The sequence below is a fragment of the Dermacentor albipictus genome, chromosome 1 (assembly GCF_038994185.2).
Source record: "Dermacentor albipictus isolate Rhodes 1998 colony chromosome 1, USDA_Dalb.pri_finalv2, whole genome shotgun sequence".
In the NCBI taxonomy this organism is placed as follows: domain Eukaryota; kingdom Metazoa; phylum Arthropoda; class Arachnida; order Ixodida; family Ixodidae; genus Dermacentor; species Dermacentor albipictus.
Genome location: NC_091821.1, coordinates 59,173,109 through 59,245,197, shown reverse-complemented (window position 1 = coordinate 59,245,197; position 72,089 = coordinate 59,173,109). Strand labels below are relative to the sequence as shown.

Sequence of the window (72,089 nt, the reverse complement as noted above, 5' to 3'; positions counted from 1 at the left end):
GCAAATATTTCACGAGGAAAGGCGCCTTTCCCACATTTATTTGAGCATTTTTTTAGACTGAACATGGGCCTGGAACTTATGCAAAACAGTTTACCGCACGATGCGTTTGTGCGTAAATTATGCACCACAGCGTTGTAGGACTGAGACTCCGCCACCCCCTCTCTAGTGACATTCCTCGCACAAAAAGTTTCGATCAGCTGTCTCCATTTACACCTTTCTCTAATTAGATAATTTAGTCATATATCCTTATAAGGGGTTCCAGCAAGTACGGACGCGAGCACAAGTAAAAAGAAACGGACAGGACAACGCCTTTTACTTGTGCTCGCGTCCGTACTTGCTGGAACCCCTTATACGTTCACCATGCACAAACTGGCCCAGCAAACCACACTACTATATATCCTTAGTTACTTTAAAAGGTGAGTTAGGTATTAGTTAATTCAGTTATATTTGCTTAGCTATTTGAGTTAAGTAGTTCAGCTAATCTTTTAGTTAGCGAATAAGTTAGTTTGCTTAGTTATTAGTTGGATTATTAGTTAGCTTAACTGGGTAGTTTAATTGAGTAGTTGGTTAGCTTTTATAGCTAATTTGGTTAGTTCATTTCTTTTGTTAGTTGACTTAAATATAGTTCAGGCTTGCTAGTTAGTTGTTATTTTTGTTAGGTATATTAGTTATTAAGTTTATTATTTATAGGTATATTTGGTTATTAGGTGCTTATGTCGTTTAGTTAGGCAAGTTAAGTTAGTTGCTTGTTAGTTTAGTTACTTATTCAGTTGCGCTACGAAATTAGTACTTTAGTAAATTCTTCAGCTTAGTTGTAAGTTAGGTAACTAATTAATTAGATGAGTTTTCTTTGTTAGCGGAACTTATTTAGTTGTGTAGTTAGGTAATTACCTAGGCGTTAGTTAGGTAATTAGTTTATTAGTTGAGTATCAGTTCAGTACACAGAAATGTACCGAGCAAAAACTCATATACGAGCAGCTAAAAACAGCAACGCGGGCATTTTACGGGTCATTACATAAATGTGCGACGTAAGATCGCCATGTAGCTGGTTTCTAACGATGTAGCAGTCCCAAATGTAGGTTTTGAATTATGAATAAGGCCTCTATTACCAACGCAAGTGAACCTCAAAATGAAACAACGCGTTGTCGTTGTATTGGAAACTGTTCACGTTTAATTTTTCAAACACCGTACGGAAATGGGGCAGCAATTTGGGCGTCCTGCCGACAATATTCACACACCAATAATGGCAGTTGGCCCTTTCACAAAACCCGGCGTACGCACAGAACGCCTGTGGCGTACGTACCTCCAGCGTCTGCCCCGATGCGCTCCTATACTTTCGCCATCGCCGCAGTGCGTCCACTGACGGGGCTATACGAAGCTTAGAAGGACAGAAAGCTGAGCTAGTTGGTAAGAATTCATTATGCAAAAAGGTGAGGCGTGCAGACAGTACACAAGAGAAGTGGACAACACGTTGCCACTTCTGGTGTTGTCCACTTCTCTTGTCTTGTGTCCTGTCTGCACGCCTCACCTTTTTGTTATATGAAGCGCTCCCATAGCGTTACACTGAGGTCTCGTGACCAGATACAAAGGTATTCAAGGACCCTGGCACAACTATTACGCCTCTTCTTCATGTCAGCGGTGGGCGCGCAGGGTTTATTAGCGCTTCTCTTCCATTTCTCGGCCCCAGTGTTGTCTTCAAGACGCAGTCTTTCTCGACACATTCTAGATGAGGCATTTGCAGTCCGAGACGCCATAAGACAAAGGATAAATCTTTACATTACAACTGTGCTCTCACGCACTCCTTGAAGAGTGCGAAAAGAAAAGAAAGCAAGTAAGAGCAGGCACGTTGAGCGTTATTCTCGCCCTCTTCTAGCGGACTAAGAAAAGTGATGGGATTTTGAGAGTGAATAGCGTCAGAAACCGCTCCATCTTTTATTTTTGCTTTGATATTTTCACTTTGTTCACTTGAGCCTTACCCCGTTCGGTTATGTCGTTAGCGCGGCTGCCTTTGTGCAAGCACGCCTCGTCTCGCGCCAGCAAATGCTGCTGCGGAGCTGGAGTGACTTCCTTTCGCGGTTCCCTGCTCTTGAGCCGCTGACGGCCTTTTATTGTGTTTAATTGTTATTACTAATTTAGTTTTATTGCGTTTCATTGCGGAGCTCGGGGGGGGGGGGGGAGGGGATAAAGATTTCAATGAGTCTTGCCGTCTCGGCAGACACTTCAACGGGACATGATCTCTGCCATGCGAGTCAACCTGTTCTCGAAGACGTCTTGCTTTTCTTGTTTTGTTTTTTTTTGCCGACATATTATTTCTTTTTCTTCAGGAAGATAAGACGCAAATAGGGTGGCGCGCAAGTAAGACACAGGAAAGGAAGGGGAACCAGACTTCGTTAGTTCGCGGACGACTTTTACAAGATTGCTGCAAATCCCGCGGATCTCGCGTTGTGCGTCCGAAGGAAAGACCATAAAAGTATAAAGCATAGAAACGTAGGCCCTACGTTTGTTTTAGCGTTGTGAGGCAGAACGCCACAGTGCGCCATTCTGTACAGATGGTGCGTTCCCCGTTTTGCGCACACGTGTGCAAAATGATCTGCACTTTATAGTTTCCACAGCGCTCAGCTTGGGTTTAGTTGAATAAAATACACCTCATGAGGGGGGAGGGAGGTGTGCTCATCTCTGGCCGTCACTACACGATGGATAAAAGAGTGCAGATAGACATATGTGGAGAGGTTCCAGTTCTTAACGGGTCGCAGGCGTCTGCAACCTCACAGCTTTCTGCGGCAGCAAATCGAATAGCGGCGCACGGATGGAGGTGGTAAGCCATTCACCGCTTGTGTATTTCCCAGAGGAAAAAAATATTACAAGAGGCTACGCAGCTTAGCTTCGCGGTCTTTGAAATTAGCGAAACCTCATAAACCGACTGGTTAGCTTCTTAATAAATATACACTGATGGGATTCCTTAATACAACCGAACTGAGTGACCGCCTTTGACACAGCACTTATCCCATTACGTCGAGGGCTCCAGTGCACATCAAATCTTGACTGTATACATTTCCTTCCTTTAATATTCACCTCCCCTTCCCCTTTCTCCAGTGCAGGATATAGCCAACCGGGCTAAGTGCTGGTTAACCTCCCTGCATTTCATTTATACTCTTCCCTTTCTCTCATGCATACACATTCAGATTAGGAATTATAGTGAAATTTAGTGGCTTTATCATGCTCGGTATTAATAACATTGGGCGTGTTCCAATTCCCAGTTGTATTAGAGGCATTTTACGTTGACAACTAAGAAGACAGCTTGAGCTTAAGTAATGGAATGCGTCTGGAACCGTCTGGAAGACGCGTGCAGGAAGCAAAAACTAGGAGGGAGCGTAACGTGACAATCTTGAAGCTTAGCCATTAAAAAATATAAACGATAAATAGGCCCTGGTCACCTAATAGGCAAGCGGTAGCTTGTAGTCCTCTACCCTTGAACGCGAATAGCGTTGCGCCATTTATTGCGCAAGGAAACATTCCCAATGTATGGCCTCTGGAACCTGGCAGGGCATTTCGCTTGCCGCGGGCACTGTAACATCTGAAATATTGCGGCTATAGGAGTAGGTGTGCCGACCGAAAGTAGTTCACCGCTTCTCCGCATCATGATGAAAAAAGAAAAAAAATGGCTCTGCAGTCAGTACAATGCTTCTGTGCGCGTCGTCGTCCATGCGCATGTAAATGAGCGTGTACGCAAGTAAGACAAAACACATGTTTAAGAATATCGCTAACGCTGATTTTAGCAATGATGTATGCTACAGACACCATTCTGTCAATCGCAAGGAAAGGTGTATGGATAATTATTTAAATAAATAAATACATATACAGTGATAGTGTCAGAAAACACGAAGTGCTAGAAAAATTTTTTTAGCTTCTATACAAGACCCTCGCACTACATGTTTAGCGGTTTTGAATGATTGCGTCGTTATTTGGGAGTTTTAGGCTGTGAACTATTCAGTAGTTCTTTCGTAGATTTGGTGCAGACAAGTATCGTTTGAATCAAATAAGTAACAAGGCTCGACGTCCAGAAGCACACGGGCTGGCTATGAGAGACGCCGCAGTGGGGCATTCCGGAACATTTTTGCACCACCTGAGAGTCGTTAACGTGGGCCTAAACCTAAGTGCGCGAGAGTTTTGTATTCTGACCAGGCACATACCCAGGATTTTTGTTCGGGGGGGGGGGGGGGGCCCACCACCTCCATAATCATCATCATCATCATCATCATCATGTTTTATGTCCACTGCAGGACGAAGGCCTCTCCCTGCGATCTCTAATTACCCCTTTCCTGCGCCAACCGATTCCAACTAGCGCCCACGAATTTCTTAATTTCATCGCTCCACCTAGTGTTTTGTCTTCCTCGATTGTGTTTTCCATCTCTTTGCACCCATTCTGTAACCCTAATGGTCCAACGGTTATCTAACCGGTGCATTACTTGACCTGCCCAGCTTCATTTTTTCCTCTTGATGTCAATTAGAATATCGTCTATACCCGTTCGCTCTCTGATCCAAACCGCTCTTTTTCTCTCTCTCAACGTTATGCCTAGCAATCTTCGTTCGATCGCTCTTGGCGCGGTCCTTAACTTGCTCTCAAGTCTCTGCCCCATATGTCAGCACTGACAAAATGCACTGATTGCACACCTTACTTTTCAATAATGATGGTAAGCTTCCAGTCAGGAGCTGGCAATGTCTGCTGTATGCGATCCAACCTATTTTTATTCTTCTTTGAATTTTCTTTTCATGATCAGGGTTCCCTGTGATTAATTGACCTAGGTAAACGTACTTCTTCACAATCTCTAGTGGCCGACTGGCGATCCTGATCTCTTGTTCCTTTGCCCGGCTATTCATTATTATCTTCATATTCTGCATATTATTATTCAACCCCATTCTTACACTCTCTCTGTTAAGTTCTCCAACCATTTGTTGTAACTCGTCTGCATTGTTGTTGAATAGAACAATGTCATCGGCAAACCGAAGGTTGCTGAGATATTCGCCCTCGATCTTTACTCCTAAGCCTTCCCAGTTTAATAGCTTGAATTCTTCTAAGCACGCAGTGAATAGCTTTGGAGAAATTGTGTCTCCCTGTCTGACCCATTTCCCTATAGGTATCTCCCTGCTTTTCTTGTGTAGAATTAAGGTAGCTGTAGAACCTCTGTAGATATTCTTACGCGAAGGACGAGTCAGTAAGACGAGAAACTATTTACAGATTATTTTTACAACAATGGCTGCAGCGCTGACCGGTTAGATTCACAGCGCGAGCCCAGTTCGTTCTTCCTCCTCTTTTCTGGAGTGATGGCGCCCACGCGCCTCGTTCAAAAAAACAAATAGCACACGCATGTAGCAATATTTTTCAAGTATTTTACGTAAGCCATCTGTACTCCTTGATCACGTAGTCCCTCTATGACTGCTGGTATCTCTACTGAATCAAATGCATTTTCGTAATCCATATAAGCCACATAGAGAGGCTTATTGTACTCTGCAGATTTCGCGATAACCTGATTGATGACATGGATGTTATCCATTGTAAGGTATCTCTTCCTGAAGCCAGCCTGTTCCCTTCGTTGACAAAATCCAGTGTTGTCGTTATTCTATTTGAAATTAGTTTGGTAAATATTTTATATAATACTGGGAGCAAGCTAATGGTCCTATAATTTTTCAATTCTTACGTCTCCTTTTTTGTGGATTAGTATAATGTCTGCATTCTTCCGGTTTTCTGGGACCCTTGCAGTCGATAGACACTTCGTATAAAGAGCCGCCAGTTTTCCAAGCATTACGTCTCCTCCATCTTTGATTAAATCGACTATTATTCCACCTTCTCCTCCCGCTCTTCATCGTTTCATGTCTTGCAGGGCCCTTCTGACTTCATCGCTAGTTATAGGAGGAGTTTCTGTATCCTGTTCATTACTGTTTCTAAGTGAGTTATCGTGACTCCTCTGGGTACTGTATACAGGTCAGCTTAGAACTTTTCCGCTGCTTTTACTATATCTCCGAGATTGCTGATGATATTGTCCTTATCTTTTAGTGCAAACATCATGGTTTGTCCTACGCCAGGTTTCCTTTTTACTGATTTCAGGATGCGTTCATTTTTTACTGCTTCTTCAGTCTTTCTCATGTTATATTTTCGAATATCAGTTGTTTTCGCCTTGTTGAACAGTTTTGACAGTTCCGCGAATTGCGTAATGCTGTGCGGCCGCCAGTCCCATACAACCGCGTAGAGCGCAGGACTCTGCGATTCTAGACGTACCTCGCTCACCGCGAAAGGTTAGAAAAACACCCACATAAGCACAGCAGACAAGTGGCTACGTGAGGCGGTTCGACCGATAACTGTAGAAGCGTCATTCAAAACAAGTAATTGCTGTCCACTTCCGGCGGCCTTTTCTCTACTTCCTTTTTAAATAAAAAGATGTTGATCCATATACAGTCTCATAAACAACGGCTAACTTTTTTATTATTCGCTTTTGCTTGCAGTTTGGTTGTTGCCTTGGCTTTCTCCCGTAGTAGATCGCTTAATTTCTCAACTTGCGATTTTTGTTTCCAGTTGCCAATTTTGCACGAAAAGCGCTATACAATTAGGGAAACACAGACGAGGTAACGGGCGACAGTCATCTTGCTTATAGGTTTAAGGGTTATTGCAGGGATTCATGATGGACGCTCTTTCACATTATTTTATTTCCCACCTTATCTAACCCATATCACGTGTATATGGTTCCGGGCATCTGCCAGCGTCGCGGCGAGCTGTAACTCAAGGAAATAATGAAGCAAAGGGAAAAGTTAAACGCAGTTGGCGTTTTCGCAGGCCGCAACTCGTTCCATGAGAGTACAGAACAGCTGAGTAACAGCCGCATCCCTCTCCTGGTCCGAGGATCAGCCTAAACAAAGTAGGTTGAACTAACAAAAGCAACAGCTATGCGCGTGACGGTTGAATAGATGGCGACAACTGAACGCATCTCGATTTAATCGCGCAGCTGCGGCATCTATGAGAAAACTGTCCTTCACATTACAAGAGATGCCGATAACTACCGCCATCTAAAAGGTGTGAAAAAGGCAGCATAATGCTGACCGATGAACAGCTGCCAAGTCTCAACATTGATCTGGTGGCGCTTTAGGAATGTGTGAGGAGCGGTGGCGTGGGTGGGGAGGGGGGGGGGGGGGGTATGCCACTTGATTTCGGGGGGGGCCCGGGCCCCCCCGGGCCCCCCCTTGGGTACGTGCCTGATTCTGACCCAATCAGAACGCGGCCGCTATGGTAGATAAACGAACCCACGACCTCATCATCAGCAACACAATGATTACCACCGAGCCATCACGGCGGGTAAGAGCACCCTTTGGAGCAAGGATGTTGCACTTCGTGCTGAATTTGCAGCTCCAGTGTAAATAAGACTTGTTGCCTTTCCTAAAGCTTAGTAATATATTCTTACAACCGTTTACGCTGTAGGTGGCAAATATTTCGTATATTGAAGAACAAGTGAACTTGCTTTTCCTGTAGGGTTATAGGGTGCAGCCGTCGGTTCCTTGCACAGAAATTCACACACTTCCAATCGAACTCTATTGAGCGTGATGTTGAAAACTAATCTCGCTCAAAAAGAAAATGAGGCAGTCGTGAAACCTTCCACTTCCAGATTCAGTGAGCGAGCATGATGCAACACGTACGCGATGACAAACTCCGCAAGCGCCGGACAGAACAGAGCTTGTTGCTCTGTTCTGTCCGAGAGTTTGCGTTCATAATCACGTTGTGTGATAACAGTCCCAAATATTGTTCACTCTTATTTTCTCGGGCGTCATATTATAGAGATTATAGGAAGCACCATAATACTGCACCTTTGGTAAACTTTTCTTAGCCGACAACATGGGTGAAATGGCGCTTGAGGAAGTGTTCCTAAAAGCGTCCTTCGCCCACAAACGGTGTCCGCTGCTGCTCTTGTCGGGGCTCAGAACAATAGCGCTAGCTTCCCCCTGATTTATAGTTCAGAGCGAAGAAATAAGTATGCTTGTTGATGTTCTCTGAGGCAGAAATGCCGCCACTATATGGTGCGGACTCCGCTTATTCGTCATTGGAGATGAGCTAAGCATGCCGCTCACCTTTTCATCGTAAAAGCTTCAACGTGTTTTAGCAACTTCCAAACAACTTGTCGAAGCACCATGACTCATATCTAAAGCAAATACAAGTATCTGTTGGGATCGATAGGACAAAACAGTGCAAGACGACGACTTGGTAGACCCCAAAAGGGCGGCTGTCAACTCGTAAACGCGCTCGTAAACATTAACATGCACAAACCAAGCAATCTCTTGAATGCTCCAGGAACCTAGGGGGCCTATTCGTTCCCGAGAGCCACATCGCACGTGGAGGGCCCGGAGAGAAAGTCGTCGTCCGACGATGTTCACTTACTGAGGCTTGCTGAGTGACGTCACGCTCCCTCGTAATTTTATTTCCTTCCTCCATGGGATGACGTCTCTGCCACTTGACGCTACCTTGCGTCGGCTAGAAAACGCGAATAACTGTGCATATCATAGCTCTAATGCTTTGTGTGTGGGAACTTATAAAAGACACAAGCTTAGACTAAGCTCGAAAGAAAACGGGAGTGCGTTTTTCTGGGACCTTCCCGTCGAGCTTTTAAGCCATCTGCCCAGACGCTACTTTGAACAGCTACGTAGCCTACATTGTTTTTTACTTGGATACTGTCTTCGCGAAGCTGCCTCTTTTGCCAGCTTCGTCAGAATTGGAACGAGACTTAAGATAGTCGCTTTGCGCTTAGCTGTCTATTTAGCCGTATACGAAGAGTATTGAAACACAACCAATGTTCCCTGAACCGTGCAAGCAACCTAGGAAATTATGTCGTAAGAAGCGCTAACTGCCAGCGCAGTCTTTTATCTGGCTTAAACTTATTCCACGTGCTGTCGGACCGACAGCGCTGAGCCACAAAAATTATTATTGCCATAAGACGCGTTGCTTAGTCTTGACTCCCGAACATAAACATCCACAAGATGCTTCAAAGGCTCGCAGTATCATTGCCCCAGAAAGCAGAGAACCTGTTGTTTTTCTCGTCTCTCTCTCTCTATTCGCGTTGACACCTCGGCCCAAAGCACGGGAGTAACAGTGAGATAAGAAAAAAATACTAAAGGTGTGAAAAACACTTGCGACGTATAGCCAAGAAGCCCGAAAAAATACTTTGCCGTTGTCCGTAATGACCTGTTTTCGTCTTCTTAGTGCAGTTTGCTCGGATTTCTCGCCAGCTGAACCTCCGCCTGGATTTACGGTAATAGGTCTCGGACCACCCGTCCCGTAGCCGACAACCAGATTACCGCGGAACTGGTGCCACACTCGCTGCGTCAGCGAGCTGACGGTCATGGCGGGCTCTGCGTCTTTTCTTCTTTCCCAAAGTGCACCAGCCACGATCCGGAAAGGTGGTGAGGCGACGAGATGGACCGCCTCATAGACGGCCATCAGCGAGCTTCGCATCCATAGCCCCCCTCCCCACCATATTCCCAGGGCCCAAGCCAGAATGCGGAATGCTGCAGCGGTAACCAGCCTAGCCGGAAGTATTCTTACTCTGTGCGATTTCTGCATGCAAGCTGCAACTTCAAAAACTATAAAACCAATATTCGTGACAAACCAACTTCTTCAGAATAGGCCTGTGTTTGCCTGCTTTCCGTATTATGAGGAATAAATGCTCGAGCCTGCACTCGCACCGCACTGACGACGACGGAAACCGAAGTGTTACCGTTGTTGCAGCGCACGGCTGCACAGTGTGTAACTTAACAAATGCGTGAGACGTGTACTTCGGACCTCTTAATGCGCATCGCATTCTTGTCATTGTCAAACAAGTTTTCTTTCCAGCAATCTAACTATCTCATAATAAAACATGGGGTCATCCCGAAGACGATGCTGTTTAAAATTAGGTACTCCAACTTGGTTAACTGGTTATCTGTTCCAGGGTATGTGCACCTCAGCACAATAATCATCATAACATATAAAACATATCGTCACCAATTACACACTCATGATAAGACACATTGCTAATAAGGTGTACGTCGAGCAACAAACATTAATTCAGAGTAGAAATTAATTTTCATCTAGAAAGAGTTGTATTCGCATACATAGATAGTCATCGTACATGTGCTATGCCCGAATCAGTTTGATCATACCGGCGTCGCTGCGCATACATATTTCACGTCGACGATAGCGTCAACGATAGCGCCGAAAGTGAGGCCAAAAGGCGTTACCCGAAATCATCGAATAATGCGCAGTATCTATAGTCACATGTTTTGCTCACGCATTGTGCTGCATCAATTTCACGCGCCTATACAAAACGACACTAACGCCGTAAATACGACCGAAAATATACGAGGACGCTTAAGCTTCGCCTTTAAGAGTGAAACGCCCGATAGCATTCAAAGATCCCTAACTGCTTCTCACGCTTCCCGGCAACTGCAGCTTATACAAACGCAATGTTTACAGGGAAATGCTTGCGGCGAACGCTATGCACGAAGGCGGGCTTTCTGGTCGAAACGCGACCTCTTACATGGGCCACGATGGATGGATGGATGGATGTTATGAGCGTCCCCTTTGGAACGGGGCGGTGGGTTACGCCACCAAGCTCTTGCTACTATACTGACTAATATGCTACCTAGGTTAACCAATGAAAAAAGACACAAAAAACACTATGAACAACCACGCCCAAATTTTCTGATCCCCTATTGCGAACTGTGCTTTTGTACGTCTCCGTCTTTTGTCGTTTCCCTACTTTTCTTTCACCAATCCTCCAGTCGCCTCTTACTAATGTTTATTGCGGACATGTTTGCTTTACCACTGTTCCCTCTGAACCCAAGGGCTTCAAGGAGGCCAGTGGTGCCTAAATCGACCGCTGGGTAGACGTCTTCACATTCTAATAAAACATGCTCCGTAGTTTCCCTAGCTTTACCACAGCAAGCACATGCTTCTTCTTCCTTCTTATATCTCGCTTTATAGGTGCGTGTTCTAAGGCATCCTGATCTCACTTCGAAAAGTAATGAGCTTCCCTTTGAGTTATCATAAATGGTTTCTTTCCTGATTTCGTTTTTTCCTCTTAAATAGTTACTCATGGCAGGTTTCTTCTCCATTGCCGCCACCCATGAGATTAATTCAGCTTCTCTGACTTTCCGCTTGACCTTCGTTGTCGTGTTGTCCACCCTACAGGCCGCATACTTGCTGGTAAGCTTCCTAGTTATTTTCCTCCACTGTGAATCAATGTTTTTCCTGTACAGATACCTGAACACTCGCCCAGCCCATTTACTTTCTTCCATATTCCTCAGCCGTTCTTCATACTCAATTTTACTGCGAGATTCCCTCACTTCAAAACTAGTCCAGCCCATATCACTCTGCACAGCTTCATTTGTAGTCTTCCCGTGAGCGCCCAATGCGAGGCGACCCACTGACCTATGGTTCCCCTCGAGTCCTGATTGTACCCCTGATTTATAGCAAACAACCGCATTTCCAAAAGTAAGTCCTAGAACCATTACACCTTTCCACATACCTCGGAGGACCTCGTACCTGTTGTATCCCCATATCGCTCTGTGCTTCATTATGGCTGCATTTCTCTTCCCCTTTACTGTTATGTTTTTTTCCTGTGTTTCTATATATCCATTGCCTTCGTTTATCCATATACCAAGGTATTTATATTCTGTTACCCGAGGTATTTCTTGGCCCTGTATCTCCACTGTCTGTTCACTGTTTTCATTGAATACCATAACACCTGATTTTCTAACACTAAACTTCAAACCTAAATCGTTGCCTTCCTGTCCACAGATATTAGCCAGACGTTGCAAATCACTTTGCTTGTTAGCTAGCAAGGAGGCGAGCGCCATCTGAAAGTGTTTCAAGGAAGCGGGCGCGCCGCTCCGTGGACTCTGAGATATTTACGCGCCGGCGTGGGCAAATGGCGGGCGCCGCCTCCAGTCCACACATTGTAGAAACACTGGAAAAGGCGTTTGAGTTTTCGCGCTATAGAATTAAGTTTTCTCGTATATTCAAGTTACAGCCCGAGATATATCATGTCTGTAGGTTGTGCGTAAGTCGTAGTTTACTATTTTCCCACGTATTTTAGCTTGAGAAATTCAATTCAGTGAATTCCTTGCGTCACATGAACGGCCTGGGTATGTGTGGTTCGAAAACCTTTTTTGCCGTACCGACGTTCGGCGCTGGAGGCTGGATTTTCTGCGGCACGGTCTCCTTAACGCTCTCGCGTTAAATTGCATGAGATTACTACCTTACGAATACTGAGAGGGATTTCGCCAGAAAATCGAGGAATTCAGAGGTAACAAGTCATCGACTGCATTGCAAGGGCGCCCGGTATTCAAAGTATTTTTAACCTTCATTTTGCAATATGCTGTTAAACGGCAATTACATAAGTATTATTAACAGTTTCAGACGGCAGGATTTGAGCACAGGACCTCTAGCACAGAGGCCCGACATTGAAACCATCACGCGATGGATGCATGCAACGATAAGCGGCATAGAACGTCCATATGAAGTTATTACGGGCAAGCCAGCGCTTTGAGGCGCTTGGTGCGTTTCAATCTGGCCATCTCGACAGGTTGAGTCGCTGCAATAAGTAGCGATTGTGCGTGCTCGCAGAGTACTCTGCACTTGAGTATAGATCGCATTAAAATATAGGACAACGAAGACAGATAAAGCGTAAAAAACAAAGAAACAAGAACGTCTGAATCCACAAGTACAAAGACCAGACAAATTCATATACTTCACATCATTCCCATGGTGGCTGAATGATCGCAGCCCCAGAGTTCCGTCTAGTAATTATTGTATGAAACTATGGTTAGGAAAGCCAACATGCAGTCGTGGCCCGGGTTACCATATAAAGAAAGACATTCAACAAGAGCGGGCTCTAGCGGCCAAATCGACTGTAGCTCACGAGGCCACTGGTGTGAAAACCTAAACCACACTTGAGACTTGGGTTTTGGGCGTCCGCGTTTCGAACGCTAGTTGGTACGCTTCTTACCGGCTGCGCTGATCGGCATTTCGTACTGTTCAGGCGCACGCGCTCTTAGAGCGCAGCTCACCCGCCGTGGTTGCTCAGTGGCTATGGTGTTGGGCTGCTTAGCACGAGGTCGCGGGATCGAATCCCGGCCACGGCGGTCGCATTTCGATGGGGGCGAAATGCGAAAACACCCGTGTGCTTAGCTTTAGGTGCACGGTAAAGAACCCCAGGTGGTCAAAATTTCCGGAGTCCTCCCCTACGGCGTGCCTCATAATCAGAAAGTGGTTTTGGCACGTAAAACCCCAAATATTATTATATATTATTAAAGCGCTGCTCTTAGGCGCCCGTACCTACGGCGAACGTTGGCGTTGTCCCTCGTAACCGAGCGAACAAACACAGCGAAGGATGAGAGCGAAGCGGGAGACAGACAGCGATAACGAAGAGAGCGCGAAGAGGAAACGCGGAGGAGAGTATGGCGAAAGCGTGAGAAGCGTAGTGCTGCGCCAGACGGGCTCTGCAGCAACGATGGCTACCACACGGTGGCAGAGTAGCGCGCATCGTCTGCATGGGAAACAAAGCGCTGCATGAGTGGAGGTCTGTCTACGGCGGCTGCTGTTAATCGCGCCCACGCGCCGCCTCTCGCAATCTCGCAATCAGCGAGGCAGTCGAGCCACATATCGTTCCGTTTACAACGTGCCGCACAAGGTAGAATGAAAACATGTATACAGCTGCGTTCAAATTTAGCATTGGGGAGTATCGTAATCGTCGGTGAATTTTTATTTCTCTGTGCGCGTGCTGCTTAGGGGGGGGGGGGGGGAGCAGCATTTTGTAAAATCTGAAAACATACGGAAACGCAACTATCCCACAGCGTCTGTCCAAGAGAGCCATTCCACAAAACAGATACTAGATAACATTTAAATTGAATATTTATTTCACTCTACAATGTGAAAGTACACCGACACAGTATACAGTCCCCGTTTGGCGCATTATAAGGAAGGTGATAGATACTGACGTAACATCAAGTGATGAGTGAAACACGTAAACTTGATGAAAAGGCAAAACATACATTCGCGACCTATTTTGCGAACTGCAAACAAACCGAAAGACTGAAAAAATACCACCATTAGGCAATCAAGACAATACATAAACTGGTCGGAAAAAATTACATGTTGCAGCTTAAAAAGACACGTAGCACAAAACATGATTCCCGCCCAAGAAAAAAAAATGAGACGAGTAGGCTCGTGCCACTTTTTGCAGAAGTAAACCATAGTTTTGTCAACATATTTGATGTTTCATGGCCGCTACTAGTCCCTGATTAGCAACGAATAACTCGAGGGCGTCCATTTACACCCCCCCCTAGCTTTCCGCAAAGGTGCGACAGAGGTCACAGTGGCGAGGGGGAGGAGGGGGGACACCCCTTCACTACTCCCCACCTTCTCCTCCACCACCACCTAGTTAAACGTATAAATAGACCGAGATACTTTTCAATGTGAACAAGGGAGCAGTACTGTCCCTGAAACATTACTTAGCCTTAGCCGCCTTACCTTTTAAATGTTAGGCTGGCAGTCAAAGCATTTTTAACTTTCATTCTGCAACATGCCGACAGAGCGAATAATAGAACGCCGACTGGGGTAATCCTCCCGAGATCAGTACGTTGCTTTGCGTTTAAATCCACACCCCATTCCACATTTTGCAAGCTTCGACTTCACTCCAGAGGTTCTGTTACACCTCTGGAGGGGTCCACCACCCTCTGCTGCAACCGCACGTGTGTACACCAAAGTTTAAACACCTTTTCTGTAACACATGGACGGATAACACCTAGTGCCTTTGAAATGGACGGCGGCAGCCTGCTGTGCTCCTTCTGCAGACATGTGATGGTCCGCCGGCAGCTTGGTAGCTTAGTCTGCAGCCGTCGGATGGACGTCCTAATGTTTTTTTGATGGAGAGCCTCTTGCTGCACTGTTGCAAGCAAGCGTAACAGATAAAAAATATACATGTATTAATAAAACTACATCTACAACAAGTCCTTGATACAACACTAATTTACTCGTTACCTCCCAATCAACAGCGCATTAAGAGACTTCGAAATACTACGGTGCATTCCAATAAATACAATCGCCATGATTCACAGACAGCATTGCTAAACAGAGCCAACATGACAGCAATTAAAACTAGATCAAACTTTCTTCGTGTCAGAGCCCTACACATGAAGAGTGGGCAGGCGTAGTGCCCCTTCCGGTACCAGTTGCCAGCCTGCTCCTCGCTTTCTCTTTCCTGTTAAATGTATGTATTATTCAAAACAAATAAAATCATAATACACATTAACTCATGAAGGTGCTTGAGTAAATAGTGCGAAAATCAAACTATGACGTTTGATTTGAGTGTTCATCAAACTTTCCATTATAACAGCCACTATATTAAAGAAAGCCTACCAATCTATTCACTAGCCCTACATGGACCAAACACTTACTAGGAAAGTGTCCTGAGCTCGCGCTATATTGATAAAGCTGCTGGCGCTTGGGGACACCTCGGACACGTCATCTGCACAAACATGCGGAAGTACAAAATAATTTTACATGCTGGCAGAGAAGTAAAATACCATACAGTTAACATACTGTGGTAAAAGCATTTTCCGCAAAAGCTTATGGGTCATCTGCATTCCAGGAGCTAAAACGCTAACGATAACTTGTATGGCACAATTTTGCGGGGCTTCACTCGCCCCCACCCTATATGGGGGGTAGTACAAAGCAACGGTAGCTATTGTGTGTTCACAGATATTTCCTAACTTGCAGAACAAGAGAACGAAATCCGAAGCATCAACAGTTACCCCCACTGTGTTCTTCAAATGAAGCAGAGATTGCATAGCTTATAGGTCGTAGGCCATGTGTTTATAGATTTCGTTAGACAGAAATCGTCCTATGCATTTACAAAGCTCATGCTTCTGCAGGAAAGCATTCGATGAATCTTCGTCAATTCGTGATATAATGAGAAGTAGTGGGGGAAAATGCGTAGCAGTTTCTCTCAACCACACGATGATGCAACGCATGGATACATTCATAGCAAAAATATATGAAAAAATTTACGTGAAAAGTAGAATCACCCTAAAACCTTTTTTTGTATTTTTTGCCTGTGCCACAATCTAAACAGCATGTCCAGTTAGATAGAGTATTGCGTAAATATTCAACGTTTACCTTCCAGTAACTGCACATATACTGTCTATAGAAAGGTAATGGCCGACGAGAGTGACACTTTGATAGTTACCATGAACAGCACAACTGTCAGTCGTAGTATAACTGCTGCCGGACATATTCACTTGGCAGTCTGTAGCACCTAGCTCGTTAACGGGCTTGTTGCAGCTAGACATCTCTTGTAGCTTTCCTGGAAAATTGCACGTCATTGCCAATTTGTTAACACTTTATGTCAGACTCACCTTCGGCAACACGGCTTGCCGTAATGAGGCAAGGGCCAATGTGGCAATGAGGCAAGGGTACGCAAATGCGCCCTTTGCCATTGGCCGGCTACCTTCTCTAATAATATGTCTAGCATCAGCGCTGGCTGGAATTCGCTCTTACAAAAAAATTCTAGCGTAAGAGCTTTTTGTGAATGCGGGCACATATGCGCGCCATGTGCATTGTTTCGGCCACGATGGAATCACCTTTCCAAACCGGGTGCTCAGACGCTCGTCATCGTTGCTCCAGAGGGAGTTTTTGCCATTGGATTTCATATTAAGGTTTCTATATGGATGTTGGGGTTGTGGAAGAAGCGTTCGGTACTGCAGCAGTGCTTCTGCTTCATGCAAAAGTAGTTGCATGGGTCGCATGAATTTCAGCAGGGTAAAAACTGTGGCGGGTGATTTCACCGCGCTGCAGGTGGTACAGGGTAGCGTGAGCTGATCAACGAGTGACGCGCCTAAGCGCTGCTAACAGTCACCATACAGCATCAGTGCAACGTTGTTCGACGCTTCTTCGACGATGCTTCTTCGCCTAATGTATGCTTACCTCGGAGTAAACATGCGTTCCAGCAAACAAGCTCTGACTCGAATCGGCTGTGCATATTCACGCATGAATTCGCTCGTCTGGTTGACCTCCGCACCTTTCCTCTCCCTGCTTTCTCTGTCTTTTGATCGATGTGAACATACACGCTACCCAAAAATGTTTTTCCCATACACGCGTATGCCCGGATGACTTCTCACTGTTCGCGGTTTTCTCCCTAACAAGTGAAAAGGCCAGACAATCCATATCAATCATGACTAATATTCCGTCTGTGGGCTTGATTCACTGCGCGAATCAATCCCACAGAAGGAACTCCGAAGCCCATCGCCACGACGGCTACCGGAAGACTCACTAAAGGCTCACTCACACTATAGGCCGACCCGACACCGATTTCGGTCTGCTGACGCTCGGCGACAGCGTTTTTTTACCTTCGTGTCGGCGCCTCTGTCTCACTGTAACGACGCCGAGCTCTCCGCCGTCTATCGCCAGATGGTGAAACAGGACATACTTGAAGTTTAGGAGTGTACATCAATTTCAGGCTATGGGATCAACGCAGACTCTGAGAGTGTTGGTATCTCTGCATGTATTTCCGAGACCACAATATTTAATATTTTAGCTGACGAGGATAACTGTGTGCATCGCAAAGTCGTTCTTTAGGAAGGTGTCCGTTATGAGTGCCCGTTATGAGTGCATCTTGCTGTCGCAGTAAACGAGTTAAGCACCAGTAAAGTCGACAAAGCTTACTTCATTCAGCTTTTCTTTCTTTTTTTGATGTTGCGTAGCACTTGCCTTCGTATTGCCTTATAGGAATCCATGACGCAATTAGTCCGGCACGAGAAACGAAACCAGCCGTGGTTGCTCAGTGTCTATGGGGTTGGGCTGCTGAGCACGAGGGCGCGGGATCGAATCCCGGCCACGGCGGCCACATTTCGATAGAGGCGATGAAGAAGACGACGGTGCGAGCGGTCGCATGTTGCCTCGGCTCCTGCATTTTCTCTTTTTGTGCCTACCCAATCGCTTCAAGAGCCTGATTTCCTGCCTGGACCTATGTGAGTGTTATCGGCACTTCTTGACAGTTCCTTTAGCAACTCCGACGTCCCTTACGCGAGCCGCAGCCCTTTTTAGGGCTCTCGGCTGACCGTCTCGCTGCTGGGCCTAGCTCCGCCTAGCATGGGCGCAGGAACGGAGCGCGATGGCGCGCGCACCTGGCGCGAGATCCACGACAACCTCTCGAAACAGCGTCAGCATCCTTCGCCACCAGCATACCCCGCAGTGGCTCATAAGACTCAATCAAGAGCAGAACCGAAGCCCCCGCCGCTGCCGCGCAGCGATTATAAAATCATCCTAAGAGTTCGTGGGGGCCTCAACTGCGCTGGAATCCATGCATGCATCCTCAGACAAGTCATCCTCAAGGCTGCGGGGCTCCCCATCACCGACCGCACCAGTTCTGACCAAATTCGTGTCAACACCATCAACAATACCGTTCTAATCAGCACACCAGACATGGAACGTGCAGATCTCTACCACAACATCCAGAGTCTGCAATTCAATGGTAACCCTTACGAAGTCGCCACACATGTGGCTGATCCCATCGATACCTGCAGAGGATGCATTCACTTGCCCCCAGATTACTCAGAAGATGACATCGCCTCAACCCTCCGCAGATGCAACCCAACATTGATTATTGGGGGTGCACGACGCCTGGGCAATACTGAAACCATCATGGTCATATTCCAAGGCAAAATCATCCCTTTCTACGTCAACTACGACGGCTGTTCACTTCGATGCCGCCCCTTCAGGCAGAAGGTAGAAGCCTGCACCCGATGCCGCGGGATTGGTCATCGCCAGGACGTCTGCACTAGTGCCACCGACACACTCTGCCCCAAGTGTGGAATGAAAGACGCACCCATGGACCATGAATGTGACCCGATATGTGTTGTGTGCAACGGAAACCATCAAACCGGCTCCTCACTGTGCAAACAAAGGTTCAAACCACGCCCTACACGTCCCAGGCATAAACAAGAAACTTCACCCACCAACCGAACTCCCAGTCTCGACCGCACTCGTGACTCAAGCCGGCGAAGAAGTCGCAGCAAAAGCAAGGACCGCGGGCCTGGCTACGCAACCCAAGACGTCGCCTGGCCAGCTCTATCATCAAGCCCTACTCTCGCCAACTCCTCGCGCAACCCACCCCAGGTAAGCTGGGCTAAGGTAGCCTCTTCCAGCTGCTCCTCAAACCAGACTGCTAATAATGAATCCCTCCTTGAAGAAAATACAATTCTAAAAGCCGAAATTCAAAGACTTAAATTAGAACTCCAATCTCGTCACCCCTCTACTTCAACCTCTGAAGCCCCTCTCTCTAACACGACCCTTTCGACTGATCATCCATCAGCCCTACTTGAAACCTCTTCCCACCGCCCCATGGACACTAGCCCTTCCACTGAACGGGAACCGCTTCACCCTCCCCCGAGCAAACGTAAAACTCCGAGCACTCCGCGATCAGAGGACACCCTGGACGAGACAATCTTAAATTATAACGACAGGCTAACCGCTTTGGAGACTAAATTTCATAACATACTCACTGCAATTGAAAAAATCAATACAGATTACACATCCAGGAATGAAAAGCTCGACAAATTTATTGAATTCGTACAAGCACACATCCAACAAACTACAAGTTGGATAGCTGGAGTCACCGCGAATCACCCTAACATAGTTGCACCTGCTCGATCCGCCTCCCCACTAGCTCCGCTTAACAATGGCCAATAACCCGACCCGCTCCGAGTTTGAAGTGTGGCAGTGGAACTGTAGGGGGTTTCGAAAAAAGAAAGCACACCTCCAGCAGTTTCTAGCCTCCTCTTCTAATCTCCCAGCTGTCATTGCGCTTCAGGAAACTCACGGACTAATCAGCTTTCCAGGTTATTATGTTTATCAGAACAATAAGGTCTCCCGGCCCGATACGGCAATTCTTATGCAAAAGCACCTCACTGCCAATCACTCCCAATTCGACAGCGTCGATATAGAGCACGATTTTCTAGAAATTATTCCTCGCAAAAATAATGCACCTGGCCTTTACATTCTCAATATCTATAGTCGCCCACAAGACAAACATCACCGCTTTGACTCCCTTTTCGCTCAAGCTATTGCCGCTGCCACCCACCACCCCCTCCTAATCCTTGGAGATTTCAACGCACCCAACCATTTGTGGGGTCACTCCGTTTCTACTCCTAAGGGCAGAGCCCTATGGATCCACATACAAGACCACAGACTCACATTACATAACGACATCGATGCGCCAACCAGGCTAGGCAATAGCGTAGCTAAGGACACCTCCCCCGATCTTACGCTTACACACAGAATACAACACGTCACATGGCACAACTCACAAGTTAACCTCGGTAGCGACCATTACATCATTACCATCACACTACAATTCAAACACAAACCCTTTGCACCCAAACGCCTCAGCCTTACCAATTGGGACAATTTTCGAGAGGCCCGCCAGATATCAGCTCCCACAAACATTCAAGACATTTTAGAATGGGTTCAGCAGCTACACTCAGACGCCCAGATGCACACTACCACTCTGCCCCCCGAAACCGCTCTCACTACGGTTGATTCCAAGCTTCTACACATGTGGGAAGCCAAAGAGTCTCTTCTCAAACGGTGGAAGAGGCAACGGTTCAACCGAAAACTAAGACTCAGAATTGCCAAATTAGACCTTCAGATCCAGGAGTACGCCACACAACTGGCCTGCCAGCAGTGGGGCCAGGTATGTGAAAGCATGCATGACAACCTCGATAACAAGCGCACATGGCAACTCTTGCGACACTTATTAGACCCTACCACATCGCGCACACGCCACAACCATAGCATAAACAAACTACTACATGCACACAAAAACAATCTCAACGGATTCTTCGACGACCTCCGCCATAAACATCTGCCTCCCGCTCAGAAGTATGACATGCCAAAATATACTGGCGAACCCAACGAGCTACTTAGCGCCGCTATCACGGAAGCAGAGGTTCGCCATGCCCTCGCTTCCCTGCGCACAATGTCAGCACCAGGCCCCGACCTTATTAACAATAAAATACTCCGCAATTTAGACGACAACTCTGTCACAGCCATCACGGCGTACTTCAATCACTGCTTTGACACAGGCACCCTCCCTAGTTCGTGGAAAGATGCCAGGGTAATCTTTATCCCAAAGCCAAACAAACCACTCAACATTTCTAATCTCAGGCCTATATCACTAACCTCTTGTCTAGGTAAAACACTCGAACACGTCATCCTCAACCGACTTAGGGCCAGACAATGAAATCTTCCTTACCTCAGTAAGGAAGCCTTCATTGCAGTGAGGCTACCTTATGTCACTCTGAAAGGTTCCTTACTGAGGCGCCCTCGGTGAAGGCTTCCTTGGTGCTTCCTTGGTACTTCCTCAGCATAAGAAGCCAAACAATGAAACCTTCCTTACCTCACTAAGGAAGCCTTCATTGGGGTGAGGCTACCTTATGTCACTCTGAAAGCTTCCTTACTGAGGGGCCCTCGGTGAAGGCTTCCTTGGTGCTTCCTCAGCATAAGGTAGCTCCAAAGCTACCTTCATGCGTCCTTACGCCGCTCCTGGCCCTGAACGAGCGCTTCACCTCACTGCTTAACCACATGGCATTCGCTTGCGCATGCGCACTGTCGCCCACCTGTGGAGAAGCGCGAGCACGGTACGTCTTGCCAGGCATGTTCGTTTCAGTCACGCGTGCGGCATGCAAGCATTGCTAGGCGTTGCTAGGCGTTGCAAGACGCCGGCGTGCCAGCGTTGCTGGAGCACATCAAGTTTTGCACTGTAATGCGCAACTTTTTTTAACTTTAGTAAACGAAACTAGAAGAAAGCGTCCACGCTTCTCTATATTAGCTATTCAATTTAAAGATTGTGCGACGATACAACATTTTTTAATAGAATAATGGTGTTCGCGGAAAGATTTGAAGAGATAATCTCGAACCCAGGCACGCGGCAACCGCTCCTTAGGTGAGGACGGGTGAAGGGAGCTTTCAGAGTATGCTTGCTTCCTCCATCGGTCCTTCGCTGTAAGGAGGCCTCACGTAAGGTTAGGAAGCGCTCGAAGGAAAGGAACTAGGGGTGTGCGAATATTCGGAATTTCGAATACGAATCGAATATTTTCCATATTCGAAGCGTATTCCATTCGAGAAATGCATGTTCGGAAATTCACGAATATCCGAGGACGGCCGAATAACGGTGGAAACGGCGAATATTCGGATAGACTGCGAATAATTGAGCAATTAACCAATTGTATGCTTGCTCCGCATTCTCCTAAGAACATGTTTATTAACTGAGAACTTCGCATGATCCGCTCATTATCTGTATGCTCTGTTTCAGTCTATCTGCTTCAGGCATTTGAGACATGATCAGTTTCGGTTTCTTTTTCACCAAGCTTTATAATTCCAATTATTTTTGGAATGCCCCATTGCCTTGAAGGTTGCAAAGGCAACTCAGGGTTTGCTAACATTGATTCAAAATGTATCAAGGCTCTTTGTGCGGAGTGGAAATTTGATGAAGTGGCCAGCCTAGGCATGTTTCTTGATCCGCGCTTTATTGCCACAGTTCATCAGGCATCTGTTCAGATGATCTGGCTGAAAAACCTTGTGACAAGGGAGCTCCAGGAAGCCGTCGTGGAACACCGTGGGGACACCGCCATGCCATCGTCGACTTCGTGTCCACTGGTGGCATCGAGTGTATGGAATGCTTTTGACGATCTAGTGATGAACAAAGAGAAGACACATTTGGCATCTGCCCCTGAGGGGGAAGTTACAGACTACGCGCAAAAGCCTCTTCTGGAAAGGGGCATGAATCCTTGTGAGTGGTGGCAATCCATTGGCCGCTTCAGGTACCCGCTTTTAAGTGCACTCGCCCGGAAGTACTTGGCGATCCCTGCCACTTCAGTTCCTAGTGAAAGAGTCTTTTCTACCGGTAGAAATGTGACAGTGCATAGAGAGCGTTTACTTTCTGGCCATATTGAGCAGTTAATTTTCCTTCACTACAATCTGTAACAAGCGTTTTACCTGACTGAGGGCATTACCTGAGTCCATTATCTATAATTGAGTACCTCTTTAATTTGAAGCAACCTTGTAGAATGCAATCTTATTTTTAAAAGGGTAATAAAGCTATTGTTACCTCTCTTGCAATTTTTTAATACTACACATGTATTCGATATTCGATTCGATATTCGAAGAGAGTTCTTCGCCTTATTCCTATTCGATTCGTAATCGAAAATTTCAATGTTCGCACACACCTAAAAGGAACGTTTTATTGTTTGGACCAAGCTACCTTCATGCGTCCTTACGCCGCTCCTGGCCCTGAACGAGCGCTTCGCCTCACTGCTTAACCACGTGACGTTTGCTTGCGCGTGCGTGCTGTCGCCCACCTTCGGAGAAGCGCGAGCACGGTACGTTTTGCCAGGCACGTTCGTTTCAGTCACGCGTGCGGCATGGAAGCGTTGCTAGGCGTTGCACGACGCCGGCGTACCAGCGTTGCTGGATCACATCAAGTTTTGCACCGTAATACGCTACTTCTTTAGGTTTAATAAACAAAACTAGAAAAAAGCGTCCACGCTTCTCTATATTAGCTCATCAACTTAAAGATTGTGTGACGATACAACCTTTTTTATTGAATAGTGGTGTTCTGGTGTTCGCCTAAAGCTTTTAAGAGATAATCTCGAACCCAGGCATGGCGGCAACCGCTCCTTACGTGAGGACGGGTGAAGGGAGCTTTCAGAGTATGCTTGCTTCCTCCATCGGTCCTTCGCTGTAAGGAGGCCTCACGTAAGGTTAGGAAGCGCTCGAAGGAAAGGAACGTTTCATTGTTTGGGCCTTAGTAAATACATGGAGGACAACAATCTTTATCCATCAGAAATGGTAGGTTTTCGAAAATCTCTGTCATGCCAAGATATCATGCTTCGAATGAAGCATGACATCATTACACCTAATAGCAGTCTAGATACGCAAGCAATTCTCAGTCTGGACCTCCACGGAGCTTTCAATAACGTTTCACATTCCGCCATCCTCCGAGAGCTTAATCTCATTGGGGTTGGCGGAAAGACATATGACTACATATCTACCTTCCTATCCAACCGTACCGCAACGATACACATAGGCACAGAGCAATCCCTTTCATACGCTTTAGGTAGCTACGGCACGCCCCAAGGCTCAGTGCTGTCCCCTTTTCTTTTTAATCTTTCTATGATGCCGATGGCGCAAGCATTGCGGTCTATTCCCAATCTCAAGTTTTCACTCTACGCCGATGACATCACTCTTTGGATGACTGGCGGTTCCGATGGAGAGATTCAAGACACTCTACAGGCCGCAGCAGACGCCGTCGTGGCTCATGCCGGGGCTATGAATCTCACATGCTCCCCTCAAAAATCCGAGCTGCTACTTCTGCCATCCCACCGGGGGTCCGGAAAACACATGTCTAGTATAGAGGTCATCCTAAACCACATCCCCGTTACTAGAGTGGACAGGCTCCGGGTGCTCGGCTTACACATTCAAAGCAACCGGCTCAACACATATACCCTACATACACTCCACACTACAGTCGATCACACCCTGCGCCTTCTAGGGCGAGTCTCCAATAAACATGGCGGACTAAAGGAGGCCGAACTTCTCCGCTTGATTCAGGCCTTCGTTATCAGTAAGATTACATTCGCAACACCATATCTACATTTCCTTAAATCAGAATCAGATAAGATCGACACTCTTTTACGCAAAATATATAAATTCGCTCTGGGAGTCCCCATACGTACCTCCACTGATAGGCTAATGCTTACTGGAACTTTCAACACACTTACTGAACTCACAGAAGCCCACCTCACATCACAATATAGCAGACTTTCTAACACCGCAACAGGTCGACACATTCTACAAACCCTTTCTATCACTCCGGCACCCATCATCAAGACTAAATACACCATTCCACATCACATACACGAGAACCTCTGCATCCCCCCACTTCCTAAAAACATGCACCCTGTGCATCACAAACAGCGCAGGAGGCAGCGAGCAAAGGCTCTCCAAAAACAATTCTCCACCTCTAAAGACGTGCTCTATGTCGATGCCGCCGAATATGGGAGCAGAAATCATTACGCAATATCAGTCATTAACTCTCACGGCCAGGTCGCTGCGGCCGCTTCCATTCCTGGCTCTTCCTCGGAGGAGGCGGAGGAAGCGGCCATAGCCCTGGCCCTCACAATTCCAAATTCATCAGTTATCGTTAGCGACTCCAAAGCAGCCATACATAACTTCGGAGCGGGTAGGGTCTCTAAGCCAGCCCTTTCTCTCCTCTTGGTCCATCCTTTCCACCAAACTGTGGCATTAATCTGGACTCCCGCGCATGCGGGCCTTGCCGGAAACGAGGCGGCTCATGCCAGTGCCCGAGGATTTACTGTCCGGGCTCAGGCATCAGATGTGTCGGACCTCGCCACGGAGGAGGCGTCGTTTACAGCGCGGGATCGACTTATTACTTATCACGACATCTGTGCACACTACCGATTAGACCGCTTAACCTTTCCGCCACTCATGGGCAAATCCCCGCGTAGGTGTGAAATTCTGTGGCGACAGCTGCAGACTCGCACCTTTCCGTCCCCTTACCTCCTCCACCGCATTCATCCCGCCATTTACCTTTCTCCCTCTTGTAAATTCTGTGTCTCTCCCAAAGCAGACTTAAACCACATCATGTGGGGGTGCCCTAAGCACCCCCTTCCCCCTTTCCTCAAACAATTAATATCTAGTGAGGAGCAGTGGGAGGCTGCCTTGCGCAGCTCCAGGCCCGATCTTCAGGAGGCCATCCTGGAGTGGGCTGAGAGGATAAAGGAGGCCTACTTCAAGTAGTTCCTCCCCCCATCCTCTATTCCATTGCCCCCTTCCCTTTAAAGAGGGATAAATAAAGTTTTTCATCATCATCATCGATAGAGGCGAAATGCGAAAACACCCGTGTAATTAGATTTAGGTGCACGTTAAAGAACCCCAGGTGGTCGAAATTTTCGGAGTCTCCCACTACGGCGTGCCTCATAATCAGAAAGTTTTGGCACGTAAAACCCCGTAACATTTTTTCCTAAAATTTACTTGTCCTGTCTTCCGAAGTTTGACTACTGAATAAATTGCACTCTTGGAAACCTTTCCTACAGAGGGTGATTAAGCAACAGTAAAAAGCAGTAGACCGCATTGACAGTCAAATTTAATTGGCATTGTCGTCCTGGCGCGCGGACGAAGTTTTATTCATTGAGCGCATGTCCCCATTCATTCTTCGATCTTCAATGGCAGGCCAAGGCTGAGGCCAAGTGTAGATTTTCTCTGGGTTGGGCTCACTTGCTTTCCCAGTCACTGGGACCTTGTTACTTGCGCTTGCCTGCTTTGGTAGCCTTGTCAGCAGTCCCCTTGGCCCGGCGAGGTCTCGACGACGAGCTGCTCACTGCCTTCCTCGAGTTGCCCCGCTTTCCTCCGCCGCTTGTGGACGAACGCGTACTACGGGCGCGGCGGCGCCGTCTACCACCACTCCTGGTACTCACGCTAGCTGCAGAGGTGCTGCTCTTGGAATGGCGGCGGCGGCTCTTCCTGCGGCCCCGCTTTGTTCCGCGGCTGCTCTGCGAGGTGGTGGTGGACCCTCCACGACGGCTGCTTTTGCTCCTGCGCCTCTTGGCGTAATGACTGCTGCCGCCATGGGAGCGACTCCGCGAGCGGTGCCGACGCTTCTGAGCCGTGGCGCCGGCAGGGGGACCATCGCTCGAGGAGGAGCTCTTCGATCGTGTCTTCTGGCTCACCCTCTGGGACTTGGGTGCCTCGCTGGTGGACGCGACATTCGCATCGGCGTCGGGTGTCGGTGCCTCAGCGGCCTTTCTCGCCTTTCCGGTAGCCGTGGTGGCGATGAGCTTCGGCATTGCCGGCTTCGCTGACCGGGTTCTTGTTTTAGATGACGGCGGGTCCTTGGCGGGCCTTCGACGTGCTCTTTTGGTAGTAGGAGCCTCTTGGGAAGGACTGCCGGCATAGACGGCAGCAGGCGATTGGGGCTTCGTCGTCCTGGTCCTGGTCTTGGGCGGGGCCGCTTCTTTCCTGGTTGACTTCTCATCCCTGATGGGCGTTGCCGGCTTCTTTGTCCGGGTTCTCGTTTTAGGTGACGACGGGTCCTTGGCGGACCTTCCACGCGCTCGCTTAGTAGTGGGAGCCGCTTGAGAAGGACTGCCGGCATCGACGGCAGCAGGAGATTGCGGCTTCGTCGTCCTGGTCCTGGTCTTGGACGTGGTCGCGTCTTTACTGGTTGGCTCCTCATTTGTGGTGGGCGTTGCCGGCTTCTTTGTCCGGGTTCTCGTTTTAGGTGGCGGCGGGTCCTTGGCGGGCCTTCCACGCGCTCGCTTCGCAGTGGGAGCCTCTTGAGAAGGACTGCCCCCATCGTCGTCGGCAGCAGGCGGTTGCCGCTTCGTCGTCCCGGTCCTGGGCGCGGCCTCTTCCTTTTTGGATGGCTCCTCATCCATGGTGGTTCACGCTGGATCCTCGGCCCTTCGAGCGCACTCGCTGCCGAGCAGCCTGTCGCTGTCTTCTGCCTAAGCGCAGACAGGCAAGCGGTGCACCGGGCCCGCCTTCTGGAAAAGCCGAGCCAGTGGTGCGAGGGCGGCCTCCAGCCGGGGTCCGAACCACCGCCGCTCTGATGATGGCCGATCGAATGCGCTCTCGATGCCCGTGCAATGGCTCGTGGAGTGCCAAGCTTCTTTTTTCTCGGTCGCGCCGATCTTCTCTAGGGCAGAGCTATCTTTTATAGCATTCCCGTGCTGGGCGCAGTTAGCGATGTAAATAAATGTACCGAAAATAGAACACCGAATGTATCTTTTGTTGTAAAGCGAAGGGTTCTTTCCCTACCATAGCAAAGGTTAAAATTGGCCGGTCCGTCTTTTTTTCCGATCACTGGTTGAGTACTCGCCGACTAGATCCGTTTCTTTTTTTCAATCAATACTTTCTTTGCTTAACTCTCATGTATTTGGTACACGTAAACAATACTTCTCAACTAATAAACAACCACTTCGATCACTGATTATCTGAAGCTAAAGGTATGTGCCGATGCTGGACCAATCCCTGAGATTGGGTACGCGCCATTGTCAGACGAAGGTGTGTTACTATGCCTTAGATGCACTTGCATATGTGTCATACCTCGCTGTACGTACACATGTCATCAACAACCCGTCGTGGTTGCCTAGTGGCTTTGGTGTAGTGCTGCGAAGCGCGAGGTCACGGGATCAAATCCCGGCCACAGCGGCCGCATTTCGGTGGGGGCTAAAGGCAAAAACGTTCGTGTACTTTCATTTAGGTGCACGCTAAAAAAAACCAGATGGTCATAATTAATCCTTATTCCTCCACTATTGTGTGTCTTTTAATTAGATCGCGGGTTATGCGCGTAAATATAAAGAATTGAACTGAAAATCTCATCATCATTCTTCCCTCAACGGGCAGCATACATCGCCGTCGTTCTTTTGGCACAGACAGCTATATAACCGCTACAGTCGGCGAGACTCTGCGCGTGTCATCCGATACTGCATGGTACACATCGCTAATGTAGTTATGCTTCGCGTCGTTTCGAATGCAACGCTGCGTCGCATCTCCGCTTTTTTACAATTATGAAGCATTTCCGTTGAACATGTATGATATTGTCGCGTTGTAGTGACGTTGAAAAATAAGACGGTGGCACAGCTGCCAATCACGAAACCAATTCTTTATTGGCAGAACTTGCGCCCAAAAGACAACTAACACTCAAGCACAACGATAGCGGTGAGTGGAGGCGCAGATTATCGACATCTGATATGCGGGGAAAGCGCGTCGGCTGCTACATGAGTCATCGGAGGTTCCAGCGTAATCGCTGGTGCCCGCGTGTCTTCCAGAAAGTACTACACAATTTGTGTCGCGCATACCGTCTTATTAAGCAAGGTTGAGTGACAAGACAGAAAGGATAGAAACAGCGATAACATTCGAGAAACTTCATATAAGAAACACGCGTTTTGCTCCTGGCGTAAATTGCCACATTTGTTAGCCGGTGAAACGCGGTTTAAAGGATAAACAAGCAAGCGGGCCAGTGCCCCCGTCTTAAAAAAACGTCGTATAGATGCTACGAACATAACACGAGTGCGGGAAAAAAATTCACCGACGATTATGATATTCCCTATTGGGAATTTTGAGCGCGGCTGTTTAAGCTGTTTTAAATTCGCCTTATATTGTGGCGAAGAATTTGATTCTGAACGACAGCGTCCTCTCGGGGGCGGCGCCGAGCCTCTGCTCGAGCAGCTCGTTTGGCAGCAGCGGCAGACGAAGCATGTCCACCGGTTCCGTCGCACATTGTTCAGAACTAAAGCGCGAACACGGGAACGCATGGCTCATGCGGAGCGCATTCTCTAGCGGCGATGGCGCAGGCGAAGTAGCGCCAGCGTGGGGAAACTCCCTATACCTCCCTTGGGGCACTCGCTCACATGCCGATAAATGCCAATACGCGGCGGCGGCTGCCGGGTATCCACTTGGAAATAATTGACAAACAAAACAGTACGTTCATGGCGTCACTGAAGAGGTCAGAAGGTAGAGGAAGAGGGCAGGCTGCCTGGAGGTGGAGGGTTATCCCAGAAGCCCTCCTTTCTTCGCATGTAAACGCGATGTGCTCGTTCTTTCTGGCAGCTCCGCTGGCACCATGGTGACACTGGCCGAATCGGGGAGCTGAACCCGCTGAAGTGTGCGGCGTTTACGAAGCGCTTTTTTTTCTGCTGTATTGAACTTGCAAGCTTCCATCCATATTTTAGAGAACGGGACATCGCTCGTACACACAAGCGCCAAGCAAATATAATGAGAAATATTTTTATAGCTGACTGCCGTTCACTACAAATATTCGCTCTTCAAAATGTGACATTTCGTCATTTCGCGAAAGTAGTCGCTTTGAAATTCCTAACTTGCGGTTAGGTTTCTAGAGTTCAACTAGTCCACAGATACAGTGGGGGCTATAGCGTAAGGAAAACAACTTCCTGGTCCCATCATTTGTTAATTTGGAACGTACGTTCTGAAGTGGGTCAACTAAAGCTAGCCGATTTCTCACTCGGCCAAAACTCAACACCAGTAAAAGTCGAGCGTTTTTGTTTTTATTCACACACTTCGTACTGTCAAAATACTGATTTCCCAGCATAGCGACAGTGTAAGTCTGCGGAAGCAATTCATACAGAAGCTGGTCACACGGAACTTGATTCTATCCCGTCTGTTAAGACGATGCACATATTTTGTGTCTTGTAGAAGGCTGAGTACAATAGATGCATTTCAATGAGAGTATTAGAAGTAGACACACAGAATTTCAAACTGAATACATGCATCTACATGAACAGGAAATAGCTTATAAGTTCACTTTTATGCAAAACTTTTTGTATTTTTTGACGGAAAGAAGAAAAAAAGCTAATCATTGTTAACTTCACTTCACATTCTTTTTTCACATGCTCGGGTCACCTAATGGCTGGTGTGAATACTAGCGTAACGTACTTTCTGTTGCCCGTTTTCGTCGAGTGTCCGCTGTTGAGGTTACGGTGGACCGTCGCCAACAGAGGTGAAGCAGTGTTGTGATGACGTGGTGGGAAACGCTCACAATCTCGATGAGTGCTCCGCCGAGCATGCGCACTACCTCTGGCCTCCCACTCTCCCGTTCCACAAGAAAAAGTTACTGGCTATAGGCCACTATTAGAAAGTGAATAACAAAATTGTTGCATAAATATTGTTACGGGAAGGAAGAAGCGTTCGTCTATTTACAGGTAGCATTTAATGGCTGAGCCAACAAGCGTAGAGCATCGATACTGCAATGTGCCGCACGAGACAGATTGTCCGCTCCAGCTAATATATCCCAAAATGAAACACGCATAAAGCTGCGCTCAGATTTCGCATCAGCGAGTATTGTAATCGTCGGTGAACTTTTTCCCCTTTGTTAATTTTTCTTCTGCTACATTACCTAGTTGCTCGAGCTCAGTTTTGATTTTTTGACTAACCGGCCCTTCGGTGGCCTATTTTCGTAATTGTGTCATCATTTATTAAACCATAATAACCCCGGGGAACCTGCGGATATGGAGGGAAACTATGCTTATGCAAAGAAAGGTAGGGCCACAACCTTGGGAGACGACGTAGCGTAAATGGTCAACACGCTTTCGAGGTGCGCATTTCAGTGTGAAGAATCATAGGAAGGCATCCATAAGTTATTGTTAATGGAACAAGCCAGTGTTTTTAATTAAACACATGGATTCAGAAGCGACGACGCGAGCCTCAGTCTTTTCGAAGCTCGTTGTGAAAAGTCAGTATCTGGTGCTGCGGCTCGCCTCCGGGCCGAACATTAGTGCCACACAGTGAAAAATTACGCCAAAATGATATCGCTTGGTCCGCGAAGGCATTTCGGACGGTGTGCAGCGGCGAACATGAATGAGCGTGCCCCGGGACAACGCAACCTGTTGTCGGCAGTGTGCGACTTAAGAGCCGTGAGAGTAACTACTGTGCTCATCTCTTCTTGGTTTTCTTTTTCTTTCTTCTTCGGGTGTGGAGGATGGCAAGAGGGGGAGGCGCTTCATTTGAGTCAGTTGAACATACATGCGCCCACGGGACATTTTCCTTTATTCCGTTCACTCAACCTCAATCACGACTAGCTGCAAAGAAATGACATCGTTGTAGGAGAATGCAGTTAGCAGCCTTACTATAGTGTAGTCCGTGGCACTAAGTAATTTGAGTATTATCCCATGCGCTACCGTTTAACTCGGTAAACTTTATTGCAGGTGACTAGACGCTCATTCTCGGTGTCTTGCCTCGTCTGTAGATTTAAATTACCGTAATAATTATTTGCGCCTTCCAGACGCGCTATACGCCACTTTTTTCACTTGCCGTAAAGTGCGGAATGGAAGTCTGTCTGCTAAAACAAAAGAAAGGGTAACTTTATATTTGCATTTTGAATGATGAGGAATATGACGATTATGCTAATGATACTGGTCTCTTCATTAAGGATCATAATTTTCAATTTGTATGGGCTATACTTCTGGCCTAGATTTGTCCCTGCGTTGTCACTGATATTCACAAGTGTATGTAAATCTTTTGCACTGTCCGCTAGTAGCACTATGTCGTCCGCATACATCAGTCCGGGAACCTTCTGTTGCACCATTTGTCCATTACGCATGTAATATAAATCAAACCTTAATTCACTGTTTTGTGGTAGTATTTCTATATCTTTAACATAAAGCGTGAACAGCAATGGCGACAGAGAACATCTTTGCGTCAGTCCTTGGTGAATTTCCACGATTTCATTACATTTTCGACCTTCCCATACAACTTCTACTCGGTTCTGCCTAAATATCTCCCTCGACCGCTCCTCGAAATCATCATCTATACCCTCGTGCTTCGGGATATCCCATAGCGATTTCGTACCTTCGTTGTTGTAAGCTCCCCTACTATCTAGAAATGCTATCAATAAAGGTATATTTTGAGCTTTTAAATCTCTGTACAATGAGTTAGTACGAAAATATTAGCCCCTAAGCGTCTGCCTCATCTGAACCCATTCTATAGTTACCCCAATGTATCATCTTTACCCACTTCGTGCACAGCTCAAATTTTATGGCTTGTATTGTAATTTTATGATTATATCACCGACGTCACTGTAACTGGTCTGTACGAGCTCGTCTTTGCCTTTGTAGATAACGTGCGCATTGGTTTCGCACTAGCCACTCGATCTATATTTTATTTATTTAATCATTTGCCCTGCGTCACTAGTCAGCTGTTACTTGCTCTCTGGACCCAGTTGTTTGATTAGCTGTATTTGGACTTCATCTGACCCTTCTGCGGTGTTGCTAGGTACACTTAATTTCATATGCTTTCTTGCAGCAAAAGTCTTCTACGTTAAACTTTGAGCCCTCAGGTTTCTCTGTTGCTGGGCTTGGTTGATTCTGGGCTACACTTCTTGCCGAATTTAGCCCTAACTGTGTCTGTGATGTACCGCAGCGCACCGCCTCCTTCGAAAATGTTACAGTCTTCATCCCTTATAACCATTTGAGAATTTTTAGTTGGAGCTCCGAGTGCTCTTACATGATTCCAGAATCTTTTTGGTGCGCCTTTGTCCCTTTTGCGGAAGTTATGCACCAACTTCACTTGTGTTTGTGTGTGTGAAAACTTTTATTGTACTGAGGTCCGGAGGCTCGACTTCTCAAGCGAAGGCGGGCCGCTCCCACGTTGGCACTGTCAGGCCAAGCCTTTCAGCGACATCATGGGCCCTCTGGACTGCCCTTAGTTGGTCCTGAAACAATGGGCTTTGAATCCTTTTCTCCCACTGTGTCCATTCTTCAACGAGGTTGGGGAGAGTCGCGGGACACCCCGCCAGTGCATTTAATTTTACCTTGTACAAGCTCATTGCCACCATTTTCTTTTAAATCGGCGCTCGTTCCATCTAAAAAGTGCTTATTCATGTAATATCAGCCTTTTTGGCTTCTTTATGATCCCTAGACGCCTGCTTACGCTCTTCTATAGCTTGCTTTATTTCCTTGTTGCACCACTTACGCGCTTTCCTCTTTCCCCTCCAAAAGTTGTTTAGCCATGTTCAGTTTATCTCTTGCTCCACTAGCTCGTTTATGTTTTACGTGCGTAAGGATATCTAAAATTACGTCCGTAGTCCATCGTACCCTTGTAAATCCTATCATGCGGTGGGGGAAGTACTAACCCATCAATACTCCCTACATGTCTATTTTACCTCTGCCACATCATATCTCGCCTAAAGAGCATGCTTACGCCTCCACGTTTCTTTCACCCAGGCATCTTGCTGCACCTTTCCCATAAAAGGTTACCGATAAGAGGCGGCTCCTCCAAATCTCGTAGATGCATTTCGGTCCATACATTCTAATAGTTTCGTCATTCAGCCGCATTTGAATGTCCAGCCATTTATCTTGTTTTCAACCGTCCTGCATGTTTGCGCAAGCCATTGTACGGTCTCTATGCTTATTCTTTCTTCGTCTTTTCCTGACTCCTTGTGTTTTAATTATGCTCCTTGCTGGTGTGTCACTACATTCAGTACTTAATCTACCTTCTTGAGGGCCTGGAACCCGCGTAAAATAAGCTATTGCCCCTACAGCAAGTCGATATCCCACGGATGCAGCTGCATGCTCACTAAAATTAGTCCCTCCACGCACAAAAGCGACGTCGCGGCCCACTCGGCGCACTTACCCGTTCATGTCAATGACTGAAAAATTCATTGCTTTAGTTAGCGTCCAAATCTCCCTGTTTACTGCAAGCAATCCCGTTTCGATTTCACACCCATGCCTTTCAACCTCTGTACTCCCTGGAAAAGTTCCCGAGTTCGGTAAGCCCATTAGCTATTTGCTTCGCGATCCCTACCCCAGTCCTTGCAGTACGCCAAATACTCCCTCCTCGTGTCTCTAATGTTTGAAAAGCCCCATCCCGTGGCGAAGCACGTTATCTGGTACGCCGAAGTAGAAACGTAAGTAAATGTTGTGAGTAGCTTTATTGTATGCGTGCGTTTCTGTGGGTGTGCGCGGGTGGTTTGCATGTTTGTGTGATCACTGTGTTTACCGCAATTATCACCGAACACTTGGAGTACCATGCCCGGCAATTGTCCGGGCTAACACTTCTACCTTTTCATTCAACAGTAATCATCGTCGTCTCTCAATGAACAAAATTCTTACTTCCCAAGAGCACCACGCAGTCCACTATGGACACGCTGAGTTACCAGCGTTCAATCCGATGTCAATGATTAGATGCCGACTTTCGTCAGCAATGTGCATTGAGGAACTAAACATGCCGTATATATGGATATAGACTGGTGTATAAAATTGCGGTGTGCGCGCAAGTGATGCGAGTCCACGAAAGAAGTTACAGTATACTTGTGGCTTGATCTTGCTTCTGGGGAAGCTCGTTAACGAAGTGCGGTACATGCATTTACGCGGCAGGAGGCTTTTGCGTGATTTGGTGCTGGACTCGAGCACTTTCCTTTCTCGAGAGTCAATTTGTCTCTAAAGCCCCCTTCTGCCGCTGATGAACCGCGCTTCCCTCGGGAGCACGCAGCCAGTGAACCGCCCACCGGCTCTCCATCCATCCTCGCGCGGTCAAAGTTCGACTCCTCAACGAGTCCCCAATCGTACAACCCTAAGCGCCGTGGTTCAAATGCTTTTTTCCTTTTCCTCTCCCAATTATGGTAGCACTGAAAACGAGGGCCGTCGCTCGGAGGCAATTCTTTTTACGTACTTTAGATTTACGTAATGGTACGACGCGGTGGCTTGCTGAATTAAAAGCGAAAGCGCATGGGTATGTACAAAAGAATAAAAATACCCAAGTAGATACTCGTCGGTGGCGTGCATGACCCCGTGCTGTCTCAGGGTCGCACTGCGGCATCAAGTTTTTACACGCCGTTTCTGCTGCGAAATGTTTCCCTCGGTAGCGAAATCTTACTGTCTTTCGCATCGACACTTCGACGTCAGAAACAATTACACGCTCCAATTTCATTGTAGCTTTAATTCACAATGCAAATGTGAAAAGAAAAAGAAACAGAAATGCTTGCTCTGGGAATCGATGTTATGCGAAGCATTTTGCTGGTAGCTGTATTGACAGCATCATTTGGCATAACTCAGAGCGTTACAAGGGGTACCAAAGTGTTTTTGTAAGGCGAGCAGCTATGTGTCTGACGCGAGCGTGTGTGTGACGACAGCATGCAAGAGGATGGCGACGAGCACGGTGTGACGCCGCCAGCTTGATTTCTATGCGAGCTTACGACATGACGACTGCTATGTTCAACACATAGGTACTGGACCAACGTAAGCGAGAGAAAGACGGATTGTGACGTCATCAGAGGGTACGTTTTATGCAATCGTAGGTACTTATGGCTATGCCATGTGGTGTATGTTAAAACGACGATGGCATTTGCACTCGTGTGATGAAACGTCAGAACCTGTTCGACCTGGGTCGATCATGAAGCCGGCACAGCGTCGAACAGTTTATACGTAGCGTTAGCTGCTACGCGGAAAGTATTGAAGATGTCATGGGAACGTCATGGATCGGAGTGCACAAGCCTTATGCTGTCTAGGAGGTGTCGGGTCTAGGGGTTAGGGCATTGAGTTGCTGAGCTCCAAGGCAGAGGTTCGATTCCCCTGTCGGTCATGCATTTCTTTAACAGAAGCGCAGAGTGTGGTGAGACAAAAAAGACCTACCGCAAAGTGACTGGAATTAGGCAAATAATGCTTAACATTAAAAACGAAAAACTGACGGCACGCGCTTCTCTCCTATGCATATGCGCTTGAGGAAATTAGCAAGAAGCGACGATGTTAGGCAGCAAGTATAGGAGTAGTTGTTCTGGGGTTTTATTTGCCGGAAAACGGGCGTCGTTTCCAGTTAACATTTCGCCTCTAAATATTCTCCGTGCGTGCACCAATTCCTTCCTTCTCGAGAGGGTTCACAGTCAATATTTTCCCCCTAAATAATACGTTCCGCGTGGCGATCTTTAAATTAAAAGAATAAAATGCCGGCGAGAATTCGTCGACGTCGTAGAAACTAACGAATCCTTACGCAACGTAAGGAATGCAAGCCTCGCATTTTATTTCATGGTGATATTACGCGTATTCCGCTTTACTCAGACAGCTTGTCGTCTGCGGGTATCATTCAGGTATTGTCAAACTAGCGCTTCTATGCCCGCCATGAGTTCTAAACAGGCCAAGCCGCTTTTTACCTTTACCTAGACAGAAATACCATGCACTGCAATGTATGCAGCCAGCGACCGAATTCACAATCCTTCTCGTTCGTATGTGTTCTTGAAACTGTGGGGTCGCTTTCGCTAATAATATGACCAGCCTCAAGATTGGCTCAAATTTTCTCTTGCGAGTAATGCTAGCGTAAGAGCTTTCGGTGGATATTAGACTGCGTTATGCGCTCCTAACCGGCTTGTCACACATGTAGCGGTATATCTTTCTTTTTGCTTGAACCTTGGGGTCTGAGCTTCCACTGCACAATTTGAATTATTGGAGTCTATATGCAAATTCGCAAAAGTCGACCATATAATAACTGTATGCTAAGAATTTCTGCATAAATATCAATGCAGAAGTAGCTGCATATAAGTTATGGACTCTGCTTTTGTTTCTTGCTAGCAGCTAGACCATACGGAGCGAATAAAGGTCCTTCCCCGCTCTCAGATATAAATGCGTAAGCATTTCTATGGCTACTACACGAAGAAACCCGTCCGTCGGCACGTAAGGCGATCGCTTTCACAATAGGGCCCGCAGCAGCGAGCAAATTGACCTTCGTGCTGCCTCTCGCATCAACGTGAACTAAGCCGCGAAAACACAGCGCACACGAAGCTATCATCACTGGGTGCACTTTGCCCCCGTCGCAGATCGCTTTCAAGATAGGGAACGCGCTGCCGTGCCATACGCAGCCGCCACCGGAGTCCTATTGATCACGGATGATAATGGTTCGACGCGGATGGATAAGGCGCTAACTAGCGATAACGGCCTATAATGATCGGAATGCCATCAGCGCACCTGGTCCTGCCGTCTGCAGCAGCTCGTTCCGCCACAGCGCTGTCATTTACACTGATCGGATAAAGTTTCATTACATTGACATTGACGCCACGCTGAGCGGAGATGAGAACTTGGCACATTGCTTACCCATACTTACTTAGACAACTCCAAGAGCAGTTTCGGCACGAATTTTTTTTTCAAAGTGCAATAATGAATTCTACTGGCAGAATAAAATTGTTCGAGATCTCTTGCCACCATCCCTCGCGATGGCTGAGTGGCTTTTGCACTTTGATATGCAGGATGTTTCAAATACCTTGAGCCAAACTTTAAAAATGTGCAAATGCCACATAGCTGGGCCGAACCGACGTGATGTTGTTTTCCGTCGCTTGGAGATACTCAGATTATTTTTTGCATTCCACCTAATTGCATAATTAGCCCTAATTTATTAATCAACTTATCTAATGATAAAATTATATGAACTGTGTCAATGACAAAATTGTAGGGCAACAGGAAAAAATTCAGTGCCATTCCACTCCGTGAAGGCGGATGACCAGCGAATCTGTGTATGCGGGCCCCTTAGTCACGAACTGTCCATGGCCGTACGTCAAATGCCGTATACACATAAATGGAAGGCGAGGCGCAACTAGTCGCTTCCCTACGATGTTGAGGCTCGGAAGATGAAGAAGCACCGGGGGGTATACATATGCATGTATTGTTGTGAAATGCAGCGCGACATTTTACAAGTGAATCCCGGCACGTAGAACAGACATGGACCTCACCGCACTCCAAGAGCACACACTGCTTCACCGTAGCCAATGCGATCGTGTGTTTGTCGACGTCGCAGTGCAATAATGGTTGCGACGTCACTCGTAAACCACAAGCGGTCCCACGCCACAAAGGCCACACAAAACTGGTTCCCCACAAACTCCCTCGGAGACCTGGCCTTTGCCCCGGTGAAATGGTCCAAGCTTGCGGGATCGGGGCCACATGGATGGGTTCGCGTTACTTTCCGCCTAGCGGTCCTGGAGGGCAGCACTCCTGCGGGAGCACCACCACGGGAGAGCGGAAGGAAAGGAAAGGAGATACGCAAGCGCTCCTTTCATGGCTCAGGCATGGCCGACGCGGGTGACAGTGTAGTAACTCTTCTTATCAGCTTAATATTTTCTATGGGTTGTATTTGGATCTAAGATATTAAACTTATTATTGCAAGCTGGCGGAATGCTTGAAGCCAGCTTCACCTCCACCGCGGGTCGGCCCGGTATTGCACTATCTTCGGCATCGGCCCATAGATTTTATTTATTTTATTATTTTTATTTGGTCATACTGTTAACCCTCCAGTGAGGGTCGTTACAGGGAGGGAAGAAGAACATATACATTTCATAAACACTTCAATGAGCAATCATGAATCAGAATTCAAAATTTGTACACCATTTCTCAAAAACATATCGACACGCAGCTCAAATTGTTGCACGTTCACACTCTCCACAACATCACTTGGCAGTTTGTTCCATAGTTCAATTACATCAGGAAAAAAAGGAATACCGATATACATCCGTACGTGTGTTAATAGGTTGTAGTACCCTGCTGTGGTTTTTTCGTTAACCACGTTTTAGAGGCGCTTTCACATAATGTTCTGTATTTATTTTTAATGCCCCTTGCATTATCTGGAAAAAAAGAGTCGATGTTTTATTCTTCTCATTTCCAGCGTTTCCAATTCACACTGCTGTATCATCTCTCTAACCGAGTCAGTACGGCGATACTTCGAGCATATAAAGCGTGCTGAAATCCGCTGAATCCTTTCCACCTTCTTTACCTTCTTAAGCATTTTTGGTGAGGGCTCCACACAGCATTCGCATATTCCAGAACTGGTCGTATAAACTTTTTGTAGGCGACCAATTTAATTTCTTTAGTCGCATCTGGAAGCTTTCTCCTAAGGAAGCAGAGCTTTTGGTAAGCCTTCGAACAGATATTCTCAACGTGAATACGCCAGTCTAGATTATGCGTCACTGTCACCCCTAAATATCGGAAACTCTGTACCTCGACCAAGGCAGTTTCTCGTATATTATATTCAAATCTGATAAAGTTCTGTTTTTTGCTTACGTGAGTGTATGTAGAATTTTTAAAATTAATTACCATGCCCCAACTTTGGCACCACGTGTTTAATGATTGCAGGCAGCTGTTAAGTTTAATCTGATCTTCCGCGCAGGTTACACGCGTGTAAATTAAGCAATCATCGGCAAATAGTTTAATTTTTACAGGCGGATCAACATTAGAAGGAATATCATTACTATACAATAAAAACAATAGCGGACCTAAAACAGACACAACTTCACACTTCCCCGATTCAGTTTTCCCGATTCTGACCCTTTGATAACGATTTGTTAAATATGCCTGAATTCGCAATACTATATTTTCACTAATTCCTAGGCTTCTCAATTTGGAAAGCAGTTTATGATATGCAACTTTATCAAATGCCTTCATAAAGTCTATACATACATCTATCTCTTGGCATTCATCTATAGCTTTACAAAGGTCATGTACAGTTTCGAGTAACTGTCACTGTCGAAAGGCCAGATCGGAAACCGTGCTGAACTAGGCATAATAAATCGTTTTTCTCTAAGAAATACAGAATATGTCTAGCTATAGCATGCTCTAGGACTTTACAGCACACAGAAGTGAGCGAGACCGGTCTATAGTTGTTTGCACATAGCCTATTGCCGCCTTTAAATATCGGAATGACGGTGGCATCGCGCCAGTCCTGAGGTACTGAATGATCCTGCAAAAATTTTTCGAATAAAAGCTGCAAATAACACGACATCCATTCAGCGTACCGTTGAAGAAATACCGTCGGTATTTCATCTGGGCCACACGATGTTTTTGCGTCCAACGTAAGCAAATGTTGGAACACTCCCTCCCTTGTAATGCGTAGGTCTTCCATTGGGTATTGTATTGCGCAGACTAAAGGATCATCGTCACTATCACATCTATCCTTGGTGAAAACTGATTGGAAGAACTGATTAAGTACGTTTGCAGTATCTTTTTTTTCTGTCACGACTACGTCGCCATCCGCTATCTGTTCTATTTCAAACTTTCTATCTGTGAAATATCGCCAAAACTTTTGTGGCGAGCATTTGAGGAACTTTGTAAGCGTTTTATTGAAGAATGTTTTCTTAGACTCCACCAATGCAGATTTCAGCATTTGTTTGGTTATTGAAAGTTCTGTTGCCCTGCTTTTTTTCTTCCTTAATCTTTTTATCTTACGCTTAAGATGTATGATGTTCCTAGTAATCCATGGATTTCTGTGCTTTGATTTCTTTATACGTGTGGGGACAAAATGATCTATGCAGTATTTGATTATGCCTTTAAGTCGGTCCCATAGTTCTTCTACACTTTCGCGGTTTCATGCTATTTCAAATTCATTAAACTTTTCTTCCAAAACGTCTAGGATAGACGTGTCATCCGCACGGCCATAATCCTTAGCATACATCACGACATATGCTTGCTTACAGATTCTTGTGTGCAGCGGTACATTCATAATAATAATAATATTTGGGGTTTTACGTGCCAAAACCCCTTTCTGATTATGAGGCACGCCGTAGTGGAGGACTCCGGAAATTTTGACCACCTGGGGTTCTTTAACGTGCACCTAAATCTAAGCACACGGGTGTTTTCGCATTTCGCCCCCATCGAAATGCGGCCGCCGTGGCCGGGATTCGATCCCGCGACCTTGTGCTCAGCAGCCCAACACCATAGCCACTGAGCAACCACGGCGGGTGCGGTACATTCAAGCAAACCATCTTATGATCTGACAAACCATTCTCAAATGATAAAGTATGGTCAGGTATTCTACTGGATATGAATACCACGTCCAACAATGACTGCGACTTTGGTGTAACTCCTGTGAAGTCTTTAACTATTTGCTTAAGGTTATGTGAAAACATGATCTGGATCATTTTATTGGCGCTCCTTATTTCTACATTACCCGCTGACAGACTTTCCCAGTTAATATGCGGCAAATTAAAGTCACCAGTCATTATTAGTCTTGTGTTTTCATTTACATGGGAGCTAAGAAATTCACTCAAGCCATCCGAAAATTCTGGTGGAGTGGCTGGTGGTCTGTACACAGTCCCTAATATATACCACATGTCTGCACAGTGTATCTTGCACCAAACAATTTCAGGGAGACTGCAATGAAGAGCGACTGTGTTTATATAACTTTTCACAACAATAGCCACGCCACCACCTCTGGAATCCCTGTCGCATCTAAATACCTTGTAGTCAGGAGGAAAAATACTACTGTCACTAATTGCACTATGTAGCCCTGTCTCAGTCAACATCAATACATCAGGATTCTGAGAAATTAGTAGATACTCTAAACCAGTTACTTTATTTGCTATGTTGCGGGCGTTGACAAGTACAATGTTGAGCTATGACCGAGAAGAATCGCTATCCGTGTCAGAAGCCTTGTCTAAAGTTTGCAACTGAAGCAATGTCTGACCAGCAGTACTTCCCCTCTTTTTGAATTGAGGAACCTTATCTTGCTCAGTACAGTACAGACACCGTTTATTCCTTTCACGATCCCAGACGTAGATATGATTGTTCATCTTAAGCTTGTCATGTACCAGTTTTACCTTTTTGCCGTTTGCTCGTTCCTTTTCACAGCTTTGCCACAGTTTTTTCCGTTCTTCTACAGTTTCTTTAGCGTAGTCTTGACTTATGCTTATTGAGCTGCCTTTCAGCTTGCCGCCGTTCTGCATCACAGACTGTTTTTCTCGCGAATCATAATAATGCATGATTACCGGCCGATTACTAACGTCTTTTTTCTTGCCAATGCGACGAATTTTGTCGATCGCGTTCACTTACACTCCCAGGGTTGCTTTAAAGACATTCTCAATAACAGCTTGTTTCAGGTCGCTGTCTGATTCACCCTTGACCTCATCGATAACAAAAACCAAGAGATTATTGGATCGGCTCCTATTTTCATATTCTACTAACTTCTTCGCCTGATGACGAACAAGGGATTCTAGGGTTTGTACTCGCTTGTTCGATTCTGCAATCACGTTAAGTGCAGTGTTCATTTTTACGCATTTCTTATTCATTTCGGTCATTTCAGCTCTTAATGCATCTATTTTAGCATCTGATGAAGCCTGATTATCAATGATTAATGCAACATTTCTGCGGTTTTGGGCCCAGGATTTTCTTCAACATCGCCTGAAACCAACAGTGTCATCAGCATAGACCAAGAGTCAACCAAAAAATTCAGGCAACTGCGAGGGCACGGCAGGGCTAACAAAAAGCGGTTGTCGCTTCTAAACGTTGTAGCACTAGGCAAATAACTAACCTGCAACAGCAGTAACGTCCGCTTAGGCATGTTGTAGCTAGGCCAGGTGTCGTGCCCTCTGGAGCCTCCCTCGCTGCTTGTGACTGGTGACATCACTGTCATCGACGAAAGACGATCTACGAACCGGATGCCATCAATCCCAAAGTCCTGATAAGGCGTGAAGAAAAGCGGTGCGTCGTCCGGACCAAGGTAAATATACCTGGTAGCGAAGCTTCCATAGGGGCCCATACGTTCAAAACATAGCGGTCCATCGCCGGTTCATGGGACTTAGCGCCATCTGTATGTGGTGGGTACACTTCCGGCGGAAAAAAAATAACCTGACGCCATGTCCGTTAAAAGCAGAAGTGACGTCATTTTGTTTTCGAAGGCGCGAAATTTGTTTTGTTGCTCTTTCTTTGGAGTTATATATTCAAGTGCCCCGCCATTCGACTTGATGGGCGTTTCGAGCTTTCAGCGTGGAAAGCGATGCAGGAAAAGGCCAGCCGTACGGTTGTCGAAATCGTATCCCTGCACAGAACATACTTTCTTTGGAGCCCGACGAAGGCTTTAGGTGTAGAGTGCTGATCCTATTGTCGGATGCCAATTAAGCCCGTCAGCCAGCGCAGTCGCACGAAAACAACTACACGATTATCTGGCGGTCGTGACTCACTACTTTTGACTGAACAGATTAAGAAGCAATGAAGCTACCCGCGTCACCAAATTCAGACAAACTTCGATAAGCAAGAAAGCACAAATTGTGAGGGGGGCGTATTTCAACAGGTGATACGAGTGCGCCTTTCTGCCCATTTCAAGACGTGCATTGCACTGCGAGTGATAGTGGCGTCAACGCCCCCTTTAGCGATGAGCGCTGAAAACAAATGCTTTTATTAATAATAATAAAATAAACGTATTTTCTTAACTAATCACGAATATATAAAATTGACTAGGAATATTATTTTCGTTGAATAAATCTAACTGTGTCTCGTTTGAATTAAAAAACGCCTTTTTCTTTCCCGATGTTTGTTCCCTCCAAACATAGTCGCGCTTCAATCGCTGCTCCCATAACCCCCCATGCTGATGGCGGTGACAATCTGTACTGAACCGCTTTTCGCCCGAAGCTTCGCGACCTATTTGAATCGACCTTGGTCCGGACTGCAAACCAATGTAGCGTTCACGAAAACCCATGGCAAAACCTGCAACAGCAGTAACGTCCGCTTAGGCATATTGTCGCTAGGCCAGGTGCCGTGCCCTCTGGGCACGGCACCTGGCCTGGTTTACAGGTGCCGTGCAGGTGCCTGGTTACAGGTGCCGTGCCCTCTGGGCACGGCACCAGGCCGGCACCTGGTTTACAGGTGCCGTGCCCTCTGGGGCACGGCACCTGTAAACGATCCGCTGTAAACTAGTCATATACAGCTTCGCTGTAAAACTCCCGATACCGCTTGCTGTCGCTCAGTGCGCGCTACAAAAGAATGTTTTTTCGAGCGTGAAAGAAGCCTGCGAAGACACTCAAAATAGCCGCACGTCTGGCCGCTCGAGGCATTTTGCGTGTATTCGCGGCCTTCTTTCACGCTCGGAAATACTTTTATGTAGCCCGTATTGAGCAACAGAAAGGTGTAGCGGGAGTTTTTCATGTTGCTCTACAATTCTCTCATTGTCAGATTTAATCCAAATGTAATCATTGAGAAGTTGAATAATTACCTACGACTACTTTTCTAATTAGGCGGAATGAAAAAAATAACTTAAGTATCTACAAGAGACGGCCAACAACATTACCTTAGTTCTGTCGAGTTACGCGGCATTCGCATATCTTTAAAGTTGGGCTCGAGCAAAGTGACCCTGTACAGTACACGTTTGCGAGAAAGCGAAGGCGCATTCACTAGTTCGATTCTGAGACCAGGCTGTTATTTTTTTCATGGTGTCGCGGATGATAAGTTTGACCTTTTTTTCAGAAACAGTGATCTAGGTTACTTCTCGTATACAATGCGGTAAATTTTAATTTTGTATCTTTAATTAGGTAAGTGCTGGTGAACAACAACGCCGCGTGAGCAGCGTGACAAAAGCAAATCTATCCAATTTTTAAGCACTCTTATAGAAAAAACCACGCACTCTAAGTTTTGCCTATCGAGTGGAACGCGACTGGTTTTCTTTTTTTTTTTTTCTTACATCCTCACTTTCCAGAAGGTGCCCAGCTAGCATCGCACTCATAACACATTTGGACAACCCAGTAACTATGGAAGGTCGTCTTTGAAAGCGTTTGACGTCATCTCTCCCTTCTCGGCTGTAAAGTTGCACCGTGACTCTAGCTTTAGTACGGAAATCAGATATGTACACTTTCACCTTCACAATTTAGAAAAAAAGTTAAAGCTGAAGAGCTGCCAGGGCTAAGTGTCTAAGACGCCAAGGCAAAGTGATCGCAGGTGAACCAATACTTAGGGAAAGAAAAAGTAAGACAGGTAAGGATAAATGAAAGGCACGGAGGACTTATCTCCTTCAACTAACGCAGCACTCTACGTGCATCTTGTGTTGTGGTGTTCTCTTGTTTCGTTACTATAATATCCATGGCGCGTCAGATATAACAGAACGAATTAGCAAGTTCCTTACTCTGCAAAACATGTACCTTTGTTTTTTGCGAAAAAGTTCTTAAGGAAGCGTTGGAAAGTGTCATACAGTCGTTATCGTTTATGGCATAATTAGCGTCAGCGGGTTCCAATGTGCAATGTCTCAAGAGGGCTCCACGTTACACATAGTTTGTATTTGGTGGATATCGGGTCGTGTTAGGTATAGCATGTGGCAGAACTTTGACGTTCCTCGTATAGCTATAAGCGTTGCAAATAATTATTGAAGCCCCGTTTTTTTTTCTCTTTCCATGCATTATACGGTATTCGTAGCAGACTATACCCCGGTGCCCACGGTGAACTTGACAAGGCACCTTGTTTATATTTGCTTAATTTAGGCAGGTTATGGGCAACGTGTAGGCGAAGTTCGTAGTGTGTGAAATAATTTCGGCCTCAGCAATTGAATACGTATGCAAGCCGTTGGGAGCGTAACATGTGTCTATAATGAACGACGCAGAATTTAGGCCGCTGCTTTGAGATAACTATGAATGCCACTCTAATCAAGTTTACTGAAAATTGGGGGAACGTTATGGCGAATGTTCTCGGAAATGAAATGCCTGGGGGCGAAATACTGACTTTGCGAAAATTCCTTACCAAGTACTCGAAAGCGTTATGGGAGGGCTAGGTTTCAAACGGGCTTGTCATATGCGGGCAACATATTAAATTATCTAATTCAATTACGGGCAACTGAAATTCCTATATCAACTGTTCGAAAGAAGGAGCTTCGCTGGAAATTCAATTGCTATTCTGCAAGGTTGCCCACGTCTGGGTGTATTTTTCTTATATATTCCTTGTTGTTTCAATTCGAAAATTTCCCAATTCGAACATCACTACTCAGTAAACGGCAATATTCTTTTTTACTGTTATATCACTGGAAAGAAGAACAAATAAAATAAAAACAAAGTTTACGAAGCTAGAGTGGGTTTCTGAAGCTCCAATGTGCACCTGTGTATGTGCTGAGCGTGTATCTATACAGGGCGCTTACGAGCTTTGCGGTGAGGCGGAAATACTTTGGCGCTGCGTAAGTTTTTTGAAAGTACTAATTAACAAAATTTGTTAACTTTTTTAGCACTAACCTGAGGGCCGTTCTTTCTACGCATAGCTTCTAGGGCATCACAATTTATAAATACCAATTGTTTAGAAATGAAAAAAATCGCACGTAATTTTAGATATTCGTCATTGAAATTGAAGGCCACATCGAGGCAATATTCAGACTGAGCGTGTCCCGCTGCGCGTCAATCGGCAACGCCCCGCAGGGGAGTGTGGGGCCAAGCCTAACGATGGTATGACGCGGCAAATCTTGACCCTACACAGTCGCCCATGTTGGTTCGGGTTCGGGTGGTTCGGGTTCCAACTTCCTCGCGCTTGTCGTCACGCGGCGTTTCAGCCTGGTACGAAGCTGGGCCGGCTTTTCTGTGCTCCCGCGACGCTCGCTTTAAATATTGCCTGGATTTATAGATGAAATTCCACGATAAATATCTCGAATTAGGTGACATTTTCAAGATCTCTAAAAAATGAAGTTACACTAAAATGTGTCTTCTTTTGAGTTCGCCAGTTAACTGGCCCTAAAGCATTAAAAAAGTACATTAATAAATGTTTGTCAATCACTCTTCTGAAGTTAACGTTATTGATGGCAAAGCATGTCCGCCTCGTCCCTAGGAACCCGACTGGAAAAATGCCACGTTCGCTGCGCTTATAGCGCTTTTGTAAAAAATCTGCATTGTCTAATAAAAAAGAACATCTGCATAGCACGTCCATGCGGCGTGGGAAGTACTGGCCTGAACGTAGGAAAGCCTCAGTAAAGCCCAAATGGTAGCCCTGAAAAGTTTAAGACGGGAATCTGGATCCTTTCGTCAAATCTGCTATAGTGCCAGATTATTCCCAAAGCGTGGGAAATGCCAGTGCTGAGCCTTTGCTTTTTTCGCAGTTAGAACAGTAGTGAGACAAAATTTTAGAGCGCAAATTTTAGGCGCCCGTTCGCGTCGTTCCTCGGTGTAACCGAGCGAGGGGGCACAACGAAATATGAAAGCGAACGCGGAGCGCAGCGGGAGATGAAAGAAGAGGACGCGAGGAGGAGGCTAAAGTGGAAGCATGAGGCGGAAAGTTAAGGAGGAGAGTATGGTGAAAGGGTGAGGAGGAAAACAGAGTGCCGCACGGTATTTATAATTGGTATTTATAATTTGATTGTATGCGTGACGCGAGTTAACACGCACAAAAAAGATTCACAAAATTCAGATAAACACAAAAAAGATTCAGACAAAGTTATATCTATACCTAAAATATATATATACAGGACGTCCCACGCAAATTTAGCCAAACATTAAAAATAAGCGAATGCCACGTAGCTGGACAGAGCCAAGGTAATGTTGTTTGCCATCGCTTGGAGATACTCAGATTATATTTTTCATTCTGCCTAATTGCATAATGCGTCCTAATTAATTAATGAACTCCTGAACTATTACAATTAGATGAACATGTCAATGAGAAAATTGACGATCAACATGAAAAACTCCTGATACAGCTTTGTGTTACTCAGTACGTACTACATAAAAGTGTTTTTCTCAGCGTGAAAAAAGCCCGCCAATACACGCAAAGTGTCTCGAGCGGCCAGTCACGCGACAATTCTACGTGCATTTGAGGGCTTCCACCAAAAGGTCGTGGGTTCGAACCCTTCTTCTACCTATCGTGTCGTCGACGCGTTTTCGGTCAAGGTCGACTTCCTGATGGGACATATAAGGCATTCGCCTTAGTAACTAAGTGATGTTGCTTATATTTTGAAATTTAGCATAGCGAATAAATTCTAAAGCTCCTTCTGAAACGTTTATGGCTATTAGTTGCAATATCTTGAACTTATGGACGAGGTCTCGCACAGAACGCAAATTTCACTGTAGGATGTAGAGTTTAAGTTCATCAATGTTATGAATTCGTAGCTTGACATGGTCGGCGATGGCTTTGAGAAGCTCTGTAGCTGCGTCCGCACGATGTCCGTTTAACTTGACGTTCATTAAGTGTCACGTTTTACCGACATATTGTTTCTTACTGCCGTCAATACGCATATAATTATCCCTCGATGACAAGTAGCTCGGAAGTTGTTTACAAACAAACTGGCAGACACAATAACTTTCCAAGTGTAGCTCCAAGAGACTGTGGTGCACTTTTTCAAAGGGCTTCGAGAGATCGAAGTAACTAGTGTCTACTGAACAGCGAGACAAAACCAAAGAGCACTGTAGTTAAGGTAAGAACACAAGTTCGTCCCAACAGACATTCCTCTCATAAACCCATATTGCTGCGGCAACAGATATTTAGATATTTTGGATATTTGGGGTATATGTGTCACTTGTGGACAATAGTTTTAAAAATTTTAGCGACACTGCACCAGGAAATTCGTCAATAATTCCACGAATTATTGTGGGTGGGTGGGTACGAGTATAGCAACCTTGCACACCACTGGAAGTACTCCAGTGCTTCGTGAGAAAGCATAAATAAAAGCCAACACTGCAGCAAACAAGTGTCCGCAGCCTTCAATAATAAAAGGAGAGATACCATCGGTTCCCAAACATAGGTAACACGTGCGGAAAAATCCGGCAGACGTATACGTTAGTTGCTTAGGGGCTGTATTGCTGTATTGGTTTAAGTTCTGTCGTCGATGCTGACGCGCAGGCACATCTTCTGTGGACACGTGCCTGCATTACTTGTAGGAAACTTCCAAAAACACTTTAGATTAGTCTTTATACTTCGCTCAATGTGATTTTAATAAATAAATTTGTGTCGCGCAAGACGTACTTTCACCAAGTACAGGTATTCCTTCAATTTTAGGTAAAAGAGTTGAAAGCCTCTGTATTTGAAGGGAGCATGAAATCTTAAAACTTTTTGTGCGCAAGAGAGAGAGAGACAAAGAGGAGGAAAGACAGGGAGGTTAGCCAGTGTAAGTACTGGCTGGCTACCCTGTGCTGGGGAAAGGGGTAAAGGGAATAAAAGGAGAAAGAAGAAGAAGAGGAGAAAACAAAAATTAAGGAAATTCACGCAGTACCGCGATACTACGCGATACAACACTCAAAGGCGATCGCACAATTCGCAAGTCCTTAGATACTTCAGCAAAGCCTTTAAGGCTTTGAGTGCCGAAGCCCGTCTGGACCAGTGTCCTAGAGCCTTCTCCTCTGTAAAGGGGCGATTGTCCAGTTTTTCGAGCGCGGTTACGAGCACTGTTCTTGGCACTTTGTAGCTGGGACAGTCACAAAGGAGGTGCTGAATCGTCTCCTCGCAGTCGCAGGTGCCGCAAGTAGGGCTGTCGGCCATTCCGATGCGGAATGAATAGGAGTTCGTGAAAGCGACGCCGAGCCACAGGCGGCACAGAAGTGTTGCTTCCGGTCGTGGTAACCCTGGTGGTAGCCGGAGTTGCAGGCATGGATCCAATCTGTGGAGACGTTCGTTCGTGAACTCACTGGTGTTCCACAGATTCTGCGTAAGCTCGCGGGCGAGGGAGCGAAGACTTGTGGCTGCGTCTGTTCGTGACAGTGGTAGTGGTACAACGCGGGCACCGTCGTGGGCCGATCGGGCGGCATCATCCGCATGATGATTGCCCGCAATTCCGCAATGACCCGGTATCCACTGGTAGATGACGTTGTGCCCTTTGTTGATTGCTTGATGGTGGAGTAGTCGGATGTCTGCCACTAGTTGCATATTTGGTCCGTGGTTGAAAGGGGACATCAGACACTGGAGAGCTGCCTTCGAGTCACATAAGAGGGACCATGACTGTGACGATTTGTGACAAATAAACTCTAAAGCAGCCCGGATAGCTGCGAGTTCTGCAGCCGTCGATGATGTTACGTGAGACGTCTTGAACTTGAGGGTGACAGACTCTGCGGGAATAACCACTGCTCCAGCTGAGCTATTAGAGCAGACAGAACCATCCGTGTAAACGTGGATGCGTTCTTTGTGTTTGTCATGAAGGAATGAAAGCACGGTTTGTTTGAGGGCAAACGATGACATCTCCGTTTTCTTTTTGATACCGGGAATATCAAGAAGAGCCTGGAGTGGATGAAGGCACCACAGCGGTAGAGATGGTCGTGCTGCAGGCGTGAAGTTTGATGGTAAAGTTCCGTGGTTGGCGGCAATAATCCTGCTAAACGCTGAACGAGGTCGAGTGGCAGGAAGGGAGGCGAGATGATGCGATGGAAGTCGCGCGAAGTGTCTTATATGCATCCTTAAAGCGTCGACTTGAAGATACGTATCGATGGAGTGGTCGTGCGCGATGGCTATTGTTGCTGCCGTGGATGCACATCTGGGAAGTCCAAGGCAAATTCGCAGAGCTTGAGCTTGTACAGACTGGAGGGCACGGAGGTTGGTCTTACTGGTCCCACCCAGTACAGGTAAGCTATAGCGCAGGAAACCGAGGAACAGTGCATTATAGAGTTGGAGCATCGCACTCACAGACGCACCCCACGACTTTCCTGCAAGAAATCTGAGCACATGAGTCATCATGAGTAATTTCCTTTTTAGGTACGAGACATGAGGACTCCAGGAGAGGTCTCGATCTATTATCACTCCTAGAAAGCGGTGCGTCTTCTCGTAGGCAACCGGATGTCCATTAATTTTGACAACGTACGGTTTCATTGCTTTGCGCGTGAAAGCGACCATAGAGCACTTCTCGGAGGACACCTCCAGACCTCGTGCTCGAAGATAGCCTGATGTTAGTGCGGCCGTTTTTTGAAGTCTGGCGCGCACCTGGGGACGCGTCGCTCCTGATGACCAAATGCATATATCGTCTGCATAGATCGACACATGGACGGACTGCGGAAGGATGTGAACCAGGTCGATGAGCACGAGGTTAAATAGAGTGGGGCTCAAGACTCCACCTTGTGGTACGCCACGGCAGGTGTTGTGTTGTGATGACGCACCATCCTCTGTTAGCACAAAGAAAGACCTGTCCTTCAAGAAGCTGAGTATCCACCGAAAAACAAGGCCGCCTAGGCCGACATTGCCCAGAGCGTCTAGGATGGCTCGATGGGTTACGTTATCATAAGCGCCTTTAACATCCAGGAACATTGCCGCTGACAGCCTCCTTAGGCTTTTGTCGTGCTGAACAGACGTGACAAGGTCGATGACGTTGTCTATAGAAGAGCGTCCGCGTCGAAAGCCTGCCATAGCATCAGGGTATAACCGGTAGTGTTCTAGATACCACTCTAGCCGCGTCAGCACCATCCTCTCCATCACCTTTCCGAGACAACTGGCCAGAGCAATGGGACGATAAGACGCCACGTCTAGGGGTGATTTACCTGGTTTGAGCAGAGGCACAAGGCGGCTGGACTTCCATGCAGCAGGAACCACTCCTTCACGCCATGAATTATTGTACACGCCTAGAAGAGCATGCCGGGCTGTTTGACCGAGGTGTCCGAGAGCTGCGTATGTCACCCCGTCAGGCCCAGGCGATGAGGAACGTCTGCACGCTGCCAACGCCGCCTGCAATTCCTCGATGGAAAACGGATTGTCCATACGTGAATCCCGCGAGATTGGAACATCACAGGGATCACGTGTAACGAACGATGGCGGCAGACCAGCAACCTTGACACAGAAGTCCTCCGCTACGTCGATCTCTCTGCGACCTTGGTAGAGAGCCAGACATTTGAAGGGGTGGCGTTGTTGCGGTGACGTTCGAAGACCGCGCACCGTTCTCCAGATATGTGACAGGGGTTTATGCGGATCAAGGGAATCGCAGAAGGTTTTCCATCTGAGAGACTGCAGGGAGTTGATCCGACGCTGAATCTTCTTCTGTATTCGTCTCGCCTCCCTTAGGTCGTAGATGGACTTGGTGCGCCTGTACCTTCGTTCCGCGCGACGGCGGATTGCTCGAAGCCGCTCCAATTCTGCTTCGAAATGAGAAAACTTAGGAATAGGCCTGAAAGCTCTTGTGTCTTCTTGAGCAGCGGCGTTAATTAGCTTTTCGATGTTGCCAGGTAGACAGTCCTGGATCTCTTGGCAATTCTTCTCCATGAGCAGCGTGTATTGAGGCCAGTCAATGTGACGAAGAACTGTGGTCGACTGTGTCTTGCGTATGCCGTCAATTTTAACATATGTTGGGACGTGGTCACTACCATGCGTTTCGTTGTCCGTGAACCATTTCACACTGGCACTGAGGCATCTTGAAACAAAAGTCAAGTCCAGGCAGCTGCTGTATGTCAATCCCCGCAGAAAAGTAGGACTGCCATCATTTAGGCAGCAGAGCTCATGGTCCGACGCGAAGGATAGTAGGCGTCTTCCTCGGCAATCCATCTTTAAGCTTCCCCATAGCGGATGATGCGCATTGAAGTCGCCGGTAATAATCCATGGTCCAGCTGTCGCTGTTAAAATTGCACTTAGTCTCGCGTTGTCAAATCGACTCGAAGGTGAAATGTAGGCACCTACGAGCGTGAGTGCGACGTTCTTGCATTTTATCGTCAAACATACGTACTGATTGTCGTCATCAGGTGCGATTGGGTGTGAAACATACGTCAAATCGCACCTGATATAAACGATGACTTTGCTGCGTTCGCTACAGGTAGCAGACATGAAAGCTTCATATCCTGATAGGCGGATGGCGTTGTCAATGTTTGGTTCACAAATGACGATTATTGGAAATTTGTACTTAAAAACAAACGGACGAAAGTCCGAGATGCGGGATTTAATGCCTCTGACATTCCATTGGAAGAGAGACGCTTCCTTGACCTCCTTAATGAACGAGTGTAGAGGAGCAGCCATGGTGCTTCTCAAGACCGGACAGTACTGGAGTCAGGGCGTCCAGTATTTGAAGTGCGCCTCGAGCCGCCGGAGTGTGTATGGCGGTCAGTAGTACTCGTAGCGTGTTCATAAGGGCCCTTATCATGGTGACAACTTGTTTGTCGTCGTCTAGGGTGCTGCCTGAAGGTGAAGCATGATTCGGTGAGCGTGCTACATCTTGTCGCTCCGCTGGTGGATCTAGCCGTGGCAATGGCGGCCACTCCTCGCTTGAGGCAATGTTATTGGAGCCTTTCTGCTGAGAAATCTCATTGCTGCTATTGCTAGTTGTATGCGGAAGTTTCTGGACTGTCAGTGGACGCGGTGCATCCTTAGCAATAGCAGTGGGTTTCCTAGATCTCCGGCGACGTGAACGTCGATGTCGCACCTCCGGCAGCCTCCCTGTGCGAGGAACCATCCCTGACCATTTGCCTCAAGACTTTCGCTTCATTTTTCACGTGTGGGCAATTCTTTGAAGTTGCATCGTGAGAGCCCTGACAATTGGCGCACTTTTGGTGTTCTGTACGACAGGCGTCGGAGCTGTGCGACCCAGAGCAACGTGAGCACACGGTAGCATTTGTGCAAACCGCACTAACGTGCCCTATCCTTTGACACTGCCTGCACTGAAGCGGCTTTGGCACAAAAGGTCGTACTATGTCTCTGAAGTGACCGACCTTGACGTGTGACGGTAGGCTGTCTCCTTTAAAGGTTAACTTCACACACTGCGAGTTCCCCAGGCGACGGGCTTGCAATATGGCAATTCCCTCTGTCGCCGGTTTGACGAGTATGTGCAGGTCAGCATCGCTTATCGAATTATCTACGTCATATACAACGCCGGCCGTAGAGTCGTGATCGTCTTGTTTATAGCAGCGTACGTTGATGCTATCCAGGACCTTAACATTGCTCAGAATGTCTAGCGCGCTGCGGTTTGCGACATCTATAGCAAGGATGTTCTTTCGGGCGTTGATCCTTACATCTTTGATCTGACCCGGAACAAGTGCCTCGAGCGACACAGATGTGGCTTGGCGGTTGATCCGGTTTAGATTGTCGCTAGCAGCCACAGGCACAAATAAAATTGTGAGGTCTGATGGCTTTCGCGTAGGGATCACAGTTGCCTTACTTGTGGACGGAGATGTCCTGACGAGCCGTCTCTTTGCTTTGTTCTTCACTACGGGCACGAAGTCACTATCATCCGAGGTTTCATCACTGGTTGCTGAGTAGATCACAGTGTCCTCGCTGACGGTGTCACTCGGGTGACTAGACCGCTTTCTCGGAGCGGCCGCTGTTGACGTAGAAGGGCCAGGGGCCCCTCCAGGTGACTCCACGTCCATCGCCGTAGTTAAGGGAGCGGCGTCTCCCACAAGGTAGCTTCAAATTCGCAGAGACAAAAAAGCAGCGTTCCACACAGTGGACACTTCGTCCTTTTGTGCGCAAACAAACAGAGACGAAGAATAGGGGCAACACAAGGACGAGCGCTTGTGTTGCCCCTATTCTTCGTCCCTGTTTGCTTGCGCACAAAAAGTTTTAAGATGAATCTGTTCCAACTAGGCCGACTCGCAGTTATGCTTCAGAGCACGAAAGCCTCCTGTGTTTTTCCGCAGAGCTGTTTTCAACTCCCTCGAAATCCAGGAAGGAAACGTGCCAGATTTTAACAGTTCTTGTTACACGTATATATTGATGGCTTCCTTTACCAGCCGTATTAGCTTAGCGGACATTGTATCGGCATCAGCAAACGCTAGAACGTCTGGCCACGTAAGAGGTTCGGTACGTTGATAAAGGTCGAAGTAGTCCCCCTGCTAATAACAGCAAACCAGCGTCAAGGAAACCACACGGGTTACAAAAGCAAACTGAAATTGAGCCACGAAATGGGGATGAAATCCATCAGCTTTACCAATGCCTCTCCAGCTTGAACCACACTGTCTACTCAAAAACTTGATAGTAGTGGGTCGAGCATGTTTCCGAAAATTTATTAAGGTCTTGTATTGTATGAGCCAACAGAAGTTTATAAAAGACAGAAAGCAAGAATCCCTGCTTGCGGAGACCAAATCACAGTGGTCCATGCTTTGATACACCCAGGAAATACGGGGAAGTTCAAGATTAGAATACATTTGGGCTCACAGGGGACCCTGATGATGAGAAGGAAACTGACAGAAGAATAAAAATGGTTTGGAGTGCATACGGCACGCATTGCCAGATCCTGACTGGGCGCTAACTACTATCATTGAAAAGAAAAGTCTAGAATCACTCCATTTTACCGATGCTGACAGATGGGCAGAAACTTGGAGGTTGACAAAGAAGCGGGAGAACATATTATGGTCCGCGCAAGAGCGATGGAACCAAAAATGTTAGGCGTAACGTTAAGAGGCAGGAAGAGAGCGGTTTGGATCTGAGAGCGTGTGGGGATGCCTGATATTCTAGTTCACATTAAAAGAAGAAAAAAATGGAGCTGGGCAGGCCATGTAATTTGTAGGGCTGATAATTGGCGAAACATTAGAATTAAAGAATGGGTGCCAAGAGAAGGGAAACGTAGTCGAAGATTGTAGAAAACTAGGTGGGGTGATGAAATTAGAACATTTGCAGGCGCAAGTTGAAATCAGTAGGCGAAGGACAGGAGTAATTGGAGACCGCAGGGAGAGAGGCCTTCGTTCCGAGCGAGGTGGACATAAAAATAGGCTAATGATGATGTTGATGATAATATTTAAGCTATTTGCTTGCTAAAATGAAATCAATATTACTTGAAAAGCTGTAAAAGCGCGTTACGAGCGCAGAGCAGGGTGATATTGAGAGGAAGTAGTAATTTTCGATGACGTACTGGGGCCGCGTGAAGGAATCTCCACTCAAACGCGTTCTTCCCAAGGTTCTTCCCAAGGTCTTCCCAAGGCCCAAATTAGAAAAAATCTGATTATCCCCCCTCTGCCAAAAAACATGCACCCGGAACATAACAAATACAGGAGGCATAAACGAGCCGAAGCATTAAAAATTAGATTCGGTAATATCTCGGAGCATGAGGTGGCCTATGTAGACGCGGCGGGAGGTAGCGGCAGTTTTACGGTGGCAACGGCCGTCAGCGGCCGGGGTATTCCCGTGACTGCTGTCACTCTTCGCGGGCGCAACATAGAAGTTGCCGAGGAAATTGCGATCGCATTAGCTTGCGCTGGAACGGACGCGAAATTTGTGATCAGTGACAGCAAAACTGCCATACAAAATTTTAGCAAGGGAAGGATCTCGCCCTTAGCGGCCAGAATCCTAGGCCAGAGAAAGCTAGATAGAAAAATTCAAATAATTTGGACTCCGGCGCATGAAGCCGTCCCCGGTAACGAGGCGGCCCACGAGCTGGCTCGAGATCTCCACCGCCGAGCCGCTACGGGGCCCCTCGATGACCGAGGGAGCGGAGAGCGCATGCTAAAATATGGGGAGATCACGCAGCATTATAGATTGGCTCGTAGACTGGTATCCCCGCCAGACCCAAAATTAAACAACAGACAAGCAGTCGCGTGGAGACGACTACAAACTTATACATATCCGCACCCGGTTATGGCGAACCACATGTTCCCCGAGGCCAGGAGCGATAAATGTAATCTTTGTGGGGTGAGAGGGACCCTCGACCACATAATATGGGAATGTCCGTACTCTCCCGGGGGAACGCACAAAATAGATAGTAGAGACACCTGGGAGACCCTGCTGCGCAGCTTGGACCCTGAGCTCCAGCTCCGGCTCGTCCAACTGGCCGAAGAGGCTGCTGGGACCCAAGACCCAAGTCAGGGGGTGGGTAGATCACCTTTTTCCGTTGGACCTTAAAGTTTATTCTATCTATCTATCTATCTATCCCAAGGTTTAAGACCGGGCCTACGGCGTGATCTCAGCTTTTTTTTATACTGCTACAAACACACCTCCACCGAAAATTTGAAGAGTCGCCACATGCAGACATCGGTCATTGTGGAAAAAAACGCAATCCTCAGCGAAATACTTCGCATCTAACAAATCAGGGCACCGTCACGCAGCAATGGAGTCTCAATTCTGTGAGAGCGCAAAGAACAACAAAGAAAAACAGTAGGCCCGTTACTTTTGAATGTCAACAGTTACACACACTTTCGAGGATTTGAGGCATCGTACCATAATTATGAAGTCGGTAGTTACATAAAATAGCACGAAAAAATAATTAAAAGTAAGTGGGGCACAAGCCTTTTGTGTGAGCCCCTCTTTAATGTATAGAGACGGACAGGTTATGGATAAAAAGGGTTCTCGCGCTCAAAGGTTTCCGTTTTTGCCGTGTAAGGAGACACGCGAATTTGTGCAAGCCGGTTTTGACGAAGACCTGCGTCCATGTTTCTCAAAAGCAGCCTTCTGTCTTAAGTGCATCGAATCAGCGAGCTACCGTCCGTAACAGTTTAAAAGATTAAATAAATTATGTTGTTTTACGTGCAAAAATCACGATCTGATTATGAGGCACGACATAGTGAGACTCCGGAAATTTGGACCACCTGGGGTTCTTTAACGTGCACCTAAATCTAAGTACCGCCGCAAGTTTTCACAGTAGTGGTTGAGGCACTGTAGAAACTAATGAAGAAGGATGCTAGCTGTGCAGATCAACAGCAGGAACCCAATCCAATTTTATAAAAGCAACATTGGCGTCATACTTTACGTACAATGGTTGTCGCAAAATATAGAAATACAAGGCGGTAAGTCGGTGCAAATGTTTTATGCTCCACCAATATTGTCAATGCTCTTCGTTTTCGCAAGCCCAATCAATAAAAACAGAAAAAAAGCTTGAAAAATGAAGTCTGGTAATCAGCATGGTCACATACGTCATCGGCCTTGTGCACCATATTCCAGTGACACACAGCATGCTGGCCATACTTGTCATTGGTTCAAAATTCGCCTGCGTTCAGTATGCAAGCAAATAATGTCAACTGGAGCCTCGGCCGTCACTTGGCGAAACAACGAGGCAGTTTTAGCTGAAGCGTCGCTCACGGTCCGCTCCAATCACATTTCGCGCGCTGAAACAGTTTGAAAAACTGCGTCGATTTCGCTTTTTTTTTTTTGTGCTCCAAGAGGCGCGGACGACGCGCAGTCAGCTTGGCTGCAAAACTACGAAGAATCTAAGTGGACGCACCGTCACTCTTCGCTCAATCGACTCGGTAGCGTAATGCTGCTGTCTTGCACGCCGCGTCAAGAGGTCGTTCAGAGCGTGCGTATACATGACAGGAGCATGGCAGAGAGGAAAGACGACGCGAGAAATTCGTTTGGAACTTTCCATTGCGTCGCATGAGCATAATGCCCTCTGGAGCTACCTGGGTGTCGACACATTAGCCTCTTGGCAGCTGCAATTATTATTGACCCCCTCCCAAAAGCATTGGAGAAACTGCAGCGCTTACCCTTCTACTAACGTGCAAGACCAGAAGGAGGAGAAGGGAGAGGAGGCAGGGAATAGGCAGAACCGAGTAACAGCCTTGTCACTCTTCGCTCGCAGTTCCCATACATATGGGGGGGGAGGGGGGGCATGAAAAAGGTGACGTGGAAAGCAAAGAAACATGATAGCGATTGCAGGCTTAAAGTGCTGTACGGAACGGTTCGTTTCTGTTATTTCTTAAAAATAAAGCATCTTGCAAATGGGACAAATGACGCAGGGCGTGGAGACGCAAAAAGTACCGTAGGGTCTATAGGCTACACTACGGAAATGATCGCACGTCAAATTAACACTTCTGCCCGCCGCGGTAGCTTTGTGGCTATGGCATTGTTCAAGGTCGCGGGTCCGATCCTGACTGCGGCAGCTGCTTCCGACGGGAGCGAAATACAACAATGCTAGCGCACTTACATTCACGCGCACGTTAAAGAACACTAGGGTGTCAAAATCAATCCCGTGTTCGCCACTACGACGGCCTTCGTGTTCCGATTATGGCTTTGACACCTACAGCTCCATAATTCAATTAAAGTTTAACATTTCTGGCACGGTGCCATGTGCAATGTGGGGCAATGACATTAGGAGCAATGGCCCACAACAACGCCTCAAGCAAACACACGTCTCCCTGGGTGTTGTGTGTACTACGCAGACACACAGTAGTGGTGCACGGAAGGGGAGATTTACCTTCAACTCACTAATCTCATATTGCAGTAAATGCTGTAAAAATTGCATATTCGCCGTTGACATCACCACGAATTATCGCCAAACAAAAGAAACAGCACAGGAAGCTTCGCTTACATCGATTTCCACAGTGCGCGGGATTCGCATATGTTTCCTTTTTTTTTCACGCCTTATTTTGTGCTTAGTTTTTTCGGTGTCGCTATTGATTAGCATGGTCTTCTGAAAATCACGGCTCATGCCTTCGCGAAACCAATATAGTGAACTCGGCGACTGGGAAGCTGACACCAGCTTTAGTTTCCGCACCGGCTACGTGGGTTCAATAAGACAGTATGATTAAACCCGAATTAACCTGAGCACTGCAAGTGACCAATGTTACCCATTGTTTATGCGCTGGCAGAGGCTTAATCACATATCCTGACGAAATCTGTTCCACGTTCTCTGGGATTTCGATGAGCAAAGACTGCGTAATTTTTTTTTATATATCTTGGTCGTCCGTTTTCCAGCCTTAGCACTCGCCCTCATTGACATGTATCGGCTTATTCATACGCAGTGAACGGGCAAGACTTTGAAAGGGTCCTCGTCCAGCAACTCAGCGGCAGACGACGCGCCTGTTCCTCGGAAAGCCATTTCGATGTGCAGGCGCAACGCCCGCATGAAACCTTCCGTCGAAAGGCGCAAGTAGCCGAAGGAAGGTCTTTCGTCAGCTGCTGCGTACCGATAAGGCGGCAGCGAGTTACTTCGCTAGGTATTTTCTTTGTCTATGCAGTACGTTTATTCTAGGGGGAGGGTGGGGTCCGTATAGATATTCTCATTTCTTCTTCTTCTTTGCATTCCACTGGACTCTTAAGAAGGGGTCTTGCCCACTTTTCTCTGTTTATCTGCACGTGTGATTCTTCAGCGATATTGATTTTCGCCGGCGTTGAAGTTTTTTTTTAATATATTTTCTTTGGCTCTCTTCCTTTCTTGTTTCTTCGTTCCTCCCTTTCTCGTTTACTTCGTACCATGTTATACGTGTATTTTATCTTGTTAGACGAATACGCAAAGCCAGTGTGCTGGACTTTATGTTGTGATGTAAAAGGAGTACATTCTTGTAATACTGTACACTGCAAATTTTGTGTGCTTATAATTACAATCCAGCACAGTCCCCGGTGTGATGAGGCTGAAAGCCGAATTCCAGATGGACCATCTCTATATAACCTCACATCAAAATGGATTTCCAAGAAGAAATTGAGATAAGGCACATTTAGTTACTTAATACGTAGTTGTTATTAAAATATCAGTTTTCTTTTCTAAATTTAAGGAAACATTATTTACAGTAGTTGAAATACCGTAAAGAAAGAAACATATTTTGTTTTTCTACTATGTTAATGAGTGCGATAGCACGCAGCTAAAATCGCTGGTTTCCTTTTTTTAGGCTATCGTGCGTTTGCATAACATGTGCCATCTTGCGAAACCCATATGCTGTACTTTCATTTTTTTACCGCCACTCTATCCTCAGCCCCTTCAGAGTACAGTCTACAGCACCACTCGTTACTGTAGGCTTCCTTCGGAGATGATCGAACACGTGTATACCACTTTCAACGCCAACAAAACGCTCCCTTCGCTGCGTTTATATAAGTATTTACTTTATCTCACCAATGTATTCCACGCTTAAAGAAAGCTTCTGTATCCTGAATCCCTCCAATAGCCTACGTATCGATAACCCACATCCGCACACGCGGTAAGCCTTCCGCATTCTTTTCCGGCTGTTCCGCGTCACGCTGCCTCGAGCAACTAGAGCGGCGCATGCACTGCAGTTTTGGGCCTTCTTTTTGCCGTCGCACATGAACACTTTCACAGGACTCGTCGCAGCACTTCTTGCTAGGCGTCGCTTTATCCGAGTACTTAGCCTTGTGAACAGGGCGCTCGCTCTTAAGCCCCACGTCAGGCGGCTCACAGGTGCGCGCTGCCGCCTTCGGGTGTATCGACCGAGAGCAGTGTTCCGAAACCGTGCCCGAGCCCTAACAGCGGCCATCCGGGTCGATCTAGGAACGCGTGCCTGCCGGTTGACAGCACTTCACGCTTGAGTTGCTCGGGCATCCTCACGGAAGCTTTGGCTCATATCAGTATGGACAGAATCTGCAACCCCCTCGCCCCAGCCTATCATGTCCCTACACGTCCACTTTGCACCCGTTTGCGCAAATCCTGGCAACGAAGTATCCTTTTGTTCTACTTTTCTTTTTCTTGGCAAAAGTGTACGCGCGCGTGTGTGTAGGGGGAGGAGGGGGAAGCGGAGATATTTTAGACAACTGCAATATTATTCTCTTGCTCGGAGCTCAAGAAAAAGCTTTATTTTTTCTCTTACTACCAAAGGAGGGCGCTGGTGTCGCTCTACAGTCAGTATATGCTTCTTCCTTGCCATCGTCCTCGCAAACGTCGATTGCAAGCTATGCTTAAAGTTTCTATTCAGTTTAATGCGATGGTTTATAATGTGCTTTATAATGACGCGTTATCAGGGTTATACGTACAAGCCAAAGTCGTGGCGCCTGTGAGAGAGAAAGGCTTTTGATAGGTATATTTTGTCATAAAAAAGGGTAGAAAATAAAAAGAAGGTTGAAACTTTTGTTGCTCGTTTTTTGCAAGGCCCTTTTCTTTGCGCTGACAACACTGCGTGGCTGCCTGGATACAGCCTTATTGCTTTGAAGCATAAAAATGGCGGCGAATTCAGATGCAGCACACAAAGCGACAATATTTGTTTGGCTCTCAACAATGATGTTAGCGAACTTCTCCCTATCATACCCGCCGTGGTAGCTTAGTGGTTATGGCGTTGGCCTGTTGAGGTCCCACGTTTAGGAATTACAGATGGTCAAAATTAATTCGAAGTCGCCCACCAATCTGCGCGCGCGAGAAGACACCGTGCATCAAGTCACCATCCTTCTCAGCTGACCCACGCACGCTTTCCCTCGCACCAACAATATATGGTGCACGGCCGCTATCTTATCACACTTGGACTTCATACAGAACCTCATGGCCACGTCGACGCCGAGGATGACGGTCCAAATTCGCCTAGAGTGTCCATATAATTGCTATCGCAATAAAATAAGCACAGACTGGCAGCTGCTTCTGGAAGAGACATAGCACCTGCCTCCCCGAAAATATCGACCGACAGGGTACAGAAAAGAAGAAAGCAAAAGCACAGCTTTACACGTGAACAGGCAACACATTCAGAAGGCTGAGTAACAATGCCAATGACTTCAGAAGGAACGCATAGTTTGAGAAGACTGGACTGAACCCGCCGAATAGTCCAGTGACTATGGCGTTGCCCTTATGAAAATGGATTTAGAGTTCCTTTAGAACTCCTAATGAGTTCCTATGGAGTCAAAAGGGACTCTATAGGAACTCGCGATCTATAGAGTCGTCTGCATAGAATCTCTATAAGAAGTCTATAGAAACCTTTCTATAGAAACAAGTCATTTCACACACAATAGATGTTCTATAGAGGGTGTATTGACGTCCTATGTACTGAATTCTATAAAGTAATTTTTATAGAATGTCTGTAAAACTTCTAACGCGACCTGTCTATAGAATGGCTCTCCATTCATTCTCTATAAATGTTCTATAGAGATTGTATTGATATCATATGTACTAAATTCTATAAAATAATGTCTATAGAAAGTTTTTAACACTTCTAATGCGGCTTGTCTATAGACTGACTCTCCATTCACGCTCTATAAGCAGTCTATAGAGGGTTTATTGTCATCATATGTACAATATTCTATAAAATAATGTCTATAGAAAGTTTTTAACACTTCTAATGCGACTTGTCTATAGACTGACTCTCCATTCACCCTCCATAAATGTTCTATAGAGGTCGTATTGACATTTTATGTACCAAATTCTATAGAAAAAATTTTATAGAACGTTTTCGGAAACGTTCTATAGAGGTCGTATTAACATCTTATGTGCCAAATCCTACAGAAAAATGTTAATAGAACCTTTTCAGAACTTCTAATGCGGCCTGTCTATAGAATGGCTCTACATCCTCCATAAAAGTTCTATAGAGGTCGTGTTGACATCTTGTGTACCAAATTCTATAGAAAAATTTATAGAACGTTTTCAGAACTTCTAATGCGGCCTGTCTCTAGACTGGCTCTCCATTCCCGTTCTAAAAGTGTGCCATCATATGGCATACGTACTGAGTTCTGTAAAGGAACGTTTATAGGAAATTAAACAAGCTAAAGTGCGGCCTGTCTAAGAACGGCTCTATATTTTCACTCTATAAACAGTACCCAGTGCATCGCCGGATTATGGGTCCAGTGCCGCGCGCTGGATGCATGGGGCGCTGGGCAAGCGCGGCGTACTGGGAGGCGCTGGTTACTGGTGCGAAAAACAGCTCTAGCGCGTTAAATACGTGGTGCCTGGACACCGTATGTTTTTTTTTTTTTAATACAGAAAGCAACAGATAGCGTTTTAGTACAATATAAATCGAAAAAAATGAACATGTAGAAACAGAAGTGCTCTGACCAGGATTCGATCGTCGTACCTGCAGATCCCCAGCCCGGCTCATTTCCGCTACGCCACGTCAGCATAGGGACATGGGCGGATAATTTAGCTTATCAAAATCGAGAAGCAGTTTTAGTTTCACAGAGAGAAGTCTTGCACAGACGTGGTAGATGCGCTATCGGCCAGCAACTAAAACTCACGCCTGTACCACAAAGAAAAATTTGCTCTCCATATTCTATAGTGTGCTCGGAAGTGCCATAACATCGACTGCGATTGGTATTTTAGCTTCGAAAAAAAGTCCTAAATGAACCACCGACCCGGGACGCTGCATGAATGGGCTGTTACTGCCGATTTCGACAGCCGTTTCTTGTTCTTCACGCGAGGGGTATGCAATGTTTTCTTAGTTCAGTGATGCCTTTCAGTCTACACGTCTGTCTAGTCATATATATTCGTCAGAGAAACGCAGGCTAGTGCTGGGAGCCTTCGGCGACAGCACATGCATATACCTGCGTTTATGATGCGTCACATCGGCGCTCCTCACTTCTTGTGCTGGCACTGTAGACATGAAAAAATTGTTTATTTAAAAGCACCGATGCGAAATCTGAAATATAAAGTAATTTATCCTTTTTAGACTTCTTGATTTTTGAGGTTAGACGCGCCGATAGCGTGCAGACGGACTCGGCGGATACGCTATGCCTAAGCTTCGATGGGGACTGATCTCGGCGCGGGTAGCTGGCGAAAGCTAAAATGTGTGTATTTGAGCCTCAGAACTCTTTTTAGTACAATAGGGAAAGTGGAAGCGCACGAATCGCCTCAGCCTTGTTATCGGTGCGATAATATCAAGCAGCGGTAGGCTTCGAACTCGGGGTCCGTTCGAGCGCGTCTGAACGACTTCTGGATTTCATGTCCACTCCACAACACTGCGACAATGGCGATAACTCCCAGTCATACGTTACGTGCGAACTACTAAAAAAGCGGCCTCCTCCGTCTTTGCGTGGTTTCGTTAAAGAATTTAGCTGTCCGCCCTGTCACAAGGCAAAATGCAAAAAACGAAAGTGATTTTCAGTGTCACATGTGCAGGAATAAACAAGGCAGCTCACGCACCTTTATTCCATGCTGCGACACGAAATAGTTCTATGACCCTAAGATATAGCGTTATTTAGGACAAGAGACTAGTATCAAGCCATGAAATTGTATAAAGCATTTAATATTCAGCAGCGCTCGTCCTTGCGTGCTGGAGCCAGCGCGGCACAAACACAACCAGCGCCGTTTCCAATGCGAGCGTCTCTTCCAGTGTGACCCAGCTCTTATCCAGCGTTATCACTGGTCTCGAGTGAGGCCCAGCAAGCGCCAGCGTACCCAGTGCGATCCAGTGCTTAAAAAAAAAAGAAAGAAAAAGAAAAAAGAAAAACGCGCTGGTTTCACACTGGAAGGCACTGGAAGACGCTGGTTCTTGCAATCGGCATTTCAAAGGTTTTTTACTATCAAGTAAGAGCATCGTTAAAAAGACACTCATTGACCAAGGCAAACATCACACTAATCGAAATTAGGAAAACCAAAGAAATATAACGGAAGCGCGCATTGTGGTTTATATCGCATATGCAGGTAAATCACAAAGATGTATACCAAGAAACACTAAGCAAAGCTGCGCCTTAGCAATCGCGTCATATCTATTTGCTGGCATGCAGTGACTGCAGCACTTGGGGTGGAAACAGATCGAACGCCGCCGCACATTTCTGGCACATACCACTCAAATGCGACAAATGCACGCTGCAGAAACGATTTTTTTTTTCAAGGAATCTTGAACAGTCACAGACCACATGAGCGCGATCCGCGCATGATAAGCGCATCGCCACGAAAGCAAGATAATAATAATATTTGGGGTTTTACGTGCCAAAACCACTTTCTGATTATGAGGCACGCCGTAGTGGAGGACTCCGGAAATTTTGACCACCTGGGGTTCTTTAACGTGCACCTAAATCTAAGCACACGGGTGTTTTCGCATTTCGCCCCCATCGAAATGCGGCCGCCGTGGCCGGGATTCGATCCCGCGACCTCGTGCTCAGCAGCCCAACACCATAGCCACTGAGCAACCACGGCGGGTGAAAGCAAGATAGGGAACACATAAGCGTAACCTGTACCTCACGGGTAAAATTAAACATCATCGTATACACGTTGCTGTGCGACGGACACAAGCGCACGGAAACATCACACACTGCACACGTGTACCTTCGAGGTTGTGTCGACAATTTCTGGGCTACATTTAAACGACAGCAGGAAGTTACTTCAATGTGAAACGAAGTGAGGGCACAGGCACTGCAGGTAACGGCTGCGCATAAAGTCAGTTAGGGTTTTAAGGCCAGTGACCGAGGTTGAAATCGTTAAAATCACACCGCAGTGATAGCTTACACAGGGTAAATTGTCGAGATCTTGAAGGCCATGCTTTTTGCTGACTACATGTGGCATAAGCGATTCAAAAGCAAGAATACTGCATGTAATTTATTTCTGCCCTAAACTATAGCACACAATATGAGCATGTCAATCTTTCTTCTTGTCTAGCAACATATGTATGTAGTTCGGCTCAAAGGCCGGCTCAAAACGGCACAAAACCTGCTGTAGTGGGTATTATTGTAGGAATCACGGAGGCCACAGCAGCCGCACTATTATACAGACGGCGATAGCGGCGCCGGTATTTTCGTATTCAACGCGACAGGTAGAATACGAAGCTACGGCGTGTTGTTATTGCTCCGTCTTCAACGGTTGTCGTGCGAGCTGCGTCGATGTGTTTGTTTGATCGTGTGTTATTAGGTTTGCTGTAATGAAGTGAGACGTAGTTCGCGAGCACGAAAGTGCCAGAAGATGGCTTGAGTCTCGCTGTAAGCACGCCGTATGCGTGGCGCGCCAGCTAAATGTGGACCAACGATTTTCATGCCATGGAGTGCGTTCCCTTTGTCTCCGCTTGTGTTCGTGGAAAGTTTGGTGGACGGCGCAGAGAAGTAATGCGTATTATTAGCGCGCCTCAGCTCGTCCACTACCCAGTGGCTTGTTTGCTGCAAGTAACATCGCAGACGCATCACTGGAAACTTGGAGAGTGCCTTTCGACCTCGTCGTACTGTTGAAACGGTAAGCAATCGTGCTCGCCAACTACACGTGCGTTCATCCGTGTTGTGTGTGCTTCCCGTGTGTGTATAGAGTGCCTTGCGAACGTAGTAAGTGGAACACCCACGACAACAGTGAACCCTGTGCTGATACTTGCTACGCGCTGGTTGTAAGAATTGTGTACGCAACTCTATTGCCACAGTGCGGAATTGATAATCCTGATAAGCGTTTGCTTCCCCTGAGAAAAGTTTCGGAAATCGTGTTCGCCTTGTGCAGTTGTGCGTGAGCTCCCGCTTGTCTGCTAAAGTTGCATAGTAACGACCCGTCTACCTCTTCATCGATTCTTTCTTCAATGACGTTTCCTCACTTATAAATGCTTCGACGTTGTGCACAATCTCTGCTTACGAGGTTTTTGGCTAACGAACAGTTCTAAGAAAAAAATGTAAGCCAATCACAGCTTGCTACTAGTACAGCTTTATTTCCAAGGCAAGATGTGTTGACATAACTGACTTAACTAAGCATGACAGGGGAACGTTGCCTATACTAAGTAATGGAAAAAAAAACATTAAGTTTAGATTTTAATCTGCTGCTGCGGTGCGTCCAAAACTTTATTTGATGTAGAGGTCCGCATTGTCATGATATTCGATGATTTCGAGCATTTGCTCTCTTTCCACATTAGTGCAGACATTGTTTTCGTGACTCTTTTAGGTGCTGATTGCATGTTTTCACGATATCACAGCTTTATTGTGCCACTGCTATAAGCTAACATAGAATTGATTTTGTAGTGGCGAGGCCGTGACCCACAACATAAACTACAAGATCGAGGAGCCCCAAGAAATGCAGACCCTGTGGATATATGGCTGCAGCAGCATGGCGTGTGATCTGGATCGTCATGACAGGTGTGTATGAAATGTACGTGTTCCAAAAAGGGGGCTTGTTGTCATTCATGGTGAAGTTTGTCGACACATTACTTAATGAAGCGTACTAAAGAGACTAAATATTTATGCAACCTTATTGAACTTGCTACCTATTAGTGTGCATAGCCATTATGCCCACATGATTGTGTTCTGTATAAAACTATACCCAACCATTCCTGATGTTTAGTATTTCTTTTGCGTAAGTTGCTTACCTGCAAGTTACATATATTTTTTGCTTTGTACATAGTGTATTTATGACTTTTTATTGGGGTTTTATTCTTTGAAAACTATTTCCTATGCTGTACCCCTATTTGCATATTTTTTTTCTGTTTGTGCTAGAATCTCGTCCAGTTTTCTGTGCATGTAGGAATTCGAAGGGTAGTGGACTAAATATGTCACAGGTCTAAGCACGTAGTGTGCACATCTTTGTTTATCATTGATATCTTTACAGTTACTTCTCTGTTCCCATAGTAACAGCCACTGCAAAATACACATTTGGTGAGCTTTAATTTCTTGAAGATTAATATGAAGGTCAGTATTTACTAAGCTGCATTTACTTCTATAGTACATAGGCACAGACTGATATGGATACCTTGTGACCTACACAGGATGCCTTTTTTGTTTGTTGCATTAAATATGGGGGCTCACCCACATCTCTTACTATATATGTGGTATGCCTCATCGATTTCACTTGTCAGTTTTTACGGTGGACGAAAACAGATGAACGATTGTAATCCAACATGAAGCCCCGTTGTGGAAATGTACGGCCAAGTTGGATGACCATACTGGTCTTTTAAATGAAATATGGTGATCTCTTATACACATGAGAAGATACCGGCCAGTTTGCCGTATATACGCTTGACCACATGTGAAAGGGATACAGTGCACTCACTTCCTGTGACACACGACAAATCTGGTGGTATCTTTCACCGAGCAAGCCTCCCTTGCCTGCTTGCCTTTCTCAATTCTCTTGCACACTGCTGTGCATATGGCACCCTGACAAGAAAGGCTTGCTTAGATACCACTAAATTTGTCTTGTCCGTCAGAGGTAGTGTAGTCTATTCTTGTGATCATGTGTATATTTGGTCAAATGTACGTGCAACAGATTGGCCGGTGCCTCAACACGTACCTAAGACAGCACCATAATTCACTCCCCGGATCAGTATGTTCGTCCCACTTGACCATGCACCGATGGGACTGGGGCTGCGCACCAGATTTAGACTGTTCATCTGTTTTGTTCAGCTGCGGCAACCAATTGACCAACAACATCGCTGAGGAATGCCACATAAAAAGACTGGGTCACAATCTGTTTACTGAATTGTCCGCAACCTTCGTAGTAACAAATTTGTTTGTTGCAACTAGTTTTAGGCACGTTATTTCTTGTTAAATTTTCTGCTTGACCTATAGAGCAGTTATGCAATCAGTTTTCAAAGTTACTTGATTAGTATAATTTTTGTTTTCTGTTTTTGACATGCCAGGTTGCAAGAAGGACCCTTTTTAATTAAAACTGAATTAACATTTCAATTGCAATTGGGCAGTCTTATCATTGCGTTTAGGATACATATCAGTGTACATACCCGTACTAGATTAGAAACTAATTGTTTCAATAACTCAAAAAGCACGAATATACTGTGTCCATTGTATCTGACAGTGACACCGCGACTGTGTTCCAAATACCACAAATTGGCAGTTATCCACCATAGCTTGCGAAAACAACTTAAAACATTATTGTTCCCCATACAATGCATACTTAGATGCCCAAGCTCCATGTGAGAAATTTATTATTCGCATATTAAGCATAGTACATACCAACTATGGCTAATAGCGGATGGAATATTAATTTTGTCTACCGCTGCCAGTAGGTCATTCCCTTCTTTTCAAAAAAAAATTTCTATGCATAGTGTGACATCTGTATAGGACTCTTAGCTCATGGGTGTTCCTGCTTGCTTATGTTATAAATGGGAATGTGTTGTCATTGCAAGATGAGATTAATGTGTGACTAGGCTGTTGTCGTTCAGAGATGCTTTTTGTCATCAGCAATGATATTCTACTGCCAGGCACATAGGCCCAGTGCTGATGTCACCGAATCTTGGGAAAGTAAAAATATTCTCAAAAGTGATTCTCAAAAGAACTGCCACTGTTTGGCAGAGTGGTGGGGAGGTGGGGCGTTCTGCCACCTTTCTGTTATAATTTTTTTCTGAAATATGGAAATGAAACTTAGCATAATGCTACAACTATATAGATATTTGTGGCATGTTTGTGCCTGCTAATACATTATGACTGAATGTTCATTACACCTTTTGAAAATTAATTTCAATTTTATTTTCCAGGCTCCACCGTCGCCGTTACTAGACGGACTAATTGAGGCCAAAAACTAGCCTTTCCTCGCTCCATTCCTGGGAAGTGAAATAGCAGGTGGTCATGTAAGAATGAACTTGCAACCATGTGGGCAGTAGCCAAAGCTCCCTACAGTTCATGCTGGTGGTGGAATGATAAGACAAACCGCAATATTTATTTGTTTACTTATTCACTTAATATTTATTTATTCATATCTCATGAATACTGTGCAGTTTTTTTAGCAAGGAGTCAGGTAAAATAAAGAAATATTGTTGGATCAAAGTAAACGTTATTTGAAAAAGCATAATTCACGTAGCACGAATTCATGGAAACTGTAAATTTTGAAGAAACAGAGCAGTAAGGTTAACAAATCTTATATAACAAAAAATGAGATCACATTTCTGTTGGACCTAATACCATAATTTAATCTGTCAAATTAGAGATACCATATGCTGCTCTAATATACAATCACTAATTTATGAGTAGATGCGCGAAACTCTCAAACGTTGCAACAATTTCATGCAAGCTGCAAATTCATATATACAGTTTGTTGACTTTAGACATAGCAGATGGAGTCTGCAGAACTATGATATCTCTTTCTGGCACAGAGACGGGGATTAGTAAGCTTCGTGGTGTTATTTTTCTTAAACCTGCCAAATAGTTCTTCCTGCAACAGGTAGAATTCTCAAATGCCGCAAACTTAATTCAAATTAGTGCTGTGGTTGTCTCAAAAGTATTTCTGTATTTTGGATGTATTTGAGTAGGAAAATTTACAGAATTAACGAACTTGTGCTAGCTCTTTTTTTTTATTTACAGTTGCAAACTAAGTCCTTTTCCTTCAAGTTTTGCTATTTTCAGCAAATTTTAATAAAAATTGATGGTGTTAATGTAAAAACTATAATTTAAACATTTTTAAATGTATCAAACCTCATCAAATTTGGTTGCATAGTTGCCGAGAAAAACGATTTTACTGTTCATGTGCATTACATAGGAGCTCCTGAGCTAGATCTCTTTTTTAGTCATTGCGTGTGTCGGTCTGGTTTGTATTTCTCACCCTAAGTAGAATATTGGCTCTGATCTCAAAATTGTTTCCCTTACAACGAAATACAAGCTTTTAAACTTTTTACGATATATGCTGTACTGCTCTATGATAACCCCTGTTTGCCACATTTTTGCAGGGCCTACCAGTGCTAATTTTACACATAAACATAGACTAAAATGCTGTGTGGTTTTGGTATATGGTGTACTTATCTGTGAAAGCCATTATTTGCCACATTTTTGCAGCGACTGCCAGTGTTGTTTTTGCTCAGACTAAAATGCTGTGTCGTTTCGTCAGGCTGACACAACATTGCAGTGCACATTCATATCAGTCTATTTTCAGGCTTTAGTATCCAAACATTTAATGTGCACTGCTGGAACAGGCACTCCTTTTGCAGTTTTAATGGTATGGTTTCTTGTCCTAGTCAAGCCTGTTATTGCGAGGTGTCAACTGTAATCAAGTCTGCCACTGATTCTTTTACCTCATGTTTCGTGTGTTTGCACCACCAGCTTGACCTGAGAAGCATGTTGGCAGCTACAGTTTGTGTGTTGCAAGTTCTAGTCTGAAGTGTGTATGTCACATATATGAAGCATGTATCTAGTCTGAAGTGCAATAAACATTTCAAACTGAATACTTTGTGGTTGTAGCACCAATTATTTTGCCACTGCATTTACTGTAGTCCTTATTGCCTACAGTAGAACTTTGGTAAATTGCAAGTACTTTACACACATCGGCCTAGCTTTTATAGGCATTTGCTTGTAGGGACTCGAAAGCAACTGCATAGAAATATTCTATAGAATATTTGTCTTTAGCATCTCTAAAGCAACTCGATAGAAATATTCTATAGAAATTTGTCTTTAGCATCTCTAAAGCAACTCGATAGAAATGTTCTATAGAAATTTGTCTTTAG

The 72,089-nt window shown here is 46.1% G+C and overlaps 2 long non-coding RNA genes and 1 other non-coding gene across 3 annotated transcripts; 2 read left to right on the top strand and 1 right to left on the bottom strand.

Moving 5' to 3' along the window:
• Positions 1 to 13,963: 13,963 nt before the first annotated feature.
• On the bottom strand, positions 13,964 to 43,014 carry LOC135899320 (uncharacterized). Its single transcript, XR_010563590.1, has 3 exons — positions 42,881 to 43,014; positions 15,472 to 15,542; positions 13,964 to 14,960 (listed from the first exon to the last, which is right to left on the bottom strand). It is a non-coding gene; the product is annotated as an uncharacterized lncRNA (long non-coding RNA).
• Positions 38,633 to 38,831, top strand: LOC135899382 (U2 spliceosomal RNA). Its single transcript, XR_010563610.1, has one exon. It is a non-coding gene; the product is annotated as a U2 spliceosomal RNA (small nuclear RNA).
• Positions 43,015 to 66,512: 23,498 nt separating the features above from the next.
• LOC135899318 (uncharacterized) lies at positions 66,513 to 71,886 on the top strand. The gene is made up of 3 exons (XR_010563589.2): positions 66,513 to 66,910; positions 67,672 to 67,785; positions 70,134 to 71,886. It is a non-coding gene; the product is annotated as an uncharacterized lncRNA (long non-coding RNA).
• Positions 71,887 to 72,089: the final 203 nt, after the last annotated feature.